We start from the raw sequence: 72,089 nt of genomic DNA, 5'->3' as shown, positions 1-72,089 counted from the left end.
AAAAATAATAACCTTAATTAGTTTCTATCAAAAAATAATCTTAGTTCCTTCAAAAAAAAAAAATTAGTTGTATATTGGAGAGGGTGAAAGACAAGTAGACAGCAGTGTAATATTTAAGTAAAAAACTTTATGAAGAAGTTAGTGTTCTTCTTCTTCGGTGCTTACCTGTTTTAAATGCTTAAGCACATGGCGGGGTCTTTATTGCAACCATTTATGAATATATTCTTCATTAATCACTGGCCAGCAAGAGGTAGGAGAACAAACTAGTAATATTTAAATTTGAGACTCTTTCTTTTGATTAAACAATTTTTTAGGATAGAAGGAAGCTTGCAGAAGTATCTTTCGTGATTCTTTGTTTTAATTTTCTTCTTGCTTGAGTAAAGTATTAAGTATATTATATTATCAATCATTAAACACATTCGCCGAATAAATGTATCTATTGTTTACTCAATCATAGGAGAATCCCCAAAGAAGACTAATATTGTTCAAGAGAATCACACAGCATAACTGGATTAATATATATTTAACTTAATATTGGGGAAAATTCAAGTATCAGATTAAAAAAATTCAAGTATTTTTTCTTTTTAATTCAAGTATAAGATTGCTTAAAGATAAGGTTTGGATAGAGTTTATAAAAGTGATATTATTCAACTTAAAAGACAGTTTTATAAAGATAAATTAAGTATGAAAATTTAATATAGTACGGGTCACTCACTGTCTGTTTATATTCATGCACCAAACTTAATTAATAGTTTTGAGTGTGAGGATATATTGGAAAAAAATCCAATACCATTTTGAAGTGGTTTATTTTTTCATATGATTGAAAATTAGATTAGGGAAGACATATTTCATGCAAGGGTATAGAGAACCACCATTTTTATTGAATATTTACAATAGAATTTACCTAGAATTTATCAATTAGAGAATTACAAACTTAAATCTAAGTCACAACAAATGTGAGCCGAATGTTCAATCATTGTGTCAAGTACAATTGTTTTTCTAGTGAATAATCAATTTCTTGAAAGGAAAAAAAAAAATCCAAAATTAAGTTACATGCATATATATGAAGCATACATTTCTAGTAGTAAAAGGACACTGATCTTGAATGCGCATGTAGCAAGTGGGAGCCAAGGTAGTCCTTTTAGAGAAAAGTAAATATAAATCAATTTACGAGTGATCTCGGGGTTCTTCCACAAGAGACATCATCTCTTCACCCTAAATTTCTTTTAAGAATCAATCTAGAATATGTGAAATTGGTCTACATCACCAACCAGATTTAAGTCTAACGGCAGAGGCTAGTGACCCACATTTAGTTTGAAATTCGGCTAGTAATTCACATTTAGTTTGTGACACGTCTCAAATAAGATTACATGAACTTATGTAAAATAAAAATAAAAAACACATTTATAACTATTAAATTACCCGGGGGGTTTGTATTCCCGATCGTTTTTCAGAGGTTGTTCATTTTTGTCGTTGTTGTTAGAGGGTTTTGGTGTGAGCAATAGATTGTTGATGTTGGAAGATTTTGTGGCCACGTGTGATGGATTTTGAGGGTTTCGGCACAATATTTGTTTATGTTGTTGTGCGGGAATCTGGAATCTGGTTTTGGTTTTGGTTTTGGTTTTGGTGTTGTGTTTATTGATTTTAGTGGTAGCTCTATCTTGGGTGGTGTCTCTTGTTGGCTTTTTGGATTTTCTCTTTGATGTAAAGGGTGTATGGTTCTCTTTTAATTGTTCCACCTATGTACGACGTCCTTCGCTATGTTGTTTTAGTCTTGTCTATTTCGGTTCGTCTTATACATGAGTTTAGTTATTAATAAATTTTGACATTTAAAAATATAGGTGGCTTTTAGGGTGCACAAATTGATAAATTTGTGTACCCATACACAAGTGCATTATTAATCATAGATCTACGGTATTAAAATTTAATGAACCTATTCACGTATGTAAACACAAGTTAATTACAACAGGTGAGCTGCTCAGTGAAACGTCCTAGGTGGAGTCTCAAGAGCACTCTTCAGAAGTAAATGAATAATACAATGTTTTTCATTATCAGGAATCTGTCCCATCACATCTAAACTTCCCCCTTTTATAGCCCTCAAAGTGTTGGCTTAATGAAACCTTTCTCTGATCATTCTAGACCCAATAAGTTGTGATCCAGAGCCTCATATTGGTTGTCTGCTTTGAGTACGGCCGCGCGTGGACTAGGAAGCAACTCCTCCGTACTAGGCGTGTGGAGTTGAAACGCGATGATCGTCCAACTAGACACGTGGTATTAAGTTAAGATGAGATGAGCTGGCTGGCTGGCTTGACTTGAACAATCAATCGAGTGTCGACTGAAGACGTGCTGAGCTGACTGGCTTGAACTATCAAATGGAAAAGGCGTAGACGTTTGTTCTTTAATCCGGTCGATCCGTACCAGTCCACAGTTCACCAAGTGTCAAGCCTGTTAAGGCGTAGACGTTTGTTCTTTAATCCGGTCGATCCGTACCAGTCCAGGACCAGATCTTGCAAAGATAACTCAATGTACTCCAAATTTTTTTGGTTACAAATATACTCCAGTTTGCGGATTGTAAATTGATATATGGATAGATATATACAATTTTTTTTTATAAATGTTTGCAAATATTTATAATTAAATATCAATTCTTTAAATTTGAACCGTGAAAGTTGTAAATGGCCTATGACACTTTTTTTCTTTCAATGGTACACTTTAACCATTATTTCAACAATTATTTTTTTATTAGAAAAATTGATAATATTTTTTCTCTTAATTAATGATACATTTTTATTATAAAATTTGGTAACCGTAAAATGAAAATGTGCATATTCATTAATCTTACGGCGAAATTTGTTACTTATTCATTAATCTAGGTTGAATTTTTTTTATAAATTTGTTTCCTAATTATAAATTTTTATGTATGTATATATTATATTTCGTTTTTGATAGAACAGATTTTATAATGAAGATGTACCACCAATTAAGAAGAAAAAATTATCCCTCAAAAAAAGAAGAAAAAAAATATTTATATATTTATATAATAATGGATACGTACAAAAATAAATAAATTGTTTATATCTATTAATTTATTTAAAATAATATTTTAGAGTTTTGAATTATTAATATCTAATGAAAAATTAGAGTTTTAAATTAACACCACTTAAATATCATCTAATTATTTACCTAAGAACGCTTAAATGAGATGGTACGAGTCTCTTCTAGTTTAACCAATGCTCGAGAGATTAGTCTCCACAAGTAACGCACGAAGGATATTTGTTTTACACCAAAAAAACTATCATCTAAATATCTTAATTTAAAATAGAATATTAGGTTTACACCAAAAAATATGATTTATGATTTTTTTTTATTTTTTTTTTTATAAATGAAATTATCATTTTCTTGAAGATTCACTAGTCCCTAGTGAGTTGTGTTTCCTAGATCTAAGCCATTGAATTTTAAACTCTTGAATCAATGGTAAAATGAGCATTTGTGTATAGGTACACAAATTTAAGCATTTGTGCACCTTAAAAGTCACCAAAAATATATACTAGACTAACTAAACTAAACTACAAAAATTTGTTATTTACGACATACAATATAAGATTGCATACGTTTTCACTGTGTAAAATGTTAAGTGTTGCCAATTCTACACCCCCTCCCTGTCCCCTATCCCTCAACATAGTTGCCATGGACCTAAGACCATCCGCAATGGTAGGTCTTAACTATTTAAAATTCGGTATCTAATAGGTACCTTCATTGTGGAGAAATGTTTTGGGGATCTTATAAGATTCAGGGTCTAATTTAAGACCTCAATCTTAAGTGGGACTCACACCTTTTTAATAGTAAAAATTAATATGTAATGGTATAAAGTTATTGACACTTGATTTGTAGGTCATATTTAAGAACTTTGTGTGAGATGATGCTGGGTTGGAGGGATTGAATTCTTATTAGATATTACTATTAAAAAATTATAAATAAATGATGTGTACACGTGAGATCCATTTAAGAACCCAAAAATAGATATTTCCATTGTAGAATGCTGCAAATGAAATTTTTGGATAACCAATTAACCACGATCTAATACAATATCTATTATAATATGTTTAATTTAACAATTAACTATGTATAAAAAAACTATGTATAAACATATTTTTCGGAGATTACGTCAAAATATATACTGTTGCCACTTATATAAAAAAATAGAGTACTGCCTGCCCACGAATCTTAGTTTTTCAACGTTATGAAGAAAAAAAATACTTTCTTATCTTATGGCTTTTCATTTTTTTTTCTTATTCTTAATTAAAATTTCAAAACATTCAAATATTTGCTCCGGCCATGAGATCATCATTCATGATTCATCACTGATATCATTCAAATTAAAAGTGTATAATAACAAATATTTTCTTTATCTAATTTAAAGTGTACATCATATCTATATCTATAATTATATATAATTGACTAAATAGTCATTTTAATGATTTAATGTGTGAGACACTACTTTATCTCTAAATGTAAATAAAAAATTAAAAGACAATCTCAAATGTAATTTGTTTTATCAATTGATGCTTAATATTTCTTTCTTTCATTAATTTGGCTATTGAATATATTATTCGTTTATTATGCAGTTACAAATAGAAGATATACTGAGATGTTATATAATTTTGATATATCAAGAGATTATAGTTATGACGTCTCACAAATTTAAGATCAAAATAATTAATCTTTAAATAATTTTACTTTTTTGAAGTAAAATAAAAATTCAGTGTTTTGATCCAACTTATTTCACTTTTGTCCGTATCATTAAGACTTTTTGTACCCATTACCAATAAAAGTATAACAATTGAAGTAGTGCTCTTCCTCACACTTTTCCTTTGTTTTTATGTTTTTGAGAGGCTTTTCCATTATTATGTTGAAACCAACATTTAGATTATTAATTTCAAGTTTATAGTAATGTCATCCACATGTTTTCCGAACATTATCTAGGCAATTTATCCATTTTTATCTTGTTTTGAGACAAATAACAATATCCATTTAGAATGCCAAATTAAAGACTAAATAATTAAGTTTCTTTTCAAGAACAACTTAATAAAACATCAATTCTTACCTCAAGTTATGAGCATGTGAACAATGATAGGTATGGTACAAGTTATTTCAGTCACTATTGAGCATGCTATGTATATACCAATTTAACATGAGCACTTAAGCTGCTATGGACTTAGATTCACTAAAGTCAATAATCTCATACATACACTTAAATTGGTAAATCTAAACCATTAGTGTCTTTTATAGTGACTTCGGCATGGTAGATACTTAGAATCTCAGCCGTCCGATCTTCATAAACAACCAAGATTATTAAGTACAATAACTATTGGCTACATCAAATCCATTTTCTTCGGCAAGTTGAAGACTCAGAATCTCAATCGTCCAATCTTCATCAACAATTAAGAATATTAAGTGTAATGACTACTGATTGAACCAATTTCATTTCCTTCGCCAAACTGAAAACTCAAAATCTCAACCGTCCAATCTTCATCAACAATCGAGATCATTAAGTCCAAAGGACTACTATTAATTACATCAAATCCATTTCCTTAAGCCTACACATGAGATCACCAAGAGAAGGAGAAATAAAGAAGAAAGAGGATTATAGACAAAGAACCAAAACACTATACCTCATCCATAGTAATTAACCAACATGGACATAGGAACCAAGCAAAGTCCCCTTTTCTTCAAATCTGCGCACTCAATATTTTTTCCATTGAAATTCATATCACAATCATTTGTCTCTAGCTTTTGATAATGCTCTGATTTAAATCCCCTATCCTACAAAATCATCATCATAAACAATAGTATTTAGTTAAGATGAAAATTCCAAAATCATTTCTTAAAGAAAAATAAAAACATCAATTAAGAATGAATCATAGTTGATTACCCTAGAGCCATCTAGTTGATCATCCATCTTCCTTGAAATCATTGTTGTTGGATTCATGTCACTAACCTGCACATAATCAGATGAGGATTGTAAACAAGGAAATTAAGGGTATACAAATATTCATCATTAAAAAATGAATTAAATGAAAAAAATAATATAATTACATACCTTAGGACTATTGACAGGTGAGCTAGCAGTGTCCTCCAAAGGGTCATCTTCTGATATTTGTTTGGTTCTTGATTTCTTCAAAGAGAGTTTCTTAGAGAGGTTTGGTGAATTTCTAACATGATTTTTATGTGAAAATTTCCATGCAGCACAAGAAGCAGCATCTGAGACCAAAGAGGAACCACCTAAACTTGAAGAACAGTAACTTGGTTCAATGTCTTTAGAGAAATCTTCAAAGTAAGAAGTCCAACCACTTTCCTCGGATTGGTAATTTGTGTTTCCATTGGTACGGGCAGATACTGTTTTTTCCATAGAACAATTCTGAGAATGCTCTTTTAGTCTTATACTCTTATGACATAAGAAGAGAAAGCAGCATAACAGGAATGTTTTGTCAGAGGTTGGGAAAATATATAAACCCAAAAATCATTGTCTTACTATTTAATAAAAGGGAAGTGTTTCATGTACACAAAATCCGACATCAACACGGTATGTATATACGGTTTTTGACTTGTTTTTTCTTTCTTACTTATTCCAACACAACACATCTCAATTGTATTTTATAGAATGTCAAACTTTTGTGTGTTTAAATAACACATCTTTTAATAAAAACACAAGAATTATGCTAGCAAGACACACACTCTTTTCAACATACGTTGTTTGATTGGTTGAAATATATATGGATCTCCGTAAAAAAGAATGTGTCCTAAATATTTTAATAGAATCCATTTAAATACAATGAAGAAAAGATTTTTTTTTTTTATCAAAGCAATAAAATATAAAAGCAGGAGAGGTTTGAACCAATACATCAGAGTCACATAGTGTAAAACCTACGAAAAGAGAAATCGGATCTATCCCAAGAAATCAAGAGTATGACCATTCTTGGCCAAACAACGACTAGAAGACTACTCTCTATAAGAAAATTTGAACAAAAATATTGGTATTCCCAGATATTATGCTGCAAATGAATCAACTATTATGTATATGTCAAGGCGGCTTTGGAGATACCCTTTTGGGCACGAATCCTCATTCCGGCTGAGTTAAAACTAGAATGATTCACTTTGTTCACCTGTTTCTTCTTCTTTCTCTCTGCCTTAGTGCTTTCAAATAGACTTGGATAGTCTTCCATCTCAAGCCTCAGGTCATGGCTGAGAGTGTCCTTCATCACCTCTTCGACCTCTTCTACCTCATCCCCCCAAAATTTGGAAAGAATCTGCACACTCTTAAGAGCAGTAGTAGAATGGAAGGAGGATTTGGAAGCAGGAACCAAAATTGACTAGTACTCATCAAAATACAATGTAATTAGACGCCTCTCATATTATATGTGCACAAATCTTTATAAAAATAATTAATTATACTAATTTTCAATACAAATAACATGTTAAGAATAAAAAGTCATTGTACTGCATGTATGATTTATCCACCATATACTTACAACTACTTTAATAAATAGTTAATATTGAAAAAAATTAATAAATATTTATTGGTATTATAAAATGATAAAATAATTTGAAAAAATTCAAATAATACATATAATATGAGACAAATTTGGATTTATTTTGTATCATGTGAAGTCAAGTGTCTCTATCTATCTTTTATGTACTTTTAAATCATATCATTTAACTTACCTATTAATAAAATACAATTTTCTTATTCAGTTTACACCATGTGGCAACGTCTTCATATATCTCTAACTTACATTTATATTTAAGGCTTAATTGCACTTTTGGCCTCCTATCTTTTCAAAAGTTGCGATTTTGACTCCCTAACTAATTTAAATACAAAACAACCCCCTATGTATTGGATCTTTGGCAGTTTTGGCCCCCAATGCCACTTTTGACTTAGTCTTCGCTGACGTGGCACCCACAATGGTCGACACGTGGCACCTCACTTAAGGGATGTGGATGTCACGTCAGCGAAGACTAAGTCAAAAGTGGCCTTGGGGGCCAAAACTGCTAAAGATCCAATACATAGGGGGCTGTTTTGTATTTTAATTAGTTAGGGGACCAAAATCGCAACTTTTGAAAAGATAAGGGGGCAAAAGTGCAATTAACCATATATTTAAAAAATCATAACTTTTTCCTGTTTTCTCCGACCGATGCTCAACACAACTTCGTAAATTAATATCATCTTCATTTCTTAAAAGAAATAGATGAATCTGTTTATGAGAGAATAGACACACTCAAAAAATTAATAAATTAATTTTACAAATAGAACCTACTAAGTTCTTATTTGTAACTATTTCTCTAAGATATAAAATTCTCCATTTTTTAGATGTGGAAAAGGTCCGTATACTAATTATTGAGCAAAACATGGATAAAAAGAGAACCTATATAATATAGAATCTTGGGGTGGGCCAAGAGTATATAATGAAGTTAAATTAACTATAGTTGTTGCAAGCCTACAACAGAAAAACAAGGCTAAAAATGAGCCAAGTCAAGTATAGAACGTGCAAGGGAAACAAAATAGTACATAAAGAGAAAATAGGGTTGACCTTTGTGCTTTGGAGGAGATTTCCTGTGAGAATTGGATACTATTTTCCTTATTAAAACTCATCTTTCAACCAAATACATTCAATGAGAATGACGAACAAAGTATAACAATTGGACCACTACAACAAACTCTACTTGCACAGCAGCAGGCCTGATCAAGAAAAAATTGAGGCCACTATCTACTGAGGTCAAATTATACACCTAACTTGGAGCTGATGGTGTAATTTTCTTAGGTTAGATTCACATTTTTCTATTTTTTTTTTTTTTTTTGTGGCTAATACTTGTATGATGGGGATACTAGATAGCTCTACCCATTTAAGTTAAGGGTTGAAAGAGTTAAAAGGACCTAAATATAAACCATGGTGAAAGAGAAAAGGGTTAAATATGTTTATGGTTCCTATAAATATACTAATTTTTCATTTTAGTCCCTCTAAAATATTCCTTCAACTTTTAGTTTCTATAAAAATTTTAATCACTACTTTTGGTCCCTATTTTAAAGTAAATTTTTGTATTTTTCAATTAAATTGTGCAAAAATGTATAGAATATTATAAAAATCACTCAAAAAAATAGAATTTTTTACCACTAAAAATATAAAATTCATATTTAATTCATGTTTTGGTAAAAAATTCTAATTTTTTTTTGGAAGATATCCTTGTATTATTATAAATTTTTGTGCAAAATTTTATTCAATAATATAAATTATACATATGAGTTTACTTTAAAAGAGAGACCAAAAATGAAGATGAAAATTTTTTGGAGGACTAAAAGTTGAAGAAATTTTTTAGAGAGACTAAAACGAAAAGCTGACATATTTATAAAGACCAAGAATATATTTAACCCAAGATTGAAAAGATATAATGGTCAAAGCTTACAGAAAAGAAAAAGCACCAAAACAACAACTTCGCAAAAATACAATAAAATGATAATCAGTTAGTTGGTAAAACCTCTCCAAAGCATCTAAGAGCTAAATGCTCCATGACCATACTAATAATTTAACAATGTCAATGGGTGAAACTAATAGACATTCTTGATTATCGAAAATCATTAGTTATGATGCTTCTAAATGATCCACATGAATGCTAATCAAATCGAATGAAAACAATCCTTTCCTTACTTTTCATAAGATATCAGACCTAAAATTATATCACATGACAAAAACTATCGCTTATCAACACGTCACTAATGTATATTTAAGATAGAACGTCGACTATAATTTTTCATAACAATAAAAAAACAAATGGTTGAATTTAGTGGATGGATAGATAGTTGTACTTCTTGAAACGTTACTAATGTATATTTAAGATAGAACGTCGACCATAATTTTTCATAACAATCAAAAAGTAAATGGTTGAATTTAGTGGATGGATAGATAATTGTACTTGATGCAATGTCGTGCACTATTTTATTTTCACATGTTAGACCAATAATTGCACATAGCTTATACTTATTACTTATTAATTAGCTGTATATTACCAAATAGATTGCCGAAAAAAGAAAACAAAATATAGAAAAACATTAGAAGAAGGAAAAAAAAAAAAAAAAAAAAGACAAAAACGCTAGAAGGAGGGGTTGAACCTCCGACCTTGTGGTTAACAGCCACACGCTCTAACCAACTGAGCTATTCCAGCTTGTTGCTTATATTCACATAAACGTAATTTGAATATGTAATATTGCTTTAATCGTCGTAACTTTTCTCCAATACGTAACATAGCTATAAATAAATCTGCTTGTGAGGATTATCAAATAAAAATTCCGAATGTCCGTTTGTGGAATTCGTGTCAAAAGCCTCGTAATAATATATAGGAATGAACTTTGAGCTCAAATCAATAATACAGGTTATGCTCCCAACTTGCATTCTGCCGCGTACTTTATTATTTTTCATTTGAATTTCTTTTTCTTAATGAATTTAGGTGCCATATCATGTTTTTTTTTTTTTTTAAAGAATGTGCCAAATCAAGTTGTTGTAAGGTCGAAAATGATGTCTTTGGGTTGAGTTTTAATACTCAGCATGTTATATTAAAGCAAGGTAAACAATGTCTTTTGGCTTCTATCTTAAAATTGGATGAAAATTATCCCAACTCTATACAAATTATTGCATGTTTTCATCACTTAATTAAGAAATGGAAAAAACTTACATGCAATTCCTATAATTTCCTTAAATTCGTAATTTTCTCAAAATTTGTTATCTTATATTTTTAGTTAAGAACCATACAAAAAATACTTAAAAAATTGTACCTAAGTTTTGTCCTTAAAAATATATATAAAATATGTGGAAAATAATGCTGTAATAGTTCCCCAAAGAACAATGCTGCGCTTTGCATAAAAATTGTTACAAGAATAACACTACTGCATTTTTTTTTTTTTTGAAAGATCACGACTGCATATATTAGCAGTCACTCAACCTGTGATGAGGTTCATACACAACCGTTTCTACTTTCTTTGCACAAATGACAAGTATGAAATCTTGTGTTTCGTATGCGACTATCACCGTAACATATTGCGTAGCTCTTCCCAAAATAATTTGTCATGAGGTGAACTAAGGTCCTCTAAAATAGGTGATTGCACTTGGAGGAAAAAAATGAAGATTTATAATATGATTAATTAAAAGGAACCAACATCTAGAATTCAAGCAATTTTATATTCTTTTTGTACATATAACATTGTATATTCCAATCAAAGACAGCTCATTTCCTCTCAAACGAAGGAATCAAATGAGCCAACCCAAATCGTGAAATCAGCATATTTGTGTAAGTTCAAAGAGTACGATCGCATTTCCAAATGGATGATGTATCTGTGTTACAATGCATTTAATAAGCGACCTTTTCAAAATACTGATTAAACTCAAGTAGACAAAGGACAGTGTAGATAGAGATATAAATGTTCCAATAGAAAAATAGCAAGTCCAAATGTCCAAGTAGGCAGTAGCTCGGCAGCATCAACGTTCTAGTGGCCGTATTTCTGAAATTCCCACTCACTGTTGTCTACACCAAGCAGAGAAACAAGAAGCCAGTAAGCAACATAATTTAATCAACTGGGTCCAAACAGAAAAAGAAAGGTAAAAGGAAATTGGTCCACATACCTAGAGGACAAACTTGACGGGTTTTCAGCCACCTGCTTATGCAATGGAAGTGAAAAGCATGGTTACAAACCCCTGCATAAGATACGAGCATGAAAGAGAAACATTTGAGTAATCCAGCCCTTGCTCCGTGTCATTAAAAGTATCAAATAAGATAAATTTCCAAATATATATATATATAGTAGCCAGTCTAAATGTCTAATGTATTCTCTGTCACTCTAAGACTTCACCACTATCATGCCCTCCTTTGTCTTCTCTCTCCCGCTCTAAGACTAGGGCCATATCTGCTATCGTTCTGCCACTTTTCCCCAGCCTAAGATGATAGGTTGCTACCAGGATTACTGCATATGGTAAGGATGAAGTCTACTCCATCTGATGATTTTGACAGCGGTAATAAATGCTAATGGAGTAACAGTAATTACTATTTATGTTGTAAGCACCCCACCAAAAAAATGGTACACCAAAAGAAATACAGGTGATATCATGTAGGTCTCAGCATCAGATACGGACTCTCATTATGCCACCAGTTTTCAAGTATTTGACTGAGAATAAAAAAATTCTACCTCTGTGATGAAATTATATATCCAATAAATCGTATGATAAAGGAACAAAATTAAGAATTTAAAATTTGAATCAATTAATTGGATCAACCTATAATAGTTAACTGTATAAACTATGGCCATACAAATATATGTTTAAAGCAACAAATAAAAACATCATCTACATAATGGGCAAGCATAAAAATGAAGATCATCATAATGGCTAATTCTCAAAGTTCAGACCAATCTCATGGACCAACAAAGCACATTTGTATAAAAAATCTGCATGTATTTAAAATTAAAAAAAAATATATAAAATATTACTGATCACATTATGGTTTAAACTTTGATGATGAGACTTATTCAAAATTTCAAACCAGCCATCATTATCATTGTCAAATTAATGATCTACAATCTAGCTTTAGATGCCATTATAATCACCAAGCAAGCAAACCTCAATAATAAGGAGAAAAACAAAAATGGGATAACCAAAATAAACAACAAACGTAGCACTAATTACTAGTATCCCATTGAATCTAAAGTCGGCAAAGAGCTAAATTTCTACCGGTTCATTGTTGGTTCTCTTTTATTTGCATATAAGTTTGTTTGTAGCTGAACTTTGGGCTGCATCTTACATGATAGGGGTATTTATTCGTTTGCTGCCATTAACAATTAAGGCCCCCTCTATTGATATGTAGATAAATTTATGCAAAAAGGGTGGCATGGTGCTATAAAGCTCCTGTCCTAACAAGATTCATTCAAGGAAGGGTTGGATCTATTACGAATTTACCATAGGCAGCCTCATTCAGCATTTGAAAAGGTTATGGCTCAACCTCATGACGTCTGCAACACGACAACTCCAACTGTTGTGTGGCAAAAACTCCAACAAAATATGAAATTATGAAGTTTTTTTTTTTCTCTTATCAAAAAAATATGTTCAGTGAACTCGGATTATCAGGGAGGCTGATGATTTCTAGTTAATAAGTACTAATGATTTTCTGAAGAAGTTAACTTATGAATAAGACAACAATGTTGTGTAGAGTGTGAAATTCATCCTTTTAAAAGAGATGATTGGATTCTTTTTACAGTATGGTTCATCATACAACCGCAAAAATCACATGAATTTGTGATGGTGGACTGGTGGCTAAATCATAAAGATTAGGAAGCCATATCAAAAGAAAATTAAAACTAAAGGATGAAATATATGGCACTAAAATATATGTAAGAAGGGTTGAACTAAAAATAAAAGTGCAATAAAATAAAGGAGGGGGAGGCAGAGTATCCTGACAATGGTGAGAACAAAATAATCAAAAATATCTAAGGCTGGCAATGATAAAAAAACAAAATAATCAAAAATATCTAAGGCAAGCTTACATCACAGCCCAAGTACGAGTAGCACTAGCACCTTTAGTCTCCTTAAAGGAGTACGGAACATTCACATTTCACACAAACAGCACACTATAGCACAAGCAACACTAGAGAGGGTTCAGCTTTAGAATGGGGCAGACCAAAACATCCTTACTCCGTCGCTTAGGATGTGTTTGGAAGGAAGGTTTTATAGGGGAGAGGAGGACTTATTTTTCTTTTCTAATTAAGGAAACTATTAAAATTTTCGAAAAATAAACTACGGGTCTGTTTGGGAGGGCTAGGTCAAAATTAAAAGAACATGTTAAATGATCATATAATATTTAAATCACACTTGATTGATTTTAAAAAAAAAAAAAAAAAAAAAAAAGATTATGGTGTTCATGATTTAAAAGAGAAAAGTAAGTCCCCCATCCCCTTCAAAACCCTCAATCCAAACATATCCTGAGTGTGATTGAAAGGTTATACAGCCATCTACCATAATACCATGTTACTCATTCAAGTTATTAAAATCTCAAATATATATACTAAAATACATACTTAGGCCTCCAAAACCTCCCATCCAAAACCCTCAATCTAAGCATATACTTAGGTTTAATCATCTTAATTCTTAATACAACACCGCTTCTAATTTTTTAACAATGGTAAATGGCTAAATCTTATAATCACCAACTTTCTTCACATACTGATAAACAATTAAAACACCATTAACTAAAAATCATCTAAAACCAGATTTCACATCAAACCAAGAATCATTTTACAAATAACAATACAAACTACAAAAAAACACATTTAGTTGAATCATACAGTTCAGAATCATACCCCAAGCAACTGTGCATTCCTCGCTCGTGGCGCTAGCCTGATTCGCCTGACACTCAATACCTAAAAAAATCACAAAACTCAAATAAAATTAGGTTATCTTATCATTCTCCAAGAACAATTACAATTCAAAAAAAAATATCTTGAAATTTTCACGCTTACAGAGATCCATGATATGATTCCTACAGATAGCACAATTATCAACAACAATATCTGCAATTCAGTTAAAAAAGTTAGGGTTTCGTTAACAAGGTAAAGTAGAAAAAGAAAATGAAAATTAGGGTTTGGCAGAGAGAGAAACGAACCCCAAGCCCAGAGAGAAACAGCATTCCATTTCTTGATCTCGAAGCGCTTCGGCTTCTTGGAAGAAGGACCGCCGTGAGCGCAGCAGGAAGTTTCGCCGGCGGGAACCATTGGAACGTCGGAATCAAGTGTCGCCATTTCTCTTCTCTTCTCAGTTTTTTCTTTTCACTGAATCGCTGAACAAAAGCTATTTTAGTTTCGAGTTTCTTATACTTCTTTATTTATATATGTAGATTCATTCGGGCTTTTAACCTTTTGGGCTTTATTTGACTATTATGTCACAACATTATGTCGTCATCTCACTTAGTCATACACTATAGTATTTTGAAATTTCCAAGAATAGAATTGATAGATAATTGGATCTTCGAATATGTGGTTATGAGTTTGATCTCTGATATATGCTTAACAATGAATGTTTGTTCGGAAAGGTTAATTTCTTGAATGAATATGTGTAATTTACGTATGATATTGATTTATTTGCTTTCAAAATTAATGTCTTAAATGTTTTTATTTGTACTACCTCAATTTTGATGCACATTGATAATACATCAATTAAATTCTTTAAAAAATATATATATCAAATAATTATAGATTTATTTAAAAAATTATATAGATAATCTATGTGATATAAAATTTTAATCTAATAATTAAATTTAAAAAATATGTATCGAGTAAATTGTTATTGAGCAGTGAATAAAATGTTTTGAACTTAACATTGATGTAATGTTAGATCAATGTAATTTGATGAATTATGTTTTATAGAAAGATTTTAGAAAATAATATTATAGCATATAAACAAAGTAGAATGAAGGTGCCTAGTCCTAATGAGCATGGCTCAATTGGTAAGGTTGTTGCAATATGCAGCGCCACGAATGAGCTACCGGCAAATTGATTACAATGCGAAGGATATCTTCAATAAATCCGGAGCTAAACAAGCAAAGATTTTGAGATACAACCAAAATACTTCCTTTTACAGGTCCACTTTCAACTATTAATCACTACAACAAACACACCAAAACAGCTCCTTAAAGACAATTTTACTAAATAACAGTGAAAAAAACGTAAATGTCTTCCAATCCAATTGATGCAATTAAGAACCAAAGATGCTGCTCATGAATTCATTCTGATATGTGCAATTCTCGACACAGTCCTCCACTAATTATGCTTGCTTACGTAAGAGACAAAACACGAGGACTATGCTAATGCAATTCAAAGCATGATTTTATCAAGAAAGATTTAATAATGACATGACACAGTAATCACCCTTAGATTTCAGTCTCATTTATTGGCTAACATTAATATCAGAACAATTTTTTGATACAATCTAAAAGTGATTATTCTGCCATGTCATTCTTGAATCTTTCTTAATATATAGCATTGCTCCTAACCTATTACCAACACTCACTTATCATATTACCAAACCAGCAATTTATGCTTCATCGAGTAAAAACAGAAAATCTTCTCCCAATAACATTGTAATACATGCTATTTGTCTTGAATCTTAACCAATTTCAAGAAAGTCATTTTACCGATTCGGTGATATTTTTCAGGTGAACTTCCCTGTTATTGAATAGTTTGTTGTTCCTTGCCTTCCAAATGTTCCAAATGCCGACAAACCATATCACACTATGTCTTCTATTAGGAAGACTCTCCCACTACCTATCAGCCCTTCAAATAGATCTAAGTGGGATAGACCTTCATTTTGAAGTAACGTAGATATCCCCAGCCAATTGCTAATCATGTACCAAGAACTCGCCAACACAATGAATGGACCCCAGAGATTTTCCAATGCACTTGAGCCACTGGCTTTAAAAGGTCTTTATATCAATATTAAAACACTCTTTTGTGGTCAATTTCATGTGCAGTGCTTTTAAAAATAATTCCGAAGAAGCCGAATATTTTATTTTTGGCATTTAAATAATTCAAACAAGAACATTGGTCAACTGAAAATTCTCAAAACAAAATAGATAAGAGTACAAAACCAAGAAGCGTGACACTAAAATATACATTGGGGCCAAAACTGTTCATTGAAACTATTCATTAAGGACACTCTTTAAAGATACTCGATTAAGAAACTATTCGTTGAAAAGACATAATATTTCAATTTCCGATGCTTTTACAAAATTATGTCTTATTAATAACATGAAGAAAAAAAAGATATTAAAATAATAGAAAGAAGAGAGATAGTAATAAAGGGTATAATGCATTTGTATCGAAAAGTGTTTGCCTCATAGGATACTGTTTTGGACAACTTTCTCGTAGTTCGGAGTTTAATAAACAAGTTCAATTCACATAGGCTCAAAGCACACTATTCATACCCTCCCTTTTTGAGGGAGGTGTGTTCGTAATGTTAAGGAGTCATTTACTCAAACGCCAAGACATCATAATGATAGGGGGCCAAAACTACCAAAGATCCAATATATAGGGGGCTGTTTTGTATTTTAATTAGTTATAGGGTCAAAATCGCAACTTTTGAAAAGATAGGGGCCAAAAGTGCAATTAAGCCTATATTAAAAGAAAGAAAAAATAAAAAATAAAAATCAAGACACAAACAAAAAACTATTGGGGGACACAAAGCATAACATAGTAAATCCACACAAAAATATCGATCCAAATAGGAAATGGAAACGATAAAACAACACATGTGAATTCAACCGCTAGTTGATCCCAACAAGCACTAATCAAAGGTCTAGAGACCAATGAATAGAAAGGCTGTAATAACAGAATAGGTCTAAAAACCAACAAATCTCCTTCCATAGCAACAAGCAAGAATGCTCTTACTGTATTGTTTACGAGGATATAAGAGGTAAACTTTGATGGAAGAATAGATAACGATTACAATTTCATTTGTCTAAGTCGCAAAAAAGCTTAGGATAATGCTAACAAGTCTTAATAACATTGTTTAACGAACTTTAAAATCGAAATTTTGTTTTACAGATTACGACCGTTAAAATGGTAATTACACTTGTTTTTTATTATTTAAACAATACTTTAAAAACACTTGTTACCATTTTTCAAAAGGTTAAATTTCAACAATAAAATTTCCTTAACAATGTCATTAGAGCACTCTTTACCAAAGTCAATAGATTATGATGACTTTGGCTTACCGGAGGAAGTAGGGAGCATTGCCCAAGAAATTAAGAAAAGAAACATTCAATAGCGCCGGTGAGAGGAAGACCCCCCTCGCCCCTCGGTGGCATTTCAAAACCCAAGATAACCTTCTCGTTCATGGTTTGACCTAATCAATATAGGGAAGACGATTTCTATTTCTTCTAGGCTGTTTACTCATTCACTTTTTTAAGTCAAATGATGACAAATATGGGAGCCACTTGTCTTTTCCTAGGGATCATGACAGCTCCTTCTACATCTACATGCATACCCCAATATATATGGACTTACTTACATCATTATCATCATGGCCTACAACAAATGTACATGCAATTTTGGCAGGACTTGGCTAAGATAAACAAAAGAAAATTTAACAACTTAATTAAAAAACTTATATCTCTATATATATAATGAAGCAAATAATAATAAATGAAACGGCCAACTGCCCCGAAAATGAAAAGGAAAAAAGTTGGAGTTTGAAAAAAGGAAACGGTCTAGAATATGCCAAAAGAAAATTAATGGATATGGTCAAGAATCAATTCTAAAAATTTAATTAAATTATTCTTGGGCAACATCACAATGTTACGATTATGAAGTATGAATACCTAATTGGAACTCAGGCAAGATTTGGACCTGCCTTGTCCTCTAACTAAAGATGTGAGAATTACATATTATGCATTAATTTAAAATCCTTGCAGCTCGTGGTTGGACTATTAGAAGAATGTCGTGTTTTATATGATACGAAAGCACCATTTTTGTTGAAGGAATTATTTTATTAGACATCTGTATCCGTAGGATGAACAATGTTGTACATGACGGTAAAAAATCAATATGATTATAAGTTAAGTGTAGGAGAGATCATAATGTTGCACCGGATGGTGTAGTAAGATTAGACGGGATAAAACTAAAAATGACAACATGAGAGAGAGAGAGAGAGAGAGAGAGAGAGAGAGAGTTGGGATAACAACTATAATAGAAAAGATGATAGAAACTAGATCAAAGTTGTTTCGGCATGTAGAGAGAAGACGTGAGAGAGAGAGAGAGAGAGAGAGAGAGAGAGAGAGAGTTGGGATAACAACTATAATAGAAAAGATAATAGAAACTAGATCAAAGTTGTTAGCTAAAGAGTCAGCTCAACACCAGTGGCATTCTTTATGGCTGGAATGTGATTCTATGTTGGTGGTTAAAGCTTTCACTAATCAGCTTCTTATCCCTTGGTATCTTAGAAACAGATGGGAAAAATGTCTGCAATTTGTTTCTGGCATCAATTTTTTGGTAACTCATGTTTATAGAGAAGGCAACTATTGTGCTGACTCTTTAGCTAACATAGGTCTTAGTCTTCATGGTCTCACTGTTTGGTTAGAGATCCCTAATAGTATTAGAGGGATTGTGGTTAAAGATAGGCTAGGGATGCCTAATTATAGGTTTGTAAATCCGTGAGGAGGTTTGGTTTGGTCCCTCTCCTTTTTTGTTGTTCCATCTTTTTCTTTGTTATTATATTTTAAGTATTAAAAAAAAAAGTTGTTTCGGCATGTAGAGAGAAGACGTGAGAGAGAGAGAGAGAGTTGGGATAACAACTATAATAGAAAAGATGATAGAAACTAGATCAAAGTTGTTTCGGCATATAGAGAGAAGACGTGAGGATTTTAGGGTCTAAAGTTAGAGTGGAGTCAAATTACTGGAGGGACCGACCTAGAAAAAATCATGAGAGAAACTATTAAGAATGGCCTAGATATATAATGAGTTGGAGAAATACAAGGTTTTAGATAGATTTTTCCATTGATGAGTTGGCGTACTTGCGCTCTTTCCATACATGTTTTTTTTCTTCAAATCGGCCTACCTACTTCTTCAGGGTTTGTCTTCTTAATTTCCCTCAATCCGTCATATTTTTTATAGAATTTAAAAGTTGAAAGTCCCTCAAAGAAGAATAAGAGCCTTATTGTAGAAATTAGGTCACGGTAAGCAGTAAGCTGTTAATTAAACGATTAGGAAAAGATTGCGGTATGACCCTAGAGATACAGTTTGCTCTCCGAGAAGGATCTAGAAATTTATCGAGGGACCAATTTTTATAAGGAAAATGCTAACAAATGTTATTAAGATATTGTTTAAGCATCTAAAAGTAGTAATTTTTGTATTGACAATTGTGTAATTATGATTTTAATATATATTTGACTTATATTTTTAAGATAAAATTTCTTTTTGCAGGTTCTTTAAACAATGCCTTTGGAACACTTGTTAACAAGTAGCAACACGCTTTTTATAATAGTAAAAGTAAATTGCATATTAAAAATTATATCACAAATGTTTTGATTCCATGACCACGGCTCATGATTCCCTCTTGCTTGATTGACACCGTGTTTACACATAAGGGTTCTCCAACCAAAAATAGGAGAAAAAGCTTTGCCCCATGTGTAGGACTCTCATTAATATCAACAAAATTGATACTAACAAGATCCATGTTGCCATTGATATAGATTTGCTACTTTGTTAATGGCGTCGATTTGATCTTATCAGAAGAACGACGTCTAGTATGGTAGCTGGATGTTGAAACCACAGTGGGTCTACCTCTAGACATTTTAGCGCTCAAGTCAGGATATTGAGCCATAATGTAGTTTAATGATAGAATAATTCGTACTTTAGAGAACTGAAAAAGTCTCCTTTGCCAGTAATAACGGTTGATTAGCCGTTGGTCGACGAGTACAATTGGTGTGGTATATAACCATCGAGTGTTACAAATTCATGGGGGCAGGAGACATTATGATGTCTCGGCGTTTAAGTAAATGACTCCTTAACATTGCGAACACACCTCCCTCAAAAATGGAGGGTATGAATAGCGTGCTTTGAGCCTATATGTGAATTGAACTTGTTTATTAAACTTCGGACTACGAGTAAAGTTGTCCAAAACAGTATCCTATGAGGCAAACACTTTCCGATACTAATGCATTATACCCTTTATCCTTTATTACCATCTCTCTTCTTTCTATTCTTTTAATATCTTTTTTTTCTTCATATTATTAATAATACATAATTTTGTAAAAGCATCGGAAATTGAAATATTATGTCTTTTCAATGAATAGTTTTTTAATTGAGTATCCTTAAAGAGTATCCTTAGGACAGTTGTTAGCAAGACCCATTTCAGATTGATATTTTAAGTTTTTTTTTATTTTTAAAATTGATCCTTTGTCATACATTTTGTTTGCACCATTTACCTTTAAGTTATCTTCTTGTAGTATTGTAGACCTATATTTTGTGACAGTATAAACCACAAGTTTTATGCACAATTATATAGATGAACAATATTCAGGTGTTTATTCATCACATCTCACACTACATATAAATGACTCATCGTTTTATATATGTTTGTAAATTTTAATCAATCTTGTTAAATGAAAACGTTGTTGCAAACAACGAGGTATTTTAATTTTAAAGTTTCGGGATTTGAGAATTTAGATTTAAATAAGAAGGGCGGTGAGAAAGGACATAGACGTATATTTGGCATTTTCATTTAAGTTTTCTCGATATTAAAATGTCACACATGTTTTATTTTAGAGTAAATTACGCTCTCCTTCCTTCAAAGATGCTTGAATTACACTCTCTTCTCCTCTTATGTTAAAATATACACTCTCATCCCCTCTTATTCAAAACATATTAGAAAACTTTTCACCCCCTCTCTCCTAAGAGAAGCTTGAATTACATTTCCCTCCCCTCTTATGTTAAATCTACACTTTACTGCCTCAATTTTTTTATTTCTAATAATCTAGCAAAAAATAATAATAATTTAACACAATTTGGAAAGAAGAAAAAAAATAGTATTGAGGGTCTATTTTAAAATAATAAAAAATTGAATACATATTTTTCGATTTTTTATTCACAATTTCATTAATATTGAAGTTTTAAACCCTATTATAAAATATGAAACAACCAAAAATAAAATTAAAACATGTGAAAAATTACTAAAGACAATAAAGCATGGTTATTTAAAAGTTTATTTTATACTCTAAATTATTAAATCAATAGCAAAATATTTAAATTTAATTATCATTGACCTTTAAATTATAAAGAAATGAATTAATTTTTCTTAAATGGTGGTTCAAAATTAATATATATTATAAAAATATTTATTTATGTTAAAATAGATTAAACTATAGTGCATATTTAACTATTAAAGGTAGGGGTTGTAATTCAAGCATCTTATAAGGGAGGGTAGTATAAATTTTATTTTTCAAGGGAGGGGAGTGTATATTTTAACATAAGAGGAAAGGGAAGTGTAACTCAAGCATCTTTGAGAGGAGGGGAGTGTAATTTACTCTTTATTTTAACAGAGCTTGTTAAAAAGGCTAACGGTGAAAGTATAAATGATCAACTCGACAAAATAAAAACTTAAAAGAATCAATCCAAAAAAAAAATGTCAGGCTTAAAAGGACCAATAAAAAAAATGGGATGACTTTGAAAGGGAAGAGAGAAAGGAAAAGAGAGAGAAATCATTCGCCTTAATTGAAAGAGTGATATGGAAGATGATGAAAGAGTAATGACTTTGATTTTCCACTATAACAAAAAATGAAAAATATGTGAAAGTTATTTAAAATCATGTAAAATCCCCAAACTCCTCTCTCAATGCACTTTGCCTGCCTCAAATTGAAGGGTTTTGATCGAGTGAAGCAAAAAAATTTAATGCAACGAGACTACTCTCCCTTCTCCTTTTCTTTTCCACTCTCTTTATACTCAAAACTCCAAAGCAAACACTAGGGTAGCAAACGCATATTTGTTAACCATTAATGCTCAAGAAGGTGTTAAGATCCGTTGGAGTTGGTCTTCGTTATAAGTAAGGCTTGGCTTTGGTTTAAACTTTAGTGTTATGGAGTCTTTAGAAGTTGAAAGTTTAATATCGTCCACATTTACATTGAAAGTTTGAGCTATAGGGGGCTTCTAAGACATCTACTTTGTTAGGACCACCATATATGGGGGGAAAGCTTTTAAATTTTCCTTTTCAATAAGTTGAGAATTTCACTGGAGATACCAAACCACAAGCTATTTTCAAGGTCATATTTACCCTAAATAGTTAGGGCATTGTGGTCCTTTTGAGATAGCAATTGTTGACACAACAAAGATATTTTAGAGTTAGACCATTTACAAGGCATCGTGCCAAACATCCATTGTTTCAAACTTAAGAAGTCAGTCCATTCGTCTAACTCGGGTGATTTATTTTGAAAGTTATTAATCGGATCACAAATACGAAGCACTTGCCTAATTAATTTTTTGTTCACTGTCTTCTTAATTTATCATTTCGCATGATTTAATATATATAATCTCAGTAATGTGTATTGATTTTCTTAAATTATCTTTCATTTAAAGCTTTCGTTAAATAATGACACTAATTTTGATATGATGAGTTTGTTCACAAATTCATCATTTTTAATTTTAGCAACATGGAATTTATGTTGTTGCCGATGTATTTACAATTTAAATGAATAAATATGGAGTAAATGTCGAATACTTAAAGTGTTAGAGATCCCTACGTTCTTTTTTCTGTGTATCACTATTATGGTATTCATTCATGATCAGTATATAGTGTTTTTTTAAGTAACAATATATATATACCAAGTTTTGTAGTTGTAACAAAGTCATTTTCTAATGAAATTATTCTTTTCTTGTCGTCAACCTACAATAATATTTCATTCATGGATATATATAGTCTCTTTTCTAATGGTAAATTAATTTTAAAATCAAACATAGATGTGATTAATATTCATTACCTCTCAACAAATATTCCTCATCACTCATCTTTTAAATCAAACATGCACGTTATAAAAATCTCTTCCCTCATTTGTTCTTCTCCTCTCTGTTAAACCAAACCAAACAAACCTAAATCCTTTGGCTTTATCAAATTTGTTTCCTCTAAGATTAATCTTATTCTTGCTAAACAGTGAATCTCATTGGGCTAACAGTCACACTAACATCAATAAATTCTAAGGACCCACCCAACTTTTTGCTTTCCAACTCGTTGAACTGTTGTGGTGTAGCTGAATTTGCCAGATCTTCATTTACCCAACCACACACAATATCGTTTGACTTTGCAAATTTGCATTAATGTTCCCTTTCGTGTCAAACAAAATGAAACTAAATAAAGACAGCAGAAAAAACAAAACAAAAAAGATGAACATTTTTTTTACCGAAAAAAATTGAAAATGTTAAAACTATAGAAGTTTATAAAAATGTTCACATTTCGGTCAAAAGACAACAAATATGTCTACATTGAGTAAATTTGTGAACTATCATCCATATAAGTTTGAGTTATGATTATCTTTATTTCTCAAAATAAATGAAGAGATTTATTTTAGGTTTTTATTTTATTTCTCAAAATAAAATAAAGAGAAGAGAAGTAATCACAATTTTTAGGTTTTTAGGGACCACGTACATGATAATCTTATGTTGAAATTTCCGAGTTAAAATATCATCTTTAAACATTTTTTATAAAAAAAATATATACAATATTATCATGGTTGGAAGGGACGGGGGATGATGTTTTTCTAATGAATATTTCATAAATTTTATTTGTAATATATATTGGAAGAGATCAAATAACATGGAAGAGTCCGCAATGGTTTAATGATTTCCGGCCTATGTTTTTGGTTGGTTGTTTGTATAAGATCCTTGCTAAAATTTTGGCTAATAGACTGCGCTATGTTGTGGGAAGTGTAGTCTCTGAACCTCAATCAGCTTTTGTTAAAGGGAAGCAAATTTTAGATGGTATCTTGATGGCTAATGAGGTGGTTGATGAAGCAAGACGTATGCATAAGGAATTGCTTTTATTCAAAGTGGATTTCGAAAAAGCGTATGACTCAGTCGATTTCAGGTACTTGGATTTTGTAATGGCTAACATGAATTTCCCAAAACTTTGGCGGAAATGGATTTATGAATGTATTGGTACCGCAACTGCGTCGGTTTTAGTGAATGGGTGTCCGACGGATGAGTTTTCTATAGAGAGAGGTCTTCGTCAAGGGGACCCTCTTTCACCGTTTTTATTTATGGTGAGGTGCGGTTGACTCACCTGTAGTTTGCGGACGACACAATCATCATTGGTGAAAAGAGTTGGCTGAATGTTCGCACCATGCGGGCTTTATTGCTCTTGTTTGAGGAGATTTCGGGGTTGAAGGTGAACTTTAACAAAAGCATGCTGACAGGTGTTAACATATCGGAGTCCTGGTTATCAGAGGCGGCTCTGGTCATGAATTCTAGGAGAGGTTCAATTCCTTTTGTTTATTTAGGTCTGCCTATTGGTGGTGATTCTAGGAAACTTACCTTCTGGAAACTTGTTGTTGATCGTATTGTCAATTGTTTGTCGTCGTGGAACAACAAGTTTCTTCTTCGGAGGTTGATTGGTGCTTTTGAAATCTATATTGTCCTCTCTTCCGGTTTACTTTCTTTCCTTTTTCAAAGCTCATGCATGTATAATTTCTTCTATTGAATCTATATTTAAAAAAAAAAATTGGGGGGGGGGGTGAGGATAATAGGAAAATAGCCTGGATAAATTGGGAGTCTATTTGTACTCCAAAGGATGATGGAGGATTGGGGGTGAGGAGGGTGGGTGTTTTTAACTTATCTTTGTTGGGGAAGTGGTGTTGGAGGATGTTGGTTGAGAAGGAGGGGTTGTGGTACCGTGTTTTGAAAGCTCGGTACGGTGAGAAGGGTGGGAGGTTGAAGGAGGGTGGTAGCCGTTGTTCGGCTTGGTGGAAGGCGATTTGTGGGGTGCGTAAGAGTCTTGGGGAGGGTGTAGGGAGATGGTTTGAAGATAACACGCGTCGGATTGTGGGTGATGGGAGGGATGCTTTGTTTTGGCATGACATATGGGTGGGAGAAATTCCTCTGAAAATTAAATTTCCTTGCCTATATGAGTTAGCGGAGGATAAAGAGTGTTCAGTGACGGATGTTAGAAGGATTATAGGGTCGGATAGGGGTTGGGAGAGTGTGTGGCGCCGTCGGTCGTTGGCGTGGGAGGAGGAGAGTGTGAGGGAGTGTGCTGCTTTATAAGATAACATTGATTTGCAGGAAAATGTGCACGATGCCTGGCGTTGGTTGTTAGATCCTATTCAGGGTTATTCTGTACGGGGAGCATATTGTTTCCTCACTACCTCTGGAGATGCTTTGATAGGACTCTGGTTTACGATGTCTAGCCAAAACATATTCCCTCAAAGGTGTCTCTGTTCGTGTGGCGTCTTCTTCACAACAAAATTCCAACAAAAGACAATTTGGAGCGGCGGCATGTTCTTCTTCATACTGACAAGGCTTGCATTTCAGGTTGTGGAGAGGTGGAATCAGCTAAACATCTTTTCTTATTTTGTGATATTTTTGGTTCTCTTTGGTCTCATATTTGGTGTTGGTTAAGCATTTCTTCGGTGATGCCTTGTGACATCAGACAACACTTTATTCATTTTACTGACATGGCGGGCTTGCCTAGATTTACTCATTCTTTCTTGAAAATTATATGGTGTGCTTCTGTTTGGGTGTTGTGGAAGAAAAGGAATAATCGTGTCTTCCAAGGTACGATTACTCCAACATCGACCCTTATTGAAAAGGTTAAATTGCACTCTTTTTTGTGGTTGAAATCGCAACAGGTATCCTTTAGCTGCAATTATCATGTTTGGCGAAAACATCCGCTTTTGTGCATGGGTGTCCACTTATAATTTTTTGCTTTCAGGCGGTGCCTCTTTGTTTTGAGCACCTTGATGTTGTAAATACTTTTTGGATGATTGGCCTCTTGCACACCTTGTGCGGGATGAATCACTTTGGTTTATATAATATCTCATTTTAGTTTGTTAAAAAAAAAAATTTAATTTAAGAAGGTAATAATAATCTTTCATAAAATTATAAACTAAAGTTGAATATAAACTAAGATATATTTACAAATTTAGTTTGTCAGTGTCTCGAATATGATTACTTCGTCCGAAAAGAACCTAAAAAAACATATGCAAAATATCATGGGGTATGTGTGGAAAATAAATTTACATGGTTTGTTTTTGGGTTACAATGATTATTTTGCAGACAAATGCATGCTTAAAAAATATTTACATAATATCATTAGGCTCTCTGATGAAGAATACCTCACATCGATAACATAGTTAAAAAATATTTTGATAAAAATGAAATATATTACCTTTTTATTAGTCAAGAAAACTAATTTTTTATCTCTAAAAAATTATTTTTTGTTTTTTTTTTTCAAAAGAAAAAACTATTTAAATGTCATTAAAAATTTAAGACTTTTAAAAATAATCTTTCTATTTTTATTTTAAAAATATAGTGAGAAACATATAGATGTTGGCTTTAGCACAATAGAGTTCTACGACAATGTGAATCAAGATTGAAATATGGCTAAGAGAACTATCTATATCTATATTTACTGTCTGTCAGAACATTTACAACACGGGTAAGAGAAGAATGAGTTTATGTTGATTTGGCATAAGTTATTATGAGAAATTAGGAAGACTTACATTAATTGTATTCGGATTTTGGAGTATACTCTTTCTCAAAGTTTTAAATTCAATTAACCCCGGTGTCAATTTAGATAGGATAATGCTTAGTAGTACGGGAAATACAAAACGAAAATCAACGAATTAGTTATGGATTGCTTTTTTTAACCGCAACAAACTCATGTATTCCAATAAGTTCAAGTATTATGTTATTGTTTTTTATTAAAAATTATTATTAACTAACCAGCCATGTATTGTGGAAAGTGGGACTTACAGCTTTGTGTATTCGTCAAATTTCGTACGGCAAGCATCCGTACTATTTAGCAGTACTCATTTAGATGTACTAATTCAACTTCTTAAAAAAATCGAAGAAGGGATGGACTCAATTAAAGCTAGCTTGTCTTAGAATTTTTTTTTCTTTTTTGGGAAGAAGAAGGCCATCTCTTGTTTATTCTATGAATGGTTTGTAAACCCTCTAGATTATTGGTTGATGTAATCCATAAATTATGAGGAATGATAATGAGTATCCACAGACACTCTTTCAGAATTTTAAATAATAAATTTTTATAAAAATTTATATATTCAATGCTTTAGAAATTAAAACATTTTATTTTTTTATAAAGAATAATTTCTTCATTGAAAATCCCAAAAGTTAGCGAAACCGTTTAGTTTATTTATCTTAGAGAGGATGGTTCGAGCTACTTTTATGTATCAAATAGAATTAGTTGAGTAGTACTTATACATTTTTTTTTTTTGAAAGGAGTAGTACTTGTACTTATCGTCACCTTTGTTGGTAATATATTTGTGTCTCCGATAAGATTATCTACTTAGAAACCTATGAAAAATATAATATTATAAAATAAAATATAAATATCAACTGTAGTATTTGAAATGATGATTATAAAAATCAGTAACTTGAGTGTAAAAAAAGAGAGGGAGACAATTTAAAAACACATGTTATTTAAATAGGTACAGACAGAGCAACCGGGGAGGGGACCGTTCCAGCCTTCACTAGTCCAAACCTAAGCTACGGTCCCATACTCTTTCACGCCCTTCAATGAAAACCTTCCTAATCTTCCCTTCAAGTTACTGTATTTTTTTCAAAAATAGAAATTATATTTTTAATTTACAATTTATAAAATCAGTATATTTTTATATAAGAAAAATAAATAGTAAGTTTCGTTAAAATACAAATTGTTTAGGAGAGTCTAAGTTTGATTATTAAATGAAACAATTCTTAACGACCAAACTCTACTTATCTTTCGATAAAACTCTGAATTAATGTGTATAAATAATTATGTATACAAATGGATAGTCTACTTTTAAAGAAATAATATGTTTTTTTTTTTTGAAGGAAGAAATGATATGTTTGAAATGCAAATGAAAAATGAAAAAAAAAATAGACATGAAGGTGAGCAAGATAAACATGATAGTAGTAAATGGTGTTAGGCGTAGCAGAGCCAGCTTGCGTGAGACAGAGTCATTAATATGGGAAGCAAATCTGCAGGGAGAGAGCGTGTGATATGCTTTCAATTTGGAAAGCCCCATTGCTTTGCATTTTCTTGAGAAAGAGAGAGAGAGAGAGAGAGAGAGAGAGAGAGAGAGAGAGAGAGAGAGAGAGAGAATGAATGTGAATCTTATAGGAGTAAATGTGTGGCCCGATAGCTAGGGAGAACTTGTAGTAGTACACTACCATTCATCTACTCTAAATTTTTCACTTACAAAATTCATTTTGATCCCTTGTAATTTTATCGTGGTTCAAATTAGGTCATGGCAAAAATAATATTAAATTACTTTATGATATTTTTATATAGAGAATAAATTAGTCACTAATTCATTAAAACATATGAACTCATTTATCTTTAGTGTAAAAATGTAAGGACAAAGAGTTAAGGAGAAAGAGTCACTTTTTTGGCTTGTCTTTTACATACTCATTAATTAACTACTTCATCCGTCTCTAAATTATAGTCGTTTAAGGTTTATGCACGATTATTAAGGAAAATGATTGATTGTGTTGATTTCAATGGTAAAATTAATATCATTTATTAAAATACCCTTATTAATTGTAGTTAGTGGAGTAGTTAAGTTAGATGAAATTCAATAAATAAGGGTATAATAATGGAAAAAATAATAAATGCTACATAGGTATTCTAAAGTGACAATTATTTTGAGAAAAAGAAAAAAGACTAAAAAGACTATTATTGTGAGACGGAGAGAGTATTGAATAGAGCTTTGTTTTATTTTTAGAAGCAAAATAAATTGAAAGGATACACCCTAAACACGAGGGAGTATTGTTGTTGACGCATTTGATTTGGCTGAAAAACACGAATAAATTACTCAAATGCCCTCGGCAGTTAACTGCCGAAATTTTGAAGAACCGGCTGCAGTTAACTGCCGAGGAATTTCAAATCTGAAATTAAATAAGGAAATACACCTAAATTTTCCTTAATTAAATTTAATTCTTTAATCCTTTTAAGGAAATAAACATAATAATTTTTATGATTTCATTCATATGATTTTGTTGCCATAAATGAAAAAATATGAGTGATGAATAATATCTGCAATCGGTAGTTAATGGACCTAAAATGATGATTCAATAAAAAAAATGCAACAAAAATGTTTCAAATGATAGAATAATTATATTTGTAATTATTAGTAATTAATTTCATTGATGTCTGTCATTATTCATAGGTTTAACTAATCTATTATTACTTTATACTAATATTTCAGATATTATTACTTTAATTAACATGAAAAACGCAACAACAAAAAATAAAAATGTTTGTCATCAATAATTAATGAACCTAAAATGGTGATTCAATAAAAAAAAATGCAACAACAAAAAATATTATAAATAAAAAGAGCATTTAAGTCCTCAAAAAACATTTCAATAAGTGTAAAAATTAAGCATTTGAATATTGTTTTGCAAATTACTTAAATAAAAAAAAATCTTTGTGCACAATTATTTTAATGTAGAAAATATAACAACATATTATACCTTAAAAAAATTGTTGTGCACAATTATTTTAACGATTTTTTATTATTATTTTTATTTAAGTAATGTGCAAAACAATATTCAAATGCTTAATTTTTACATTGATTTAAATGTTATTCTTATTAAGATATATAAGTATAAGTATAATACTGCAATTGTTCGAAACGTACCAAAATAATGATTGAAACATTCAAAATCAATAAATATTATTACTGACAATTTATGGTTTTTGTTAAAAAAAAAAAAAAAGTTTGAGGTTTCCTCGGCAATTAACTGCCGAAGTTTTCAGTTTTCTTCGGTAGTTTACTGCCGAAGTATATCTATTAGACGTTCTTCTAGTCTAAAACACAATCTTAAGGTTTGCCTATGGTTAGGGATAACAACTTAGGGTTTTGGGTGAGTATTGAGTGTGAAGTGATTGGTCCCTTAGCCTAGAAGTTAAGTCCCCCCCAAGGAATATTATGTCATTTTTCTATAAATTATTGGGTATAATATGTTAGTAGTGCTAGTGGTGGGTGTCGTATGGTAGTTGATCGGCCTTCTATGGTTGCATTGCATGAGTCCTAGGTTGGCCTGCCAGACTAAAGGCCAGGCAATTTAGTCGATCTGTATGTAACCTCCATCTTCGCTTTATTCCATCCTTAGCTGGAGTTATTATATTATATCCTATTCGAGTCTTTATCCCATCCTTAAGAAGACTCTATAAAGGGAGTGTCAATTTAGTTTAATTCAAATTTAATTGTATTTTTTTTGGCACAATTTAATTGTACTTCTATTTTTTAATTTACATTAACACCAACTAATTATTGAATTATTTTGTTGCTATTTTTTCTTTTAAAAAAAAAGAATTATTTTGTTGCTTTTTTTCTTTAAATTATTGAATTATTTGCAGCAGATTACATATATAATTTAAGCGATGTTATATTACATATAAAGATAAACCATTAGTTTGTCCACGTGAGCTTAACTCAGTTGGTAAAGACAATGCATAATATATGCAAGGTTCGAGGTTCGAACCATGGACACCACCAAAAAGATAAACCATTAGTCTCTGAATCTCTTTAAATCATTTAGCCTATAGTAATTTTTTAATTGATCATTAGCAACTAGATTAACATTCATGCAATCAACCTTTCAAAAAAATATTGATGTCTTCACTGATTCACTACAAATGTCCAAATCACATGTAACTTTGATCACAAAGTAGTATTTGAGATTGTTTTATGAAAAGGAAAAGAGTTCTAAGAATATACATATACAATGTTTTCAACAATCACACTTTAATCGGATGAAGTTAATGTGAGTCTTTCCTTATCCCTTGTTAATTACAGACGATTAGAAGCCCTTAACAACGATAATATCTTCCTAAAAAAAAATTAATCGAAATTTTAAAACTAGACAAGACTTTTAAATACGTATTAATGGTCGATATCTAACTATTTTATTATTAATTTATTTTTTTTATATTTTTTTTATAACAATTGTATGTGTGTGTTAATTAAAAAAATAACTATATGTATTTATTCAATGGGGAATGAGTGAGACTAACAAGGAGAAGAAAGAAAATAAGATAGAGGGGAAAATAACAGATGGAATGCAGTGATAATCTCCACCTACTATGGAAGAGAATGCGAACTAAGAAAAAGATAAATGAGGGAATTGAGAGTCACAAGTGATATTTAAAGTAGCAACTAAATCAATCGGTCTAACAAATGTTAAAATGAACATATTGCTGGATAATGCATTTCAATATTTCTCTAGGGGTTGCAAAAAAACTTCAATTTTATATTAAAAAAAATTATTCAATGTGGGGAGGGGGATGGGGTGGGGATACCCGAACCCGTCGAGGACAGGGATGGGGTTCAATTTCTCATCCCCATTGAGTATACGAGTAACAGATAAGTATATGAGAATCGGGTATGGGGACGGGGAATGTAAAACTCGTCCCCCACCCTGTCCCATTGTCATGCCTAATCGTAATAGACTAGGCCACCAAAACTAGCTATTGTAACGCCCACTTTTGTTAATTGTTTATTTAATCGAGTTTAGGCGATTATTTATATTTATATAATATATGCATGATTTTGGTATGATTTGAATGATTTACGACTATATTGATGGTTTGGTTGATATTGTGATAAGTTATGAGTTTTGGAAGATTTGATAAGATTAAGGGATTTATTTTATTGTTAAATAAAATAAAGATTTGAAAATAATATAAAATATTTAGTTGAGGGTTGTTTTGATATTTTAGATAGTTTTGGGGGAGAAAGTGAGATAAGATAAGTAATTAAGAAGAGATATAAATAGGGAAGACCTAATTGTTAGAAAAACTATTGTACGTGAAAACTTTGTGGAAAGGGAGAAAAAGCTTAGAAGGGAAAAGACCAAGAGTGAGAGAGCTGCGATTTCTTCATAACCAGGTAAGGGTGAGACTAATAACTCTGTATTGTTAATTGAATGTAATTCTGATGATTAGTTAGCAAGAATTAGGATTGAATTGGAGAAAACGAAAACTAGGTCAAATCCCTAAAATTGATAATTTAACGGTAGGAATTAATTAAATTGCTGTAGAAAGTGTTCCTGGACCTTAGATAATGTTTAGGACAAACTTTGGAATCAATACTAGGCTTAGAACCATGTGAATCGTCGGATTTTTGTGAAAATAGGAAGCCTGGCCGTAGCAACATTCATCGCTCGCCACGCGAGTCTTTCCCTTCGCCTCGCGAGTTCCTTTGGTATTGCTCGCCATAGCGAGCAACCTTACGCCATAGCGAGCTAAGACAGAGAGCATGTAGGATTTTGTATTTTTGACCTTTTAGTTGGACCTTGAGCGCTTATGAGTGCCTGAACATACCTAGTAATGATTAGGAATGAATGTAGGGTAAGATTAGACCCAGAACAACTTTAGTTTGGGAATTGTTTGGTACTCGCCATGGCGAGTAAGAACTCTCGCCTCGCGAGCACTTCCAGCTTGGAGTGTCTTGAGTGTTTGTGCGATCTGTGTCGCATGTTTGGATCAAGAGTGAACCCCCTTATGATAATGAGACCTAATGATGACGTTTAATGCAGTCTGTAAAGCTGTTTAAGATATGTTGATATTAATTGAGTATGATTAATGTATTGTACAATTATGTAAGATATGAAAGTTTAATTATGATACAATTGATGTGCTATTGATATAATGATATCATCCTGTTATGTGACTTGATTATGCTGCTGCTGTTATTTAACTAAGTGCATAGTGTATATATACATGATGAAACGATGACGTTTAGCTCCAAATTATTGGATGCATGTTGATATGTTGATTACGGTGATTTGTGCATATGAGTCCATGCATAGCATTTCATTGAGCTTAGTCCTCACCACGATTATTAGGAGCTTTGTCCTCCGCATGATTTATAGGAGCTTTGTCCTCCGCACGATTAAAGTATATTAATACTTTTGATGACGATTGGTACCACATGCATATAAGGAGTCTAAGAGCATTGTCACATTGTCATGTCCATAATGTTATGTTGTTGATGACGATTGAAATGTGAATACGTGATACTTGTTATTTGAATATGCAAAGTTATTTAAGAATGATTATGCTGTTGATGTTAATTATGATTCGAATTACTTTGATTAACATTATTTTGTTATGAAATCTCATCCCTTCTGCTTGAAAATGTTGCCCTTCGTATGGGTAACTTGCAGGTGATTGTGCTTAGTGTGCAGTTGTCGTTGTGAGTGGCCTTGCCTTCACTGTGTCGTCTAGGTCGCTCTGATACGTAACGGGATGGGGTTATTTGCATGCTTCATTCTCTTACGTGACTATCATGTTTATGTTTTATGATGTTGAACAATTATGATGTTTTGTGAAGTTGATTTGACTCATTTGAGATATTTTGATGGGGCCTACGTGCCCAACTGTTTTATGGATTACGAACTAAATTCCGCTGCAACGTTTGAAATAATTGTTGAAGTTAAATTGTTATTTAACTGATTTTGGACTATGTTTGTATGTGATATCCCGTTTATGTTGAATACTCTGATAAAATGTTTAGAAATTTTTATATTGGAAAAACGGGGTGTTACAGCTATCACTTGGATTGAGTTGGTGGTAGATCTTTTTCAGCTTAATCGAAGGTTTTGGTTCTAGTTCATTCATAAGAATGCAACCGTGCTAAATATTTTGAAGGAAAGTTTTGTTATCCAAAAAGGTCATGTACTTGACTAAAATGGTTAATTTCTATAGTCACATGTGAATGATACTCGATTGATAAAAATAAAAATAAAACCACACGATAGGGCCTATGGTATGACCATTTAAAGTCTGACTCAATTTTACTTTTTTAGCAGCAAAGTTAGGTTCAAACTCTTCAAAAAGTGTATTTAATTAAAGAGAAATGATACTCCCTCCGTCCCTTAATACATGACACAGTTGACTCCATTACGCATTCCAATGCATAATTTTGAGCTTAAATATCTTGAATAATATGTTAGAAAAAATCATGAAAATTTGATATTTTGAAAATACTCATCGAGACGAATCTAACGACATCTTATATGATATTATTTATCTATGTATATTAGTAGAAATATATGGTCAAAGTAAACCAGGTCAAAATTGCAAATTTTCAAATAGGTCATCGATTGCGGGACGGAGGGAGTATTTGAACAACCACTTTTTGACAACTTTTGTGACAACTTTCTCTCTCATACACACATTGTTCTTCTACTTTCTCTCTCTATTGCTTTGATATTTGTGTCACTACCTAAATTTCTTTGTATAATGTGGTTGTCCAACAAGTTGTCATAGAAAAAGGTTGTTCAAATAACATTGCTCTTAATTAAATAGGATAAATTTAGGCTCTAAATATGTGATATGTGTTGTCATTACTCCCTCTATTCTACCATGAGTGATCCATTTGTAAAAAGAATTGTCCAAAAATGAGTGAGTGTCTCCTTTCAATTTTCAATGCAATAGTAATTAAAAAAAGGGAAATGCTAACCGCTGCTTCCAAGACATTGGTTAAGGATAAAAAGGTTACTATTACCATAAAAGGAAATATTTTTGACTTTTTTGGCATCCTTAACCAGTGCCCCGGAGGCACCGGTTAATATGACCCTTAAAAAAAATAATCAATTATACCCTCTAATTAATAAACTTGCATAATTTTCAATTTGATATCTTCCACTTTGCACTTATTGTAGTGGTCAATAATCGATAGAGTACTTCAGTAAAAATATTTTTCTTACTTGTATTTATATATTTTTCTTAATTTATGCAAAATAGTCAAATGAGTCGGTCATTGTGAAGCAATAGATAATCCTTGAATCTAAATCAAAAATTGCAAACACATGATCAAGTGTCTCTATAGTTAGTCATTATGATCATCAAATATATGTATTAGTCTATAAAATTACAAACAATGATTAACTATAAATGTTTTTTTTTAAAAAGTTAAATTAGTCAACCTAAATTGGCATCCAAAGGAATAAAATCTGAAATCTTGAGGAGAGTACGCTCCCAAGTCACAAGACAATGCCACCTTACCAACCCAAGTGGGTTGATTCATTAATTTGCAACTTTGATAGATTTAGACACTATAATGATGTCAATTATATTCAAATATTAAAATTACTGTTTAGTCAATTGAAATATGAAACCTTCTTCCTTTCTAATAAATGTAATATGCATATGTACGTGTTTAGCAGTTATGCAAGTGCTAAATACAACCTTCAAATGCCTCTCAACTTCTTTATAATCGACAACGATATTGCATCTTGACAGAGTTGTAATTTAATACCAAAATCATTAATATTAATGATCAAACACTGTTTGGTTCATTTATTTCGCCAAATATTTTGGTTTTAATGCACATTCTGTGTGTTAAATTAAATACACTATGTATTATGCATATGAAACATATCTAATGATCTGATTCCATTCCAAGAATTGGTTGCAATTATTTATGACAACAATGATAATAAATAAAAATGGAAGAGTGTCACTTTATATTTACATTTAAAATTAGGAGTCTAAAAACTCGTATAAAGATGAAAATTGATTGATCAGAACAAGATGAAATTAGGAGTCTCAAAAGTCAAAAGACCAAGTCCATGTGGGAGTTCTATGTAACGTATACCTCCACGTATCGTATCGAAAAAGTAATGGAGTATTATGTTTTTTTTTTTTTTTATAGAAAAGAACAACCATATTTTTTTTTAAACAGCGGATAACTGATGAGCTAACTCATAACTGAGAATTGATAGTTTATAATCAATAATTAATGATCAATAATAATTAATAAGTTAATTGAAATGTTTGATAAATTAACGGTTCAACTAGGTGATAAATGTAAAACTACATAAAAAAATATATTTTTATATCACTCTTTTTTAATGAAGAATTGTGGAAATCTAACCTATGAGAATTACTTGAAAAATACTTTTTTTTTTTTGAAAAATACATTTTTTCCTTTTCAAGTTTGGCATATTTCTTTTAACCATAGTTTTAAAACTCGGCTCGGTCATCGATTCGGCGGGGGTACTGGGTCAATGGTCGAACCACTGAGTCATTGGTCGAACCGCATGACTGAATCGGAACCACTCGGATGACTCGGTTAGATAACTCGGTCCTTAGATTAAATTTATATAGTTATTTAACCGGATTAACTCGGATTGAATCGGTGACTCGGTCACTTTAGAAACTAAAATAATTAATGAGTGTTGTAATTTAAAAAAGGTTTATATTTAAGGACAAAAATAAAATCAAATGGGTGTTTAAAATATATGGACGAAGAGAGTAATACATATTCAAATAAATATAGTAAAATAAAAAATTTCTTTCAAAAAAAATATTGTAAAAAAAATGTTTATTAAAATATTTGAGATGTCGGACAATAATATTTAAATGATAAGAGTGTGCTTGGTTACTTAAAAAAAATAGAGTGTACTTCGTTCCCCTAAAAAAAACTGTTCAGTTATTATATATAAATAATAAGAAGTAATTTTAAAACAAAAGAGGTTCATATTGCAGTGGATAATTGATTGCTTTGCAAGCTGGCGGACGCGGATTCAACACCCAGCGCTGCCATTTTTTGGCTTAATTAATTCAATTAATTTCTGCTTTACTTCAAACCGGTCCGGTTTGTCAAACCCGCCGGTTCACCGGTTTTTCCTGAGTTTGACCGAATCACGCCGGTTCAGTCCGGTTTGATTACATGACCGATCCGTTTATCAACTCGAACCGGTCACCCCACCGGTTCCTGGTCGGACCGGTTCAACCGGCCGGTCCGGTCCGGTTTTCAAAACTATGCTTTTAACCCAAGAACAACATACATTTGTTTTATCATTGAACTTTGTTCATAAATCAAATAAGTCAAATTTGAGTTCAAAATTAAATTTGTTAAATAAATTTGTTAAACTTAAGCTATGTATAGTTCCATTTGTTTGATTCATGAACCAACTCAATATATACACGCATATCAAGTTAATTAAAAAAATTAACCCGGAAGAAACAAATGTCATTTTCTGAATATTATGTCATATATTGAATACAAATGTCATTTTCTAAAGAAACAAACACAGTTACAGAAAGAAACTTATATTTTGAGTTTAAGAGAAAGGACTGAATTTGAAGTTGGTTACACATTGGCAGTGTGGATTTTTTTTTACACTCACAAGAGATCATATTAATTCCTTATGATATAGTAACAAATTTATATGAATCGTTATAAGGGTCTTGTTAACGAGTGTCTTCGAGACTTTTTAAGCATTTTAAATTAAGTAATTTTTCTTTAAAAAAATCAAAATTTTTAATTTGTAATGCACTAATTACACAAACTTTAAAAAAAAAAATAACTATTTAAAGTCTTTAATTAGTGCCTCGGAGGTGCTCGTTAACATTTCCCTTTCCCTTGTTTATAATGTAATGAAATTTTTCTCTTGACTTTTCATTCTAAAAAAGGAGAGAGCAAGCTACATGAAATATAAATATCTCTATTGTCACAATACCACCTTTGATGTTATAATATAGCACATTTACTTGTGTGAGTATAGCTGTTAAAAAAAAAGTAAAAAGAGCAGCTATAAGAATAAGAAAATTACTTTTTTTACAATGAATACTTTTTATTAACATACGTAAATGACGTTTTTACCCCAGCGGCAATTAACAATCCTTAGGCTAAGTGCCGGCAGTTAACAACCGCTGGCTCCAGCGGCAGTTAACTGTCGTTGTGTTCGTGATATATTCAAGTCAATAGCCATAATTCAGATATTCACTCCATCATCACCATCACCATCTTTCTCTCAAATTTTCACTCTCTCTCTGAAAAATCTCTACCAAATCATCCAAACAAATTTCCACTAAATCACAAGTAAGTTATCACTTATGCTATTGTCATAGATTTTAGTTAGTATATGTGTTTATATGTTTATAATTTTAGTTGTTGTTTAATTATTAAATTTTGAATTTTTATTTTGAATATAGTTATGTTGTAGAACTGAAATGTTATTAACATATATTATGAATACATGTTATAATGAAGTTATATTGCTTAAATTTTTTTTTTTTTTTTTTTTGAATTTTATAAATTTTTTAGGGTTTGTTTAGGATTTTTAGGGTTTATGTCAAATTTTTACTAAAAGTGTTTCAATGAGTTTTTCATTGATTATTTTTAATTTCTAATTGTGTAGATTTGAAACAATGGTCGGGTGGATCGACGTTCATGCACAATTCAACGGCGGAGAACCTCAGAGGTTGAAGGTTCGGTGCCTTGGTGTAATGTTAAGAGGTCTCAAGGATGAACTGACTGAATTCAACCAAGGAGTCAACCCCCGAGACACAAGGAGGATGGAACACGTTCGGTATAAACGTCCAACGCTCGACGAGGGGAGATTATCATTCAGTTGGGTGGAATTAACGAACGACGAAAACGTGACGAGCATGTTTTGGGAGCACAACATGTTCCAGTGGATCGATATGCGGGTGACGTTGCTGAGATCAACTGAAGATATCATCAAAAGTTTGATTCTGCCAGAAGATCGTCATTAGGTACCGAATGAATGCACCTTTCAGCTACAGCAGTTGACTTCCTCTGAATGGGGTAATTCAAACTTGCCAAACGGCATGACTACAATGTTCGACCGACATTCCCATTGTTCCTCTCAAAAGATTAAATTCTTGTTAGGCCGGTTTAAATGAAGGTATTGAAGTGTCAGTAAATGGACCTCATTCTTTTGACACTTGAATACCGTCATTTAAACTAAACCTAACAGGAAATTAATCTTTTGAATTGAACTATGGGAATGTCGGTCGAACATTGGAGTCATGCTGCTTGAAAAGTTTGAATTTACCCCATTCAAAGGTAACACAATTGTTATAGTTGGAAGGTACAAACGTCCAACTGCAACAATTGTTTTCCTCTAAATGGGGTAATTCAAACTTGTTAAACGGCAGGAATCCAACATTTGATAAGCATCTTGAATAATGTGATAACATATATAGTTGAATATGCATGATACATGTTGTTTTGAATGGAACAATAATTATCTTATTTATTCACTTTTCGAATTTATTTATTCATTATGTAATTTTAATTATTTGAATTCACGTTAGATTTAATTAGTTTTTATTCGAATACGCAATTATTCAAAACACGACTTTAATCAAAATTATTCAAAATCCGATGTTAATTGAAATTATTCAAAACGCGAATTTATTCAAAGTACCAATATGTCAAGTAAAATGTACCATAAAAAAAAGATCCAAAACAATTAAGCAAAAAAATATCCAAAACATAAAAAACAATTACATTCAATCGCCACACAAGTCAATCGGGTTGTCCTCGACAGTCCCTGGGGCACCTACTTTTGGCTGAGGATCAAAATAGCATGTCCTCCCGCTCCTCATCAACCTCGAATGATTATACACCAGCACCTTCAAATCCTTCTTTTTGATGGATCATCACATGTGATTCCGTGCCATGTCATCAACGATTTTTCTTTCTTCTTGTCGTCACCCTCCTTTCTGTTGTTCAACTCAACGTTTCCCTGATTCTGAGACATATCTACATAAACAAATTGGCGATCAAAACCTACGTAACAATTCTACAATAATTCATAACAACGAAATTTCATAAAAATTCAAAACTAATCGCAACGATTATATAACAATTCATCTAATCCTAAAAATTCTACCATAATTTCATAACAATTCTACAATTCTAACAATCTAAACAATTCTAACCTAAACCTAACAATTCAAACAACCTTAACTATCATAACATCATAAAATCAATAAACCTCTATAATCACAATTTAACCAAAAAAACTAACAAATCAATCACAAAATAGCAATGCAATAGGATTCAGAAAACTTACTTGATTTTGTGCTTGAAATTGGCTTGGATTGGCTTATGCTTTGTGAAATTCGCACCTATGGAAGCAAAAAACGTAACAATGGATTTTTGGAAACTCCTATGTTGTTCTGTTCATATAACAGAAAGCACCGACAGTTAACTGCGGCTGGAGCCAGCGGTTGTTAACAACTGCTGGGGACATTTTAGTATTTTACTTGTGTCATTGTGAAATTTCCTATATCAACAAAGCAATTTTCCATAAATAATATAGCACATTTGCTTGGGTGAGTGAAACAAAAGTAGCGTGAAACATAAATTAGTCCCACGTGGTAAGTTTGTGAACAATAGAGAGCGGTTTCTAATCTACTTAGGTTGATACGATGATCTTGATTTAAATTTTGAAGTAAGCTTTTCCTCAAGGTCTCATGATTGATTATCTTTGATACCAATTTACATGGATTAATTTAGTTTTTTTTTTTAAAACGAACGAGTTTCTCTATAAAAGAATAGCTATTAGCATGCCATGAAAAATTGTGGGAGTAGATCAATAGTTCTATGAAAATTTCCGAGTGATGCTTTTGTCACCCATTTAAGTGGTGTTGAGACTATTAATAACCTTCATTTTTGTTGGTTTGATAGTTTTTTTCTTTCTTTTAAGTTGGTTTGATTTGAGCTATCGAGTCGAATCGAGTTGCTCATCTGCTTGAATCGAGTCGAATTCAAGTTGAAAAAAAGTTTGTAACGAACTTGAGTCGAGTTTCAAGTCGATCCAATTGTTATCAAGTCGAACCGAACATAACTAAATTTGACTCATTTTCATCCTTAGTCTTGGTTCTATTCACCATCCAAATAAACGATCAAGCCATCAATTTTATTTATTTTTGTATATAAGCCACCAAATGTTCTTTTGAGACTAATGTTGTCCATGCTAGACATGCCAACGGGGCGGAGTGGAGACAAGTTTTACCTTCTATGTCTCCATATCTTACTCTCATATATTTACCCGTTACCCTACCCATACCCAACAGAGATGATAAATCAAACCCCATCACCGTCCTTGACGAGTTTGGGTATCCCCGCCCCATCTCCGCAGTGCATATTTTTTTTAATAAAAAAAGTATTTTACAGTCCCAAACGTAATGTTGTCGTACATTATCGAACAAAGAGATGATGATGATGATTGATGACTATGGTGATGGAGAAGGGATAGATCGAGGGTGTGAGATGTGGAAGGAGAAGATAGAGAAATAAGATAAATGAGTGTCATCTAATAAACTGAGACTTTGACCGTACAAATTAAATGCTTTAGGGTTTGAATTTCTATTTATGTAAAAGGGATGATAAATTGATTTTCTACCTTCGGGACGGGTTTGAGGTGGGTACATATATCCTCGTTATCGTCCCATACCCATGTATTGAAATTGAGAAAAACTCAAACTCATACCCAAACTTAGTCAAAGCGGGAAAAACCCATCAAATTGAATTTGGTTTAGTTTTTTGCTTCTGAGTTTGTTTTAGTTTAACTTGTTTTACCTTATTTTTATAAAAATAAAAAAAAAGTAAAGATTTGTTTTTTTGATTTATCTGATTTTTATAAAAAGATTTAATTTCTATAAAAATAATAATTAAAGATTTGTTTTAGTTTCAACCGTAGCATAGATGGAAATTTCAGCATGAAGATTTTTATGGAAAAGTTGAATATAGATTGAGAATTCCAAAGGCTTCTCAATGTATAGCTTGGGTTGTGTGTGACCAAGCTAAGCTTCCAAGAAATCTTGATGGGGAAAATATCTATCGTTTAAGAGTGCGAGCGAGGAATAAAGTACTCCCTTTGATTATATTTATAAATAAAAATGTACTTTTTTAGGTTCAATAAATACATAATGTATTTGGTTTGTATATTGACCAAATACATAAAGTATTGAATAAATATAAAAAATATTTTTTTATTATAAATATGACCGAAGGAAGTATGGTCCATCTTTCTAAGAGTTTTATAATCTTGCTTACCAAACATAAAGACATGTTAGAGAAACCAATGCCACCATGATTACTCTAGAGAGTAAGTTTTTTCCAACACATCCAACTAATATCTCTATGACCACTCTTCATACAACAAGGAACACTCACACACAGTAAGAAGGCATTGCGAAACTCGGTCTAACTTGTTCTCTTCTAGGCCACTATTTCAAAACAAAAAAGTTTCTCACAAACAATTGTTTTTTAAGAAATTAATATGGGATATATTAACAACAACGATAAGCTCTTTAGTATAAGGTGTACTAGAGAAACCATCTAAAAAAATAAACTGTCATATAAAGTGCGTTTGATTTGCTAAAAAAATGAAGGACAGGACAGAACAACTCTAGTTGTCCAGTGTTTGATTTGTAAAACTGTTTCAGGTACAGGACAAACTGGAGGCAAGGGACAGGACAAAAACTCATATTTTTGTCCCTCACCAAACCACAACACAACTTTTTGTCCCACGTACAAATTGTCTAAAATACCAAAATAGTATTTTGTCCCTAAAAAATCGTAAAACAAAAAAATTACTCAATGCCATAAAAAATTTGTCATGTGTTGTTCTGCCTTGTGTTGTACTGTTCTATCTTGTACTGTTCTGTCCAGTACTTGTTGTTTTGCAAACCAAACACACCCATAAAGTATATACAAGAACAAAGGCTAGTCAATACCCATACAAAGCAAATGATCCGACTACCATCTCTGAGAACCGTACACAAACGTGGCGTTATTAGCTTTTAACCACCAAAACGAATTAAATTTAATTTATCTAAGAGTTATAAGATAGGAGTTTCAATGTTGTTGAATAGCCTATTATTGCGATCATTCTCACAAATAATAAGTATAATCTGTATTTTTTTTTGAAGGAAGTATAATCTGTACTTAATGGATCCAAAAGTTAACCATAAGTAACTATTAATTTCGGTTGGACATTTTTTGTAACATATTTACCCTTAAAACACCGTTCTTTTAAAATTTAAATGTAAATATACATCATAATTAAATAGGTCCTTAAAAAAAATCATAACTAAATAGGACTATTAAACAAATTACAAATTTAACAACAATACAGTTCAATCCAAATTCAAATTTTAAAAAATATAAAACATGATTATTGAAAAATAAATTTAGATTAAGATATCTTGTACAATTATCTTATCTTTTTTATCTGAATAATTGTACTCGTCTTATCTTTTTTTAAATCATAGCTTGTGTACCCTTAAAAAAAATCATACCTTGTGTAAAAATTCATAATCATATTTACATCGTTCCTTTTCATTTTATAACTAATTTCTTTTCTTTTGATTGCAGGGATTGATTCTTCAATAACTTCGACAAGAAAGTCGTTAGGACGAACACTTTAAATTGAAAGACAACTTTCATGACGACATGTTGGTACTTGTGAAAGTGGAGGAATATAACTATTTTTTAAGCTAATTTCATCCGCTCGAACAACCCAATTTCTTTAATTCGGAGATTCGTCCAAGATATTGAAGACTGTAACTTGGAGCATCTTCATATTGGTGCATTGTTGAAGGACATCATCTATATAAGTTGGAAGCGGCCTCAAGAAGGTTGGACCAAGCTCAACATGATGGTGCTTGCAAAGATACGAGGGTTATTGCTGGATGTGGCGATCTTTTTCGTGATTCAGACGGTAGATGGATCAAAGGCTACACTAAGAAGATTGGAGCTTGTGATGCCTTATATGTTGAGATTTTGATCGACATGATTTCTGATAATTTCAAGTTCAATGAGAATATTCCTGTTTTAGTTTACCGGATCTGAAAGTTGCCGAAGATGAGTTGAAATGTTCAACTCAACCATACTTGACGTGAAGGAAATAGGAGTGCTGATTGGCTCGTTAACTTAAGCATTTCTACGGATCACTTTAATTTACTAATGTTGGAGTCTCCTTCTAGCGAGGTCCAAAGAATCCTTTTAGATGATTTATCCAGGACTTGCATGCCTAGGAATCTTCGATTAGCTTTTTAGTTCTATTTTTTTTTCTTTGCCCTCTTGTAAAAAAATAAAAATAAAGATCTTTGAAAGTACAGAATGTATTTATATATGTAATTTTTTTCCTCAAATACCAATATATACTACTAGTATAAGTAGAGTATATTTACATTATCGTAGAGTACGTGAATGAATATAAGTAAATTCAGTAGGGAAGAGTAAAAATTAACGAGTTTGGTAGCCGTCATCTTTTGCACCATCTACTCTCAAATCCAATTTTTTTTACTACACAACACAATAATCTCTCTCTCTCTCTCTCTCTCTCTCTCTCTCTCTCTCTCTCTCACATAGTCTCTCTCATGTACACTACTAGCAATTACTACACCTCTTACGCCCACCATTAAATGCAATTGCACCATCTCAATACACTCAGCAATAACTCATCACTGCCACAATTTTCCTCTCCATCCGTTCACTCTTATTTCCTTTCTCTTCCTTCAATTCCTTTGTCCTCTCACCTTCTTCATCGTCTTCATCTTCTTTTCTTCTTCTTTCTCTCTTTAAACAATCTACTACCTTTTTTAAGCTAGACCGTCCAAAAACACTCATCAAGCTTTCGTTGCTTAATTTATTACCATATACCCAACTTTCCATAACTTCCTCAAAAAAACCTTCTCTTCTTTTTTCATATTCATCTTTGAAAAAAGTGTCTTTTCTTTTTACTTCTTTTTGTGCACCATAGTAGATCTACATTTTTTCTTCCTCTTCTAGCTTCTATCTCTCTTTAGCAACTACCCTTCCTCTTGGTAAGTGGAAAAAAAAAGTCTTTGTTATCATTAATTCATTTCACATCTCATTCACACCAATATCATTGTTTTTGTAAAACTAAATCTGTTCACAAGTTTTTTTCTTTTAAAAATACTTATGTCTCCGTCCATATAGTTAGGGTTGCTAGAATGTCATATATTTATTTTTTGTTTTTTTTTCCATCTTTTTTCTTTCTTTCTGATTATGCTTGTTCCTATGCTGATTTCAAATATAACAAAAGAATTTAACATGCATTTTAATTATGCTTAAAAATTCTTAGAAGCATAAAGAAAAAAAATCTGGACTTTGATCACCCCAATATTTTTTAGTTTTTGGTTATAAAGTGAGGTCACGTTTTTATATTTGAGTATTTTTTTTTCTCTCATGTTATTGATGTTTTTGTTTCCTTTTTGAAGTGGCACATTAATCTCATTGAAACACCGCTAAAGCTGACAGAAGAATCTAACAAAGAATTCATCATCTGAAAGCCATTTAAGGATCTAAGAAAAGAGAGAGAAAAAATTAAAAGAAGGATTTTCTAGTTGAAGCTTTTTTGATTGAAATATGCAAGCTGGTTTAATGATTCCAGCTAGTAACATGCATTCAATGATCGGAAGAAACAACAATAACGTTGGTGTCTTTGGTTTATCTTCATCTCTCTCTTTATCCCAGGTGAATCTTCTTGTTTTTTTTTTTCCTTCACATTTCTATCAAAATTTTTAGTATATTAAATTAATAATAATAATAACAATTTTGTTCTAATGTTAATTTAATTTGATAAAGGGTCATCTATTTTGACTTTATCTTTGCAAAGATAATTATTTTCTCTTAAGTCAACATTTGGTCTTTATTGAAAGAACAACCTAAACAAACAAAAAAACCTTTCATTGTATTTTACCAGTCCAAGTATCCTTCTCGTTATTCGGAAACCGCGTTATTCCTTTTCACTTTTTCACTATTTAAATTCATTTTCCTCAAAAACATCAACTTAGTCAAATTCACATGTTTTTCTTTTTCATCAAGTTTCTCCAATTTAATTAGAAAAAATAAATAAACAAAAATTGTTTTTGTTGATTTTGTTTTTTGTTGTTGTTGAATGTACTATGTACTATGTATGTACTATACTATATATTATGTGTTAAATTGTTTTTGTTAGATTGAAAACAATAAGCATTTGGAATCTTAAAGATCTGTAGAAAATGTTCCAGCCAAATCTAATGGAAGCTGGACAACATCATCAACTTCTACCATTTGACATGACACAAAACAACAATAATACTTCAGAAAGTGATGTTCCAAGAATCCGTGAAGATGAATTATTCGACAGTGCTACGAAATCTGGTAACAGTGAAAATCAAGAAGCTGCTAATTCTGGTGAAGATCAAGAACCTCGTGCTAAGAAGAAACGTTATCACCGTCATACACAGCATCAGATCCAAGAAATGGAAGCGTAAGAAAATAAACAAACAAAAAAAACATAACCATTTTATTTATTTACTATTTACTTTTTTGTAAAAAGTAGTTAAATTTTAAATTAATTTATGTTGTTTTGTTTGTTTAGGTTTTTTAAGGAATGTCCACACCCTGATGACAAGCAAAGGAAGGAACTAAGCAGAGAGTTAGGGTTAGAGCCATTGCAAGTGAAGTTTTGGTTTCAGAACAAACGTACTCAAATGAAGGTATTTCATTTAATTAATTTGGAGGATTTTTTATTTATTTTATTTTTGGTTGAAAAATGAAGAGTACTTAGAATGATTTATATTTTTTTTTTTTGTTTGCAGACTCAACAGGAGAGGCATGAGAATACTTCACTTAGAACTGAAAATGAGAAACTTCGCGCTGATAACATGAGGTTTAGAGAAGCTCTAAGTAATGCTTCTTGTCCTAATTGTGGTGGACCAACTGCTATCGGAGAAATGTCGTTTGATGAACATCACTTGAGGATTGAAAATTCTCGCCTTCGAGAAGAGGTATACATTCATCGCATTGATTCAAAAACTACACCAAGTTTATGGTGCGATTGATAGACACATATATCGAGACCAATCTGGTTGAACTAAATGCGGTTAAAAAATGAGATAACAAATACATTCGAGGTCTTGGATCCCCTACAACAGTTGCACGGTGCAACAACACTATTGTAGGGGATCGAAACCTATATTTTTCGGCGTTGGAAAAAGTATGAGATTAAAATCAATGCAGATTTTGTTGTCTCCACGACCAAAGTTAATATCGCATCAATCATATTAATTTAATTGTAATTCACTAAAGTATAAAATTTGCAAAGCTACTTTGTTTTTATCAAAATTTCGTTTTAAAGTGATTGACCTATTGTTATTCTATCTCTATCATGATAAAAAAATCTTCTTCATGATCAACTATATTTTATCCTTCTTTAATTTTGGTGTTAATTTTCAGATTGATAGGATATCTGCCATTGCTGCCAAGTACGTAGGGAAGCCAGTGGTGAGCTATCCACTCCTCTCCCCTTCATCGGTTCCTCCTCGTCCTCTAGAACTCGGCATTGGTGGTTTCGGAGGACAACCAGGAATGGGAGGAGATATGTATGGAGCTGGAGATCTTCTTAGATCAATAAGTGGACCGACCGAAGCCGATAAACCGATGATAATTGAGCTAGCTGTTGCTGCTATGGAGGAACTCATTGGAATGGCACAAATGGGTGATCCACTTTGGTTGCCTACACTTGAAGGAGGTTCCATACTCAATGAGGAGGAATATGTTAGGTCTTTTCCTAGAGGAATTGGTCCAAAACCAGCTGGTTTTAAATGTGAAGCTTCAAGAGAATCTTCTGTTGTCATCATGAATCATGTTAACCTTGTTGAGATTCTCATGGATGTGGTACGCAGACACAACCTTTACATAATTAAAATAATTTCTTATCTTCATAAGTATTAGAACTTATGCAACATATTTTTTAATATTTGTAGTTTTTAACATTATTTTTTTTCTTGTGGTTTATAAGAACCAATGGTCCACAGTTTTTTCTGGCATTGTCTCAAGAGCAATGACATTGGAAGTGCTATCAACTGGGGTGGCAGGGAACTACAATGGTGCATTACAAGTGGTACTATTATTAGTATAACTCGACGAGAATAAATTTTGCCGATTAAAAAAAAAAAAAAACTATAATTAGTACATTTTTCTAACGATGAAAATGAATACAATTGAATTTTCAGATGACAGCAGAACTGCAAGTACCTTCACCACTTGTGCCAACTAGAGAGAGTTATTTTGTAAGGTATTGTAAGCAACATGCTGATGGAACTTGGGCAGTAGTGGATGTTTCTTTGGACAATTTACGCCCTAGTCCTTCTGCCAGATCAAGAAGAAGGCCTTCTGGTTGCTTAATTCAAGAAATGCCCAATGGCTACTCAAAGGTTATTTTTGTCACAATATTTTGAGTACAAAATTAAGATTGTGTTTACATTTGCAATTTGATTTTTTTTTCTCTACGTAGCTTAACTATAAGTTAATTTTTTTTCCTAGGTTATATGGGTTGAGCATGTTGAAGTGGATGATAGAGGTGTTCATAATCTATACAAGCAGCTTGTTAGTTCTGGACATGCATTTGGTGCAAAACGTTGGATTGCAACCCTAGATCGACAATGTGAAAGACTTGCTAGTGCCATGGCAACAAACATTCCCACGGTCGATGTTGGCGGTATCAATACAAAAACACAGCTCTTTGTCATTTTGTTTAAACATTTTTTTCATCCCAAAAAATTCTTAAAACTCGATTCCAAGTCTAGTCTCTCTCTAAAAAATTACGAGTTTTCATCCTCGAATTTCTTAAATACATTGCTTCTAGTCCGATTTCTTCTATGAACATGTCATTTATCGTCATTTTGTTAGACACGAAAATTAAAACTGAATTTCACACACCTATTTCGAAAGTTGTTGAACGAACATACGTCACTTTTCTAAAGGAAATACAGACAAAACCAATTTTTTCATCCCAAAAAATTCTTAAAAATTCGATTCCAATTTTAGTCTAACTCTAGAAAATTACGAATGTTCATCCTCAAATTTTATAAATACTTTGTTTCTAGTCCGATATGTTTTAAGATTAGTATGTCATTTATGGTCCTTTTGTCAAACACGAAGACTAAAACTGAATATACGTCACTTTTCTAAAGGAAGAACAGACAAAAACCAAAATTTAAATTTTTCTTAGACACAAAATATCTTTAATGGTTTTTATTTTCTTCCTTTAGATGGAATTTTTCATGATTAACGAACATTATGATATTGTAATGTTAGTGATAACAAACCAAGATGGGAGAAAGAGTATGTTGAAACTAGCTGAAAGAATGTGTATAAGCTTTTGTGCTGGAGTGAGTGCCTCAACAGCACACACGTGGACAACACTTTCGGGTACAGGAGCTGATGATGTAAGGGTCATGACCCGTAAGAGTGTAGATGACCCAGGAAGACCAGCTGGCATTGTTCTAAGTGCTGCAACTTCTTTTTGGCTTCCAGTGCCACCAAAAAGAGTTTTTGAATTTCTTAGAGATGAAAACTCAAGAAGTGAGGTAAGCAATCAAGGAATTATTTCAAATGAAAAAACAATTATGCACCAATCATTATCTAATCTTAAAGTTTTAGGGTTGCATTATTGTGTGATCATAGGTTGTTAGATTATTCTTGATTAAGTAAAATTGCTTTGTTTATAGTGTATGATGTATTTATTCTATACTAAGCTTATATGAAGTCATCATCTTATATGATTTTATGTTAGCATACGTCTAGTTTCTACTCTCCATCATCTTATATCAATTGCTTTGAATTGCATAAATACATCTTTGTCAATTTGCTAAACAAAGTGTGACACCGACTCCACCTTTTAATGAAGACTCTATAATAACTTTTGCATGAAATTTTGTTCCCTTTTTTTATCTTATGTCATCTGACTTTTTCATAAATTATTGTCAAATTATTATACAATCATGTGTATAGTTTTTCTTACAAATTAGGGTTTTTTTTTTTTGTTCAAGAGTACATTTTTTACTACAACATAAAATATTCAATTACACAATATTGGACACTTTAAGAAAAATTAAAATTATATAAAAATAACCAAAAGGCTACGAAATTCTTGAACAATTTTTTTGCTGACTAATAATATTACCATCTTCATTTTGATCTTCATCTTGATTTAATAAATTATTTACATGTTATTCATCTAACTAATTTTCAACTCTCGAAAACAGTGGGATATCCTTTCCAATGGTGGAGTTGTCCAAGAAATGGCACATATTGCTAATGGAAGAGATACTGGAAATTGTGTTTCTCTACTTCGAGTGAATGTATGTTGACTTTATGCCATATTTACTAATATTTTTTTAACATGAAAGCTATTGTCAATATGCAAATTCCCACATTCATTCGGCTCGAATATCCGTAACCGTTTGATCAAAATTGGACTTTTCGATTCAAAATCGGTATTTTGAATTACAAAATTAAAACAAAACTTTGCATCGTCCAATTTTGATCGAATATTCGTTGATGTTCCAAATGCGTGAATTACGGAATTCCCTACTAGAATTCTAAATTCAAATATCTTAATGATGTTTGACTAAACTAGATTTGTTATATTAAATTATTTTATGTAGAGTGCAAATTCAAGCCAAAGCAACATGTTGATATTGCAAGAGAGTTGTACGGATACAACAGGGTCATTTGTGATATATGCACCTGTAGACATAGTTGCAATGAATGTGGTTCTAAATGGAGGGGATCCAGATTATGTAGCACTTCTTCCATCTGGATTTGCTATACTACCAGATGGGACAACCACAAATGGAGGAGGTGTTGGTGAAACTGGACATGGTGGTGGATCTCTATTGACTGTTGCATTTCAAATATTGGTCGATTCCGTTCCAACGGCAAAACTTTCTCTTGGATCTGTTGCTACGGTTAATAATCTTATTGCTTGTACTGTTGAGAGGATTAAGGCTTCTTTGTCTGGTGAAGTTGCTTGACCATCAAGTCATCTAATGTAACATAAGGTACAAATACTATAACCCTAATTAGGTTTTTTTTATTAATAATCACATAATATTTTTGTAATATAAATCACATATTAATAACTTTGTTACTATTGTGCAGTTAAGAAGAAGGGCAAAGGGAAAAGCATTGCATTTTGGATAATGAGGAGGCAAAGAGAACTTAGGCTTATATAAAAAAAACGGGGAGAAGTCAAGAGCGCACCTTGCAAGATTTCCTTCTCAGGACGATCAACTGAGGACTGAGAGGATTAAGGTTCGGGAATTGACTTCCTTAGATAATAGTAAAAGCTACTCCTTCCGTTTTAAATATAAATAAAAAGTCAAATGTATTTGGTTCAAATTTCAACTAAATACATTCGACTTTTTAGCTTATATTTAGGACAATAGGGAGTAAGAGCTAAAATTAAGATATTCTCTTCACCTTCTAAGACTATATATTTATAGTTGTTAGTGATATCATTTTGATTATGATTAAGTTGTAGCTTTAATTTGATGTAACCTCTCATGTTCCTTCTATTGTCATTTGTGCTTTAATTAGATCTTGCACTACCATGCAAACAGTGGTTAATTTCTCATTACATGATCCGTTTTATCCTTCTTTAAGGTTTTGAAGATGTATGATACATTCCATTTTGTCTACTCAATTTCAGTAACTTAGATTTCTTGATTGATTAATTAGTTTTTGTGTTCATTATTTATGACATAAATGTTGGAAAAAGTTATGTAGTTTAATGTGTCACGCAATAAAAAATGTCTATGATCAACAAATGATCTGTGTAAGTATCTTAACATGAGGTAAATGTTAGTTTACTTTAAATATCAAATTATGGGCAGGTTGCTTCTATATCAAACTGACGTGTATAGGTTTAAATATGAGGTTATTGATGTGTAATTCTTCCACTTTTTTACCATGGGTTTCTCCCACAAGGGAAATTAGTTAAATTTATTGCATGTTATTTTGAATTTCCACAAAGCGTGGAGTATTAGGCTATTCATCATGTTTGAACTCACATCTTAACATATAAAATAAAATATTTCACATTTTACCATCTAAATTGTATTACTTAACAAATTTCATTCTTATCTAATCTAGAAAAAAAAAATGGGAGGAAAAGTACAATGTCTACCTATCAAATTTTATTTTATACTAATTTGTATTAAAATGTATTTACTCGATTGCAAACTTTTTATTGCATTGAAAAGCTTCTTGAGCCAATGTGCCAATTAGAATGGCTAGGTTCGTTTCAAATTTGTAAATCACAGAAGAATGCAAGAAAAAATAGTTTTCTTCTCTGTTCGAGAAGTTAAATTCAAAGGAGTGTAGTTTTTAAGACATTAGGGTTTTTTTTTTTTACAAAAAATTGAACAAGGAGTATTTTAAAAAAAATCTATTGCAAAACTACGCAGTTGGATAATGCATTCAAGTTACCTATATATGATTTCAAATCACAGATAAAGAATTTAAGAAATAATCAAATACACAATTGATCAGATGATCAATCAATTGAATTGTTTATTTGATTTGTCAGTTACAAATCTATATTTTATTTTTTTTGAGGGAAGTTACAAATCTAGGTGATATGAATCTCAAGATAAAACAATATTCAAAACTAAGATAACACCTAACAAAAGAAAATACTAAAAATTAATAAAGTCAACTTGACGTAATGAAGATTTCTGAAAAATTTATTTGTCAATTATGCACAAAAAGTTAACAACACTTGCATATCAAAACTAAACAATATATTATCAATTATCCTCAATGTATCCTCCAAGCTATTCAATGACCACAACAAGCTTCTCATAGTTACACAAAGAATTTTGTTTGATAACGACTTCTAATTAATGATATGTAGTCTATGAGTTACACAAAGAGTTTCATTAGAGAAGGAATGAGAGTCTTTTAGTATTAGAAGTGTGAAAGAATGATTTATGAGCAAGGGAAAATATGAGCGAGGAGTCATTGTAAAAATAAATTTTACAAAATTTACTCGAGTCAATATTAAAAATATTTTATGACTCGAATCACGTATATGAACTTTAAGAATTTTTTAACATGATCAATTCCTCCTATCCAAGTACTTTTCAAACCAAATTTTTATACCATGACTAGAGTCATGACCCAAGTCAAGTCGTCTAGAAAAAAATTCAACGCAAATTTTTGAAGCATGACTCGAATCAACATAAAATGAGTTTTACCATGATCTTAGTTAACATGTATAGAGATTTTCTTGAAGATTTTTTGGCCATCTTGCACTACCACTCAGTTTTTTTTTGCAAGGGTTCTTATTAAGGATTAATGCAAGTAATTAATCCTAAAAGGCCTAATAAATAATCTGATATTAGAGTTCACACAAAAATATAATATCACACCCATATAAAAAATAAAAAATTGGGGGAACCCTAACCTTCATTTTGTTCTTTTCACCCCATGTTTTGATAAATATACCAAAATACCTCTAAAAAGGGGCTTGATTTGGCCCAACAGAGAAGTAGAGAAAGTGTAGTGGAGTTTTTTTGGACGAAGCAAACAAAAGAGAGAGAGAGAGAGAGAGTTGAGTTGCGAAAGAAGAAGAGGAAGAAGATGAGCAGCGAGACAAGACCAGTGCCTCGTCGAGAGAGTCCATGGGGAATTACAGGAGAGAATCATCCTGAACCCAAAGCTCATCGTTGCAATGACCGTGTTGAAGATGTTATTCAGGTTCAATTTCTCAATCCTCATTTTTTTGGTTAATTTCTCAAATGCTTTCTTTTATAATTCAACATCTTAATTAAGCGTTTATAACATAACAACATATGAAAATAAGCCGAAAACAATTTATTCGAAAAGTCATAAGCTGTTTCCATAAGCTCTTCCAAATGGTCTCACAAGTCTCTTAATTGGGATCGGTTATAGCATCATTTTAATCAATTAGTTCATCATATTCAAGCTTATAGGCATACTTTCATTCAAGCATATAGGAACTAAAGCGTCATCGTACTAGGTAATCAACTATAACAGCTCTGATTAAGGTTTCTGTTACTAAAGTAAGTTTAATCTATTAGTACGTATTATGTCACACTTAATTGATGACAACAGTATGGCTAATCCATTAAACATTTACAAATTTAATTACAAGTTAGAACGCAAACATCCAATTCAATAGCTCATCATAATCAGTTATTCGGCCCAATATCAATGTAGCGGTCTAAATCTAGCAAAGACATCAATTAAACATAATTTACATTGTCCATGCAATGGTAAATTAAAAGGAAAGCGTTGAGGCATAGCTGCATATGGATCATGGGACGTCCTGATTGCACCGTTTGAGACCCTGCCTATCCTTTCAATACATCCTTTCTTGTACCTTAAGCCAAAAAAAAGCCACAATAGGCTTGTGGACAAGACTGTAGCTCTACTACCGGTTCTTGATAATTCCAAGTTAAATAAATCCACCTGCAAACGAATCCTTAAATTACTGAAGAGGGTTATTACACACATATGTGGAGAAGAGCATGAGAGGTCATCGCTCATCCTGGGGAAACTATACCGGCTTAGACTTATTATGATGTAACTAGTAGTAATGATCATGTGCAAGAGTATGGAATCGTGGGGAACAAAGGCGTAAAATTTCTTCATATGTCATGTCATTAGCGAAAGACTTTTCTTAAAATAGATAGATTGGTTGCATGGTTTGAGGTCTGTGCTCATTTCAGCCTGTTCTCTATACTTTTACATGTTTCCAAATTTATTTATTGGGACTTCGGAATAAATTTGGTGTTGTTATCTTCAAGTCCTAAAGGTTGTAAAATGTGTAGGCTTGCTTTGAGGGAAACCCATTCAAGACTGTTCCAGGACCTTTCAAGCTCTTCTGGCAGTGCATGCGTTCTAAACCTGGGTAAGATTATTATCTAGCTTGCAATTCGGTATTTTCTTAGGAAAATCAATGTTTATGAACTATGCCACTGAACGTTTTGGTGTAGATTTAAACTGTAGTAAACTAAAAGAGTGCTATCATTATCAAGATAACATACATTAACAGTGGCATAACTTGTTGAAATCTGCTTGGGATGATTAAACATTAAAGTTGGCTATTCTAGTTTTAGTTTTTCACCTTTATTACTTTATTTGTATACCTTGCCTTGGCTTTTCCTTTATAAGCTCCTTATGTTGCTTGCGGCATTTGTGGTTATTGCAGCGAGGAGCCAACTGAGCCATTTACCTATTTGGATTTGGATCCTCCGAAGAGAGAGTCACAACCCATGAATCACGAGTAGTGCCACTTTCTCAAATGCCTCCGGAACAACTTTTTGTGGTTTCGTCTTGAGTATTGCATGGTCTTTTTGTGGTTTTAACTTTTTCATCCATGTTGTGGATCGTTTATGTGAAGATTATATGTAATTAAATTGTCTTTCATGCTTACTCCGCTTTGCAAAATAGACATCCTTTGCCTTTGTTCTGCACTATGATGTACTTGCCCAATAAAACAGGGCCAGGTTTGGTTTTTAATAATATACATGATAGTCTATTGATTACTTGTATGATTGTAGAAATCCCACTAGTTAGTGTTTGGGTTTCATTATTATGTGTGGGAAATGCCAAGCCTGTTACATCCTTGTACATCAATTAGTGGTGCTTTAAGATGCTCTGGTAAGATGATACATGGGGTGAAATAAATATGGAATCAATGTGATACATGCATTGCACTCTACCTGAAAATCATGGCAGGGTCTTGCAGTTCTGGTTGTATTTGTTTAAGGGGTAATGCTAACAAGAGCCGTAAGAGCACTTCTTAAGAAGTTCAAAAAGGAAGTTTTATCTTGGGAACAACTTTAAACTCTAGAAATTGGTTTTTTCTACATAAAACTTATTTAAGTTTACCCTTGTTTGGACGTGTATTTCTTGACAAAAGAAGGATTTTTTTCTTCTTCTTCTGTTCAGAAGTGTATTTATGAAATCTTGTTCAGTTTTTAAAAAACATGGAGGTGGATAAAGCTGAATTCTGAACAAAACCTTGTAACAGATTTGGATTCTCTCGATTGTAATTATTTTTGGAGAGGGTTATATGGATGATCTCATCGTTAAAATGAATTGAACCCCACTTATAATCTTTATAAGTTGTATAACTCAATGCATCTTAATGGTGAGATCATCCACTTAACCTTCTCAAGTTTTTTTCGCAATTGAGAGAATCCAAATACATACATGGAGCTGCTTGTAATTATTATTTTGGTCATGTCACTGTCAATGTGAAGTTTGCAGCACTAAATATATGTAGGTGTCTTGATAAATTAATGAGTGGTCAACAATTGTAAAGTTTAACTCTGATATCACTTGAGAATTTGTGTGGAGGTTTAATACAACCCTCAAAGCTTACTCATGGAGTGAGGGTTATCCTTCACTTAAAACCATTTGAAAATTGTTGTATACCCATTTGCTAAGGCTGAAAAACACAAATAAATTACTCAAATGTCTCTCGGCAGTTAACGTAAGTTACGTAACTGCTGAAATTTTAAAGAAGGAAATACACCTAAATTTTTCTTAATTAAATTTAATTCTTTAATCCTTTTAAGGAATTAAACATAATTATTTTTATGATTTTGTTGCCATAAATGAAGAAATATGAGAGAATAATTATATTTGTAATTAATTTCATTGATGTATGTCATTATTCATAGGTTTGATTAACCTATTATTACTTTATAATATTTTAGATATTATTCACCTCTCTTTCAAATAATTATATTTGTAATTATTCTATTAATAAAACTTTTTTTTTTGTACAAATAAAACCTCTTTTCTATTACTAGTAAGAAACGTGATTGAATATGTAATTCTAGGATCTCATATTTCTTCATTTATGGCAACAAAATTATATGAATGAAATTCAACAACGTTATAAAAGGAATCATGTATTAAAGAATTAAATTTAATTAAGGGAAAATTTAGGTGTATTTCCTTATTTAATTTCAGGTTTGAAATTCTTCGGCAGTTAACTGCCGAAGTTTTCCTCAGGCCAGTTTCTTCAAAATTCAGCAGTTAACTGCCGAAGGATATTTGGGTAAATTACTCGTGTTTATCAGCCAAACTAAACGTGTCAACAACAATTTTCAAGTCATTTTCTCTGTAATATCACTTATCAATGTAAAATCTCAAAATAGAATAAGATGTAGACCATTCGTCTCAGCGTGATGCCCATCATCATTTGTGTCAACATCACGGAAGTTGGAGTGTGTAAATGTCCATCACACCCAATTTAGAGATGGCCTTTTGTAAAATATGTATCTAAAACTTCATATTAAAGTCACAAAATGTTCAAAAGGTAGAAAGAAGTTCTGGAATGATCGTTTGAAGTTATTTACTATTATTAAAAGGATTGTATATGTTTTTCTGAAAGGGTCAGCTTAACAAACCAATCCTATTGTTTCACAAAGATCATGTCAGCGGTATGTCTTGATAGCCATACAACATTCATCAAAATGATGAGCGTGGCATAATTAGCAAACTGACCCTTTTTTAATTGTATATGTTGAAATAGACTCAACTGTAATAACTAATATTACTTCATGTAGATGTTAACAAAAGAGGACAAAGTGTGATTCAAACCTTTCTTAAAAAAGTGGAGTCTAATTTTCCTAAAACTTAAATAATACTACTAAAAATAACTTTAACACAAGCTTTTTTTAACTAATTGTATTCAATAAATACTGTACTTATGCAAAAGCTGCTTCTTGGTAATATTGTTAACAATTTTAAGTGTGGCGCCATAGAGTACATTGAATATGCTGCAACTGAACCCTTGCCATATATGTATTGATCAAAGAATATAAGCTTATAAGATGGTAATTTTGCTATATAAAACAAGCAATTGTGGAAGAAATAGTAATTTTATTATGAATATCAAATTCTGAATGAAAAATCTCCCTTATTCTTGAATAACTCTCTTCCTTAAAACCAGAGGAAACCAAGCATAGCTCACAGCACAGAGTTGAGCACTTGAACTCAAAACTTATATATATGAAAGTATAATTTCCTAAACCTTGTGTATGTTGGCTTGAAATATAAACCAAGATTGCTTGCCTTTTTTTCTATACTGTGTTAATATTAATCTTGCAACAATAATTTCCTAACCAAGAAGGATGGAATCTAAATATTTCAGCATAGACAAATTTGTGTCAATACTGTTACTATAGTATAAGCCAAAATATCAAAAATAAAAGAAACAAGGACAAAAATATACATATATATTGTTATTTACTTAGGTAGGTGAATTAAATTGATCATCTAAGCTCTGGTCACGTCGCCTTTTCTTACTCTTCTGCCTAAGTATATCCTTGATTTCTCTTTCTCTCTTATCCACAAATACAATCAAGTCTTTGAAGCTTCTTGAAGATCGAAAAGTTTTTCTTGGCCTGGGTGACGGATTTTCCTGGTCACTTTCCATCTCACTCTCTGGGATGAATTTCATGTATTGACAGAACACTCTAACAAAGAATGTAATCAAAGCAATGAGACATGCAATGCCACATATAAGAAAGAGACCCCAGAAGCTTTTAAGAGAGAGTTCATTTGAATCAGTGTCGTCAACTTTTGCACCACAGCTCTGTCTTGAAAGCCATTTGTCGTGGATCTTTTGCAGGTCACCGTTTTCTGAGAGTTGTAGAATTGCAGTTGACATATCAATAGCAAGGGGAGAGTCCCTCTGGAATCCCTGTGATCATGGTATTAAATATAAGAACAGTATATTGTTATGCAAGATATGTACATAACAAGCACTATCATAGAAGAGTTACATAAGAAACAGCTTCAATATGCATAAACTTAGCTCAGAAATATCTTTATTTTAAAAAACGAATACGGCAATGTTTGGAAAAACAGCTTATAGCACATGCATTTATAATATAAGGGCTTACGTATTAGTTGTATATACAACAAAAGATAAAATAAAGTAAAACTATTTTCATATAAGCTATTAGTTGTTTTCTTAAGCTATCCTGGAGAGTTTATGACAATAACTTAAGGACATGTCATAAATTGTTTCCTTAAGCACTCCTAAATAGTCTCAGAAGTGCTTGTTTTAGTAGATAAGCTCAAAAATGTCAACCCAAACAGACGCTAAATTCATCTATAAATGAGTTTACAGGCCTATCTGCAATCAAAGTTCTAGCACAATTTTCTCTAGGAAAGTAAATGAATAAAGGTTTAGGAATTAAAACCATAAAGCATGCAATTAGAGATACTTACAAATCCCCAACCACTTTTAGTGAACACATTTCCAACGGTTCTGAACTTGCAGTTGGCACTAGACATAAAGAGTTCAATATAAGGAAGCTCATCAACAATAGCCATAACCCCTCCTCCATTCGGTCCACGCGTAAGGGCGTCCTCATATACCTTTGGATCTCTCAATGAAACTATCCTAGATGGCTGTATATTGAGTTCATCTATCAGATACCTTCTTGCAAATGACCCGTCTTGAATTCCAATTGGTTGATTACCTGATATCAAGCTGTCAATTCCTTCAATTTGTGAGGATAGTTGCTGCACTGTGAGGATGGATGTTAAGCTTGCTGTGTAGCTTGAATTGATAATTAATACTACAAAAAGCCATATGATTAGCACAAATCTCCCAAGACCACTCACGGTGTTTTCTCCTGTGCCAAGTCATAGCAACCAAGAAAATCAGAAATTTATACTATTTGGAGAAAATTTAAAGTATATGAATGAGAATCTGTAGCACACATACTGTGTGAGAAAAACATTGTTGAGAAAGTAAACCTGCAAAAGAAGGAACAAATCTCAGCAAAAATATGTTACTTGATGCTAAAGCAAGCCGTGCATCAAGAATGGCTTGAGGAACGACGAAGTTTCCAATGTTTAAGATGAAAGGATTTTAAATGGTTAAAAATACTAACCAAAAGATTGTCATAATTTGCTTCTTGGGTGGACCTCGGAACTCTGGATTGTGCCTGTGCTCAAGAATCCATACAACAGCTCCGACAAAAAGGAAAAAGGCTCCGGTAACACACCACATTTGAGCAGTGAATGGTTTGAGGAAAGCCCAAGGGCTTGATTTGATCTCCTTGACAGGAACAACAACTACCAGCCCTGATTCCATGAAAGGTTGAGTGAAATCCAAAATCCTTGTTCGGTTTGGGACAATTGTAACATCTCCAACAGCTGCATCAAAGTTCTGAAAAAGGAAAAAAGTAAATCAACGTAACTACTAAAATTTGAAGACACTTGAAACTCCCTTGGAAATTGGAAACTCAATTCTAGATACAGCATTTAAATATTGGCCTTGTTTTGGAAGCTAGGGATCCAAATTGAGCCATATGATCATTGAATCACTAAGTGAGGCTGCAAATTAGATTTAGAAACTTACCTTTAGTGCAACCTGATTGACAAGCTGGCTGTAGTCGGGATTTCTTTTACCATCTCCGAATAATATATATTGTCGCGGAACAGGATAAGGCAACAAGTTTATGGCTGCTTCAAAGACATCAATGCAATAGCCTCTAACTCCTGGTGGATTCTTGTCCTTAGAAAGAAACTCAAGGTAGCTTATTCTGTAAGGCACTGCTATTCTCAAAGGCTTTCCATTGTTTGGGAAAACCCATCCTCTTGGTGTTGCTATAGTTTCTCCGGGCCACAGAACATTGAACAGTTTTTGGTTGCTTATTGAACTGTTAGGTGGTCTCTTGTACAAAATTTCAGGAGCTAAAACTGATAGACCGGAGTAATTAGACCAATAACCGACTCTCCGGAAACCAGATTCACCGATGTTAAGGATATCATATGATGGACGAATTAGATTCTTGTCTCCATTGAACTGAATCTGACCACTCAAACCGGTGAAGTTCACTCTCAAAAGTGTAGGGAGAAAGTCTGGACCACCATTGAAAACGCGAAGCGAAGACAAATGCAACATGCTTCCTTTTGTGTCAATCAGCTTAGGGTCAGATGAGAAAGATATGTTTCCACCTTCTTTGAGAAAAGCATCAAGAGCATAAGCTGCTAACCAAACAGAATCATATGCATATAAAGCATAAGAATTGAAGCTTGTAGTTGCCGTGCCGTTTACGTTCTTCAACCTGGAGAAAAAACTCTTTTTGAGATTTGTATCAGGAGTGTGATGCCTCAAAGCTACAACACCTTGAAGGAGTTTCAATGTGTTAGTATCAACTGGATCCATTGAATCCAACTTTGAAGGAAGCCAATCTGTTGCAATCCACACATAACCACTAGTCATCATTCCAAGATTCTTGGCAATAGAAAAAACATTTAAACCATAATCGGGATTAACATGAACAACAAAGACTCTTGATTCCATTAAGTTCACACTATTTAGCAAGATACTGATATCATTCTTGGTGGCTCCAGGAGATAATGCAGCTTTGTAAGATATCTTGCCGCGTTTCTTTGCTAGCGCATCTCCAAGTATTGAAATTCCGTTTCTTCCATAATCATCATCTACATAAATGGCAATTACTTGCCTCCATCTACAAAAATCAACAATGTCTGCAATTGCATACATCTGAAAATAGTCGCTGTGCGTGGTTCGGACAAAATACGGAAATTGCAGAGAAGATAGGGTAGGGTCTGTTGCCCCAAATGAAAGAAGAGGTACATGGAGTTCATTAGCTACATGAGCGATGATATGAGCTATTCCTGAGGACTGTGGACCAATTGTGGCAATCACTTCATTCTCCATCAACTGCAAAGCTACATCATCAAAAAAATTAATGAAGCTTGTTCACTTCTTTTTCAAACACAGAGACTTGCAAATAGGGTGCCATAAGAAATTCTTCTCTAAATATATCCTATATAAGAGGAAGATTATATACTTACTAGTCTTATACTAGAAATGGATGGTGGTTAATGAGTTCTAGTTAAGTTCTAATTGAACGGGGAGTACTCGAGTTCGAGCCCTAACTGAAACAATCATTGGTCAGGCTTAACTTATTTCCCCCGAGAAACCGGAGGTTTAAGACCAAAAATTACCAGAAATAAGTAATAGAAAAACAAAAAAAATAAGGAAGTGTATAACTTACTCTTGATAAATAAAGACACCAACCATTCAAAATTTAAATATATGAATATGATATATGTATGTGTATGTGTGTGTATTCCTCCCCAAAACTAAACCTGAAACTGAAATTGAACATTAAGAATTAAAGTTTTTGACAAATACCTTCAACTGTTCCAATAAATCCACTGCAATTTGTATCATGAAAAATAACATCCATTTTAATACCAGGAAGAATAGTCTTATTAGCATTAACATCATCAATTGCAGTTTTGATTCCTTGTTGAGCTGATCTTCCAATCACAGAATCAACAGTAAACAGTGCTCCAATTTTCACAACAGTTGGTCTAGAAGAAACAGTAGAGTTTCCAATGATAGCCACAACTTCATTTGGAATCCACAAACAGAAAAACAAGAGGACAAAACCCTTTACTCCTAACACCTCCATTTTTCAGAAAAACCTCTGAAATCCTGCAATTTTTGTTCTACCTTAAACCAACATCAGAACTCAACACCTGTCAAGTACAACCTTTTCAACATCAGCACAAAGTCACAAACAAAGGTAACAACTCATTTTTGCATAGCAAAAATAAAAATAAAAAGAAACATATCATAGAATAAGAAATTTTAGACTTGAAAACTTAGATACGACATACTTGGATATAAAAAAATAAGCCATGAGCATGATCAAAGACTTTATTTCATGTATTAAATATGAGCTTATAAATAAATTATGATGAAGCCATATATAAACCAATCAAGGTGAGATATTCCAAAGTGAAGACAAAAGCTGAAACAGTATTAATAAGTAGGTGTGGTAGCAAAGTGAAGACCCACATGCATATTAAATTTGTAATATAAGAAAAAAAGAATTAATAAACTGTAAAATAAATACCTCTAAAACAAGTAAGAGTATCTAAGAAAACCTCAAAGCTAAACTTGCATCATGTATAAAAAGGTTTCAAGTTGCAAAGATTCTAACATTAATTATGATGTATATCAAAGCATGTGATTGAACTTTGAAGACTCAAAGCAAAGAATCATATATAGTTACAGACCCTTTTCAAGAATCAAATTGTCTTCCCACGTTATTCTTGCTAGAGATGGCTTCATCTTTATGTGTCTTTAGTCAATTATTATTACATGATTGTCACACATTTTTATTTTTATTTGTTTTATTGATCAAAAGAGGATGAAATGATGATATTATTTTTGGTATGTGATGGTGACGGTAAAGTGTTTTTAATTTGTAAAGATTTTAATGTCCACATGTTTAAAAGTGGTGTGATATACTCTTTTCAAACTTGTGAATTTATGTCTTATAGTATTTACTATCTTAAATATAAAAGTTTTTTTTTTTTGGATTTTATCTTGTCATTTTTAGTATACGTTTAGTTTCGTCACTGAGAAAAATTGATTTTGAGTAAATTGATTATGTAGAATTATTCTAACAAAAATTAAAGTTGAAGGTAAAATAATTTATGTTTATATACATTCATGTAATAGTGAGTCGAACAATAAAATTGAATCTACGGATCAATTCTAGAATTTTAAGCTACAATTTTACTTTAGAAGAATCAAACATATCAAATTAATTTTACATCTTTAAATTTAGTTTTGACTCCTCCAAAAATAGAATCAAATATACATTTCTAAGACCCCTTAAATTTCTAATTGTATTAATTATTTTTTTATTAATGAATTCCTAATTATACATCGTTTATGCAACTTGTAAGAAGTGATAAAAACATAAATTATTTTTCTCAAATGAAGAATAAACTTATGAAATAAATAAATATCCATTGTGAACGAATTTAATTGACTTTGATTACAAGTAATACGGAGGATAATGATGGCGGCAGAAGACAACTTTATTTGACTCACCCAAACAGTGTTTTCCAAAACGAAATTGGTAATGTAGTGTTCATTACCACTACATCATTGTGTGATTGCTATGCTACCTTTTCGTGTCATTTGTTTGTTAGGAAATCTTTGGATATTACTCGAGACACATTTATAAACAAAAAATTATTTTTCGATCACATTTATAAAATAAAAAAATAAAAAAAAAAACCTATTTTTTAAGTTCATTAAATATCAAATATATTTGGTTTATAAAATATATTAAATACATTATGTATTCAATGAACCTTAAAAGTATTTTGTTACTTATAAATGTGACCGGTAGGAGTAAGGATGGAAATTGGATCCAGACCTGATGAGTATCCGCAAAAAATACCTGCAATGGATAGGATAAAACCCCGCTTTCATGAGTCTAGGCTTGGGTCTGGGTAATTACCCGCAAATTTAAATAAATATGGGTGGAGATAAAAGTATTATACTGCCCAACCCCGAAACCCGTATACACATATTTATATAATATGATAAATAATTTATTTATTGTTGGTGTATAATTACAAAAGAAAATTGCATATTTTTTAATGATATCCATGATATTCACAAACACCCATGAATATTTCAAAATATATTAAATATCTGTCTATCTGATATCCACGCGATATGAGATGAGCATAAATACCATTATTATCAAACGAAACAAATGATAGATAGGCCCACTTTTTACATCTGTTGCTAAAAGTGGCTGTGAAAAGTCCATCAGGTGCAGGATAAAGACTTTTTACATTATCTTGAAATATAGTCATGTAAAAAACTAGTTTTCCCATCGGTTGTTTATGTGAAAGTATAAAGATGGTAGTATTTACATCGCCTATAAACCAATGTAAAAAGTCATTTCCAAAGAATGTAAAAAAGTCTTTTTCCTACTAGTGGAAAGATTAATAAATTCGCAAACTTAAACTGGTTTAGAAAATGCATGTGTATGCTTTTATTTTGTTGATGTTTTTCCTATTCTTATCTTCACTTCTAGTTGACCAAATTAACAGCAATGAAGTCGATGTTTGTCTCCAACGGACAATAATTAGAGCCCTTTCATACAATCAGGCTCCAATAATAAAATGAATTTTGTCAACGAGTGTTTCCGACACACTAAAGATTCAGATTTAAAAATTACTCTTTTAAAAAATTATATAGTTCAAATTTCAATACATTTATATAAAAATTTACTATTAAAAGTCGTTGAAAGTATCCTAAAAACACTAGTTAACATTTTTTTAATAAAATATAAGAATCATGATTACCACGTTTGCACATCAAAGATTCATGATATATAGAAAATAGACTTGTGTGATTGTAGGCCACACCTTGACCCCGTCTTTTTGTGTGAATGATGATTCTAATTCAAGGGTTGTTATTTTCCGAAAAATTCTTTTAACTAAAATTATAATATCATTATGTAAAATGCTTTTTGCAAGTTTCGTAGAGTACTAGCAACATTCAAATCATAATAATCCTAAAATATTATGAAATGCTAATGAATGTTTTTGAGCATTGGCTAAACAATCAACGGGATAAAAACTTTGTATAAAAAAAAATATTGTATTTATTATATTGACAAGGGTTAAGCTTAGGATCTAGTAAAAAAAAAAATTACTTTAACTATACTTTTCATTTTTAGTTTTTTTAATCTTGCCCTATGTGGAAATCGTTGCAACAGCAAAATATATCATTATTATAAACTTATTCATGTATAAAGTAAAACAAACGCCATCCACCACTAGAGTTGAAAAATCGTTCATATTTAATGTCTAGGTACTTCAAATATGTCCTATTTTTAGGGGGAGGTGCTTCATATCTGATTGTCCCCCATAAATGATGCCAGTAAAAATAAGAACAGAGAACAAAGCACCACCCTAGAAAAAGTAAAAAAGATGAGATAAAAAAGAAATGGAACTTTTGCGTTTCTTATCCTTTTACAATTTACGATTCTTTTGTAATAAGTAGTTTAATTCAAGTCGTTAACAAACTTCAATTAAGTTTGAATTAATTGAGAGTACTTAAATTTGATCTTTGGTTAAAACAATCATTCAAAGCTTTTTCAATTTCTATCCAAAAAAATTAAAAAATTCGATCGAATTTTAGATTTCTATATGACCATTTTCCACTAAGAATATAAATTAAGAAAAAACATGAAGGAGTTAATGCATGAGGAATGAGGAATGCTATAGACACTCTCTTTCTAACACTCACTCTTTTATTGGGTGAAATTCATGTGGGTACCACACATTGGAAATGGATCTCACGTAAAGTGATGAGACTCAAATGAGTTTCACCGAATAGGAGAGTGTTTCTAGCATTTCTCGTTAATGTGTATACTACTACTTACTTCCTCAGATCCGTAGTATAAGAAGAAAAAAAAAACATTAAAATCAATGTAGTAATTCATTATTGTAACTTTTTGATTATGTTAACAAATAAGGTCTTGTCAACGAGTGTCTTTAGAACACTCTTTAAATATTTTAAATTAAGTAATTATTTTTTAAAAATCTTAAATTTTTCAATTTTCAATGCAATAATTACGCAAACTTCTATAAAAAAGTTACCATGGAAGGATCTTAAGTAATGTCCTCGGGACACTAGTTAACATTTTCCAATAAAATATTATGAAATATTCCCTCAAAAAAATATATTATGAAACATTAAATATATCCAGTAATACTCACTCCGTTTCATAATACTTATCGCTTTTGAGAAATTTACATATCAATAAATCAAATAAATTTTGTTATTTTTTATAAAATTGCGTGTTTTTCTATAATACATTTAACTATTTATTGCTTCATTCTATATTTCTCTCTACAATAAATAGGTAAGAGTATTAGTGATAAATCAATAATAATGTTGCATTGAAACTTGAAAATGACAAGTAAAGTGAAACAAAATTATTCTCCAAAAGAGAAAGTATTGTGAAACGGAGAGTAATAAAAACAGAAACGTTAAATGAGGGATAAAAAAGTCTTTTATGCAATAACTACATTTTAAAAGTTGTGTCATTTTTTTTACAAATAGTCCCAATTTTTAAAAATAAAAAAAAACCAGCATGGGTCTTATGAAACAAGCTACTAGTAATACTGTGATTTTATGTAGGGTTAAATATATTTTTAGTCCTTACAAAATTATGAGTTTTTAAGTTTAGTCCCTATAAAATTTTAATGATGATTTTAGTTTGTAGTTTGTAAAAATAGTCTCGATCATCGAATTTGAATCGCCTCATCTCGTCCTACTTTAAGCGAGTTTGTGCAGAGCAGGTCTAAATGGGGCAGGACGGCCCGCTTTGTCATCCCTAGGCATGACATTCACAACCAAATACATCTTCTGTAATTAATGAAAGAAATTAATTTCTGCAGGTTTCAATTATTTGTACTATTGTAGGGTTGTTGAAGATATAATATCGATGAAAAATGTTATAGAGACATGGCCAAGAAATGTAGACCCACTGGTCCAACGTATGAGCTTGATGTGTTCCAATATGGAACCACATTTCTCTATTTTCATTTGAGGGTAGTGCGCACGTAAATAAATATGTATGTGTAATGGAACCGTTTATTTCACTATTGGGACAATTGATCCAAATCAAGTGTTTGTCCTTTTCATTATACGAATCAAGTGTTTGCTCTTTTCAGCTAACAATCACAAATAAAAGATGGAGACTCGTAATGTATGGTTGCTACTTGCTAGCATTCTTAGTGAGATAAGATCGTGTCTACTCACTCTATTATTCCATTAGAAAAATGGTGTTTTTGACACCAAAATTGTGATGTCGACTATATGATATGTATTTTTAAAAGAAGAATGTTAAATGTTGTCATAAGGATATTGGCTAAATAACTAAAACGAATAAGTTTTTATAAAATAAAAATGGTATAACTATTACTTAATAAAAAGTAACCAATTATATTTTTAAGATAAATTTATAGTTATAGATTCCTTAGCCAATGTAAGTTGTAGAAAATAAAAAGAAATAGAGAGATAGAAATAAACATGGTGTCAAAGGAATATGTTTGGATATTAAGAATTGATTTTGACTAAATTGATTATATAAAATTGATTTAGATTAAAAGTGAGTTGAAAATAAAATTATTTGTATTTGAGATATATTCAGGTAAAAGTAAGTTGAACTATATATTTATGACTAAAATCAATTGTCTGGAAAACAATCAAACAAATCAGAAACCAATTCTACACCACGAATCAATTATGACTTCTCTAAAAATGAAATCAAACATACACTTTATGTTACAATAGTCTCATACTAATCTGTTTTTGACTTTTTTTGTTGATGCTTCTTCGAGAAAAAAACAAAACTTTGTTAGTTGGTGCTCTAGATGCGTCTTTCTGAAGGACATAGTCCCCTTTTCTTGTCATTTTGTTTGCTTTTTCATTTATCTCATGTCCACTAATATTGTATTTTGACGTCACAATTCCTTTTCGTGATCTTAATGATTTTCTAACTTACTTTTACTTCTAAAAAATATATTTATACAACTATTTTTTGGGTATATTTAAGACAATTTTTTTTTTTTCTATTTTGCTTTAACTTATGTTTCAAATAAATTTATTCTAAAAAAATTTTGTTCAAATAACGTAGTCACTTCTTGGTTTTACCCATCCGAGCATCTTGACAATAATGGAGCACATGGGCGTGTATAGGCGGACCCACTAGGCCAAGGAGCAAGACTTCAACTTTGAAGTCAACTAGCAAGTATTTGCATGGTACCACATATTTTGTGTCCATTTTCTCTTCAAATAAAAATAACCCTTTGTAGGAACTAAGATTGAATCGTGAATTTTAAACTCTTAAAATTGTAAGGACGATTAACTTGGTCTCTCAAATTAACTAAATTCTTAAAATAAAAAAAAATGAAAATTGTCCACAAAGGACAATTTAAGACAATTTGGTTTTGTAAAATTTTGATTTAAAATGTCAAAAGTGATTTTATGGTATATATTCAGATAAAAAAATAGTTCAATCATAAATTTGAGACTATAGATCGTCTATGAGGGTAAAAACTTCAAATACCAAGTTAGTGTAATAACAACAACAAAATCTTATTAGAGGTAGTAACAACAACCGCAACAAAGTTTTATTTCATTAAATGGGATTGACTACGTAGATAAAATTACGTAATAATGTTCTATTATAAACTACATTTGAATCCAACTCACTAATAGCTAAATCTTTCGTAATAGTTTCTCTTATAGTTTTTATAAAATTTTCACTATCTCTTTTTATGCGACTCTCCTTCATCTGATTTACTACAACATTTACAAGTCTTCTCTCTAAATGTTCAGATCACTTAAGTCTATATTTTCTACTATTTTTTCTACAATATAGGACATAGGTGCTACCCCAATTCTCTCTCAAATGGTTCATTTTTAATCCTATGTCATCCAACACAACATCCTCATCTCAACTATACTTACTTGATTCTCGTATTGATTCTTAACCGCTTAACACTCTGTATCATACAACATCGTCCGTTTAACATTGTCTTGTAAAAAATTTCTTTCAACTTATGGAGTATTTTCTTGCCACGTAAAACACAGAGGTTCATCTTCATCTCAACCACCCAACTTGAATAGGATGATTTACATCTACTTCTATTTCTCCTTCATTTTATACTATGGAGCTAAGATATTTAAAATGTGTAACTTGGGGTATGACATGATCTCAAACTTTCACCTCCAAGGTAGAACTACTTTGTCTTTTGTTGAAGTACTACATTTCATATACTTTGTCTTGCTTCTACTCAAGCGGAAGCCATAAACTTCTAACATGACTCATCTCCAAGTCCCTGACCTCTCATTCAATTCATATCTCGACTATCCCAACACGACTAAATCATCTACAAAAAGCATACACCTTGGTGCTAACCCATGGATGTGTTTCGTAAGTACATCTAAACCTAAAGTAAAAAGATAAGGGCTTAGGTTGACTCATAGTCCAATCCAATTGTTATGGGAAAATCGTCGGTAGCCCTCTCATGTTTCCTCACACTAGTTGAAGCTCCCTTATACATATCCTTGATAGTTCTAATATAATCAATCCTAACAACTTTCTTCTCTAGGGATTTCCACACGATCTCTCAAGGCACTCTAGCATACACCTTCTCCAAGTCAATGGAACTAATTGCAAATCTTTTTTATTCGCATGACATCGCTTCATCACACGTCAAAGTAAGTAGATCACTTCTATAGTCGACTTCTCAGGTATAAAACCAAATTGGTTATCAGTAACTTAAGTTTGTTTACTTAGTCTTCGTTCAATCACTTTTTATCATAACTTCATGGTATGATTCATTAGTTTAATTCTCCTATAATTCGCGCAATTTTGTATATCCCCTTGTTCTTATAGATCGAAATTAAAGCGTTTCTTCTCCATTCATCCGACATTTTGTTGTCCTCATAGTCTCGTTAAAATGTTTGGTGAGCCACACAATTCCTCTATATCCAAGACTTTTCCACACTTCAATATGTATGTTGTCTGGCCCAACTGCCTTGTCATTACTCATCTTTTTATACGCTTCTTTTACCTCAAGTTCTTGAATATGATGATTGTAGTTATAGTTTCGATCTTTTCCTCTGATGTTTATACTGTTAGAGTCTAGTAAGATCTCATATCTTTCGTTAAACAAGTTGTGGAAATACTTCTTTCATTTATCCTTTAATCTCTTTCCCGAACCAAAACTCTACCATCAACATCTTTAATACACCTCATCTGATCCAAGTCTCTTGTCTGTCTTTCTGGTCCCTTAACAAGTTTATATATAGATTTTTCTCCTTCCTTGATACCTAAAGATTGGTATAATGCATCAGAAGCTTGAGTTCTTTCTTGGCTCACCGCTGATGACAGTCAGTCATTCGCTATTTTTAGAGTCTTTTTATATGTATTTTGATCACAAATTGGAGTTCACAAGGCAACTTATGCAACAAAAGAGTAGAAAACTGAAGAAAATACAAAGAAGAGAATCGTGTCACGATTTGGTAAAAACGCGACACGATTTTAGAAGACCAAAATCAAGCTTCGACATTGAAGAAATCGTGTCATGATGGCATAATCGTGGCACGATCTGAGGAAACCCTAATTCAGTGATTTGCGATTCAAGGAGAATCGTGTCACGATTTACTTAAATCGTAGCACGATTGTAGGCGAAATTTTGTGTCTATTTAAGCTGAAGTATATTCCAAAGACAAGGGTTACGATTTGGAGAGAGCAAAGTGCGATTTTGAGACCTAAAGACGGCTAGGAGGGCGATTTCTTCAACCTTTTATCAGTTCATGTATGTTTTGATTCCACTATTGATTATGCTATTTGTAAACTCAATTATGAGTAGCTAAATCTCTTAGAGATTCGGTCTGAGATGATTCTTTGTAACCCTAATTGAACCATGTTGCCGTGAAACTCTATTTATTGTGAATGACAATCTAGTTTTTATTCAATTCAATTGTTCTTAATGCTTTTTATATCCTGATCAAATATAAATATGATTTAGTGAGAATGAATGACTACTGACCATAGCTTTCTACTTAGACAGAATTGAATTGTTCTAATAAACAGGGTTAGTCTAGGAATGGATAATCGTTTGTTAGTGATATTAGGTTAACATTCTTAAAACCTTCAAAGATTATTAGACCACGTAAGGAATTAGGGGCTGTAGTTTGAGAAGAGGATCCTAACTCAAGGGATTGATTATGACTATTTTGTTAACTATCGTGGAACTAGAAAATCATTCATAAG

The 72,089-nt window shown here is 31.9% G+C and overlaps 5 protein-coding genes and 2 non-coding genes across 16 annotated transcripts; 2 read left to right on the top strand and 5 right to left on the bottom strand.

The window, feature by feature from the left end:
- Positions 1-5,082: 5,082 nt before the first annotated feature.
- On the bottom strand, positions 5,083-6,535 carry LOC11408866 (vascular-related unknown protein 1). The gene is made up of 3 exons (XM_003596960.4): positions 6,101-6,535; positions 5,933-5,998; positions 5,083-5,823 (listed from the first exon to the last, which is right to left on the bottom strand). The coding sequence occupies exons 1-3, from the start codon at positions 6,407-6,409 to the stop codon at positions 5,674-5,676; spliced, it is 525 nt and encodes a 174-aa protein (XP_003597008.1). The 5' UTR covers positions 6,410-6,535; the 3' UTR covers positions 5,083-5,673.
- A 3,606-nt stretch (positions 6,536-10,141) lies between these two features.
- TRNAN-GUU (transfer RNA asparagine (anticodon GUU)) lies at positions 10,142-10,215 on the bottom strand. The gene has a single exon. It is a non-coding gene; the product is annotated as a tRNA-Asn (tRNA).
- Positions 10,216-11,188: 973 nt separating this feature from the next.
- LOC11413962 (RING-box protein 1a) lies at positions 11,189-14,903 on the bottom strand. Its single transcript, XM_003596958.4, has 5 exons — positions 14,692-14,903; positions 14,549-14,599; positions 14,390-14,449; positions 11,667-11,738; positions 11,189-11,568 (listed from the first exon to the last, which is right to left on the bottom strand). The coding sequence occupies exons 1-5, from the start codon at positions 14,825-14,827 to the stop codon at positions 11,531-11,533; spliced, it is 357 nt and encodes a 118-aa protein (XP_003597006.1). The 5' UTR covers positions 14,828-14,903; the 3' UTR covers positions 11,189-11,530.
- Positions 14,904-44,980: 30,077 nt separating this feature from the next.
- LOC11417538 (homeobox-leucine zipper protein HDG2) lies at positions 44,981-52,064 on the top strand. Of its 4 annotated transcripts, none has more exons than XM_024776122.2 (13): positions 44,981-45,395; positions 45,813-46,068; positions 46,593-46,846; positions 46,958-47,075; positions 47,178-47,366; positions 47,815-48,255; positions 48,380-48,481; positions 48,594-48,794; positions 48,904-49,078; positions 49,678-49,949; positions 50,628-50,723; positions 51,030-51,425; positions 51,526-52,064. In XM_024776122.2, the coding sequence occupies exons 2-12, from the start codon at positions 45,961-45,963 to the stop codon at positions 51,396-51,398; spliced, it is 2,325 nt and encodes a 774-aa protein (XP_024631890.1). In that variant the 5' UTR covers positions 44,981-45,395; positions 45,813-45,960; the 3' UTR covers positions 51,399-51,425; positions 51,526-52,064. The 4 variants fall into 4 exon arrangements, with proteins under 4 accessions (XP_024631890.1, XP_024631891.1, XP_024631892.1 ...); XM_024776123.2 differs by having other exon boundaries at positions 44,982-45,395; positions 46,605-46,846; XM_024776124.2 differs by having other exon boundaries at positions 44,984-45,395; positions 46,585-46,846.
- Positions 52,065-53,923: 1,859 nt separating this feature from the next.
- Positions 53,924-55,990, top strand: LOC11413224 (uncharacterized). Its single transcript, XM_003596949.4, has 3 exons — positions 53,924-54,126; positions 55,224-55,303; positions 55,604-55,990. Exons 1-3 carry the CDS (start codon positions 54,010-54,012, stop codon positions 55,680-55,682), a joined length of 276 nt encoding a protein of 91 aa, XP_003596997.1. The 5' UTR covers positions 53,924-54,009; the 3' UTR covers positions 55,683-55,990.
- A 1,806-nt stretch (positions 55,991-57,796) lies between these two features.
- LOC112419625 (U11 spliceosomal RNA) lies at positions 57,797-57,922 on the bottom strand. The gene has a single exon (XR_003009750.1). It is a non-coding gene; the product is annotated as a U11 spliceosomal RNA (small nuclear RNA).
- Positions 57,923-58,376: 454 nt separating this feature from the next.
- On the bottom strand, positions 58,377-63,613 carry LOC11412759 (glutamate receptor 3.4). 7 transcript variants are annotated; one of them, XM_039830745.1, is made up of 8 exons: positions 62,663-62,805; positions 62,460-62,559; positions 62,257-62,340; positions 60,791-62,130; positions 60,321-60,598; positions 60,152-60,183; positions 59,650-60,059; positions 58,377-59,116 (listed from the first exon to the last, which is right to left on the bottom strand). In XM_039830745.1, exons 4-8 carry the CDS (start codon positions 62,117-62,119, stop codon positions 58,664-58,666), a joined length of 2,502 nt encoding a protein of 833 aa, XP_039686679.1. In that variant the 5' UTR covers positions 62,120-62,130; positions 62,257-62,340; positions 62,460-62,559; positions 62,663-62,805; the 3' UTR covers positions 58,377-58,663. The 7 variants fall into 7 exon arrangements, with proteins under 7 accessions (XP_039686679.1, XP_024632414.1, XP_024632413.1 ...); XM_024776646.2 differs by lacking the exons at positions 62,257-62,340; positions 62,460-62,559 and adding an exon at positions 63,493-63,613 and having other exon boundaries at positions 62,600-62,949; XM_024776645.2 differs by lacking the exons at positions 62,257-62,340; positions 62,460-62,559 and adding an exon at positions 63,330-63,486 and having other exon boundaries at positions 62,600-62,949.
- Between the last annotated feature and the right edge of the window lie 8,476 nt (positions 63,614-72,089).

This window comes from Medicago truncatula, chromosome 2, assembly GCF_003473485.1.
Source record: "Medicago truncatula cultivar Jemalong A17 chromosome 2, MtrunA17r5.0-ANR, whole genome shotgun sequence".
Taxonomy (NCBI): Eukaryota; Viridiplantae; Streptophyta; class Magnoliopsida; order Fabales; family Fabaceae; genus Medicago; species Medicago truncatula.
Note: the sequence above shows the minus strand (reverse complement) of the source record. Positions and strands in the feature narration are given on the sequence as shown.

Bases quoted from the DNA above. Each gene is read 5' to 3' on its own strand.
- LOC11408866 (XM_003596960.4), bottom strand. From the start codon at position 6,409: ATGGAAAAAACAGTATCTGCCCGTACCAATGGAAACACAAATTACCAA. The intron at 5,999-6,100 runs GTATGTAATTAT...GATTATGTGCAG, and splicing joins CACCTGTCAATAGTCCTAAG to GTTAGTGACATGAATCCAAC. The intron at 5,824-5,932 runs GTAATCAACTAT...ATGATTTTGTAG, and splicing joins ATCAACTAGATGGCTCTAGG to GATAGGGGATTTAAATCAGA.
- LOC11413962 (XM_003596958.4), bottom strand. From the start codon at position 14,827: ATGGCGACACTTGATTCCGACGTTCCAATGGTTCCCGCCGGCGAAACT. The intron at 14,600-14,691 runs GTTCGTTTCTCT...ACTGAATTGCAG, and splicing joins TGTTTCTCTCTGGGCTTGGG to ATATTGTTGTTGATAATTGT. The intron at 14,450-14,548 runs GTAAGCGTGAAA...TGATTTTTTTAG, and splicing joins GAATCATATCATGGATCTCT to GTATTGAGTGTCAGGCGAAT.
- LOC11417538 (XM_024776122.2), top strand. From the start codon at position 45,961: ATGCAAGCTGGTTTAATGATTCCAGCTAGTAACATGCATTCAATGATC. The intron at 47,367-47,814 runs GTATACATTCAT...GTTAATTTTCAG, and splicing joins ATTCTCGCCTTCGAGAAGAG to ATTGATAGGATATCTGCCAT. The intron at 50,724-51,029 runs GTATGTTGACTT...TATTTTATGTAG, and splicing joins TTTCTCTACTTCGAGTGAAT to AGTGCAAATTCAAGCCAAAG.
- LOC11413224 (XM_003596949.4), top strand. From the start codon at position 54,010: ATGAGCAGCGAGACAAGACCAGTGCCTCGTCGAGAGAGTCCATGGGGA. The intron at 54,127-55,223 runs GTTCAATTTCTC...TAAAATGTGTAG, and splicing joins GTGTTGAAGATGTTATTCAG to GCTTGCTTTGAGGGAAACCC. The intron at 55,304-55,603 runs GTAAGATTATTA...TGGTTATTGCAG, and splicing joins TGCATGCGTTCTAAACCTGG to CGAGGAGCCAACTGAGCCAT.
- LOC11412759 (XM_024776646.2), bottom strand. From the start codon at position 62,882: ATGGAGGTGTTAGGAGTAAAGGGTTTTGTCCTCTTGTTTTTCTGTTTG. The intron at 60,060-60,151 runs GTATGTGTGCTA...GACTTGGCACAG, and splicing joins AACAATGTTTTTCTCACACA to GAGAAAACACCGTGAGTGGT. The intron at 59,117-59,649 runs GTAAGTATCTCT...CCATGATCACAG, and splicing joins CTAAAAGTGGTTGGGGATTT to GGATTCCAGAGGGACTCTCC.